Raw genomic sequence first — 72089 nt, forward strand, 5'->3', positions numbered from 1 at the left:
TTAGAACAACTACTGTTTCAAGTATGAGTTTTATAAGTCTCACCCTTACAGAGCAAGAGAAAGAAGGTTTCAGGTTGGTGGATAGTCTTTTCCATGCCTCTTCTCTCTCTTTCTTCTGCTATCAAAGAAAGAATGATTCAGTCTTCAAAAAGGATGAACTATTCACTTTCTGCTCTTATGACTGAAATGAACCTAGATACCCAGTACAAATTGTTTGTTTTTTTAGATAATACAAGCAAAAACTACATGAAGATCTGTTTCAAGTAAGTGGGTCATTCTTGCATGCCGAGTTGGTTCAGTTAAGGAATTTAATAAATGTTAGATCAGTTCTATGTACCTGTTTCCCCCTCATAATGGTTTGCTCCAAGCTGTATCACAGGAGCTCGGTCACGTCAATCTTGTAACCACACCCTTCTTCCCCTCGGAAAGTTCCGTGTCAGTCACCCCACCTCTGTAATCCCATGTGTCCCAGAACCCTGTACCTGCCTCTGTTATGTTCCCATAGATTGCCATGGTCGGTGTCACTCCCTTGTTGTCTGTCCCCTTTGGGCAGTGGAGCTTTCTACCCCTGTTGGCCCGCCCCCTATTGAATCCCCTGTTCCCTGTGCCCCAGGGCCCTGTTGCCCATGCGGGCTTGAGGACAGCTGCATTGTCCACCTCTGCAGCCATGTGGGAATAAAGAGTTCTCAGCCACGCGGGCAGAGTGCGCCATCCTCTCTGGCCCTTTATCTCGCCTCAGCGTCTGGCTATGGCGCGGCCGATCCACGTGAAGGCTCAGCCCTAGAGCTCCGCACACATGCGGTGGCCCCGGTCTCGCCGAGAAGCAGCGTGCCAGCCGGGCACCCCCAGGTGCCCGGGACCGGAGCAAAGAAAAACCGAACGCCGCAGGTCATTCCATCTAGTTGCTACTGGCAAAAAACTGAAACTTTTTATTAATCCCCATTTAGATATTAAACAGGGTGTAGGAGTGTTTTCAAACTAAAATGCTTATTCTTCTGCAAAGTTGTATTATTAAAGTTACATGTATATTTTAACATCACTTTTACATAAAGAAAAAAAAAAAGATTAAATTTGAATGTTTATTTCCTCTACTTGGTAAATACACATATCCTCAAAACACCAAAGAAAAGAATAATTTAAACGGTCATACTACACATTCCTTTGTTTTAAAATCCTACATTATTATGAGTTCATCTTTTCAACAGTGTTAAAAAAAATCCAGTGTACCTGTCAGTGTAATGGTATACTATAGCTGTACATTGGCAATTCTGTAAGAGTACACTGATGATATAAAAACATGAAAGTCCTAAAACTATATACACATACATTCTTTCTCAATCCATCACAAATTTTTCATTTTAGCTTGTGCACAAGGAATGTATGTCTCAATATCTGTGTTTCTTTTCTGGTGACTGAAATTGCAATTCAGGCATATTGACGAAGAGCAAGAATTTAAAAAATTATGAATACCTAAAATAAGGAAAGATAGTAGTAGTACAGCCTAAGACTGTAATCTGTAATGTCATAAGTTATCTGTGAGATGTGAGAAAAGTTTTTCACTCTATTTTACTTCAGGGCTCAACCACTCAGGCTGCCTATATTTATAAGCAAGGTTGTTCTGAACTACAGTCAAAAGTTCAAAAGAAATTATGACTCAGTAAAACAAACTGCAAGAGCCTTGGTCACAAGGTAAGGAAGCCTGTGTCAAAGTGCATGAACAATAAGCTGTATTATTAGTTAACCTCAGAAAAACTACCATAAGACTTTTGAAGAAGGTTTTTTCCTACTGAAAGAAGGTTTTTTGAGCTAGTTAAGCTTCATCAGTGGCTATAGAGCAACCCAAACCTGAGCCCCTGGAAAGCAGCAAACTTTTCTGTAGAACAGGTCAGATACCTCTGGCCTCTGCAGCAGGGACTCATTCACTGCTGTCAGCTGTTGCTTTTTTCTGCTGCTCCTTTGTGGTCCAGGGTTCATATGCACTGCAGGAAAGCACAGTCAGCTTCTCCTCAACCTGAGGGCAGTGAAGCTCTTCAGTAGCTGCAAATGTTCAGGTGTAGCAGGAGACTTCTTCCTGGTACCAGGCAGCACGGCACCTTCACCTTCCTGCCTTCACCTTCCTTCCTCCTTCCAGTTTCCTCTTGCCATTCTTCTAGGAACAGATTCCATATCTGAGCTCATGAAAGGAACAATGTGGCACCGACTACACAAACTTTTACCATACATAGGTCTCCTCAGATATTTTGCACACCAGTGACTATGTTGCCATCCCTTACTGACTAATAAGAATCATTGTGTAAGGCTAACTTATGCTAGGTAATAGACCATATCATTCTAATTACTTTCTGAATTCTGTAATTTAAATACCATTGAGGGTAAAAAAAATGAAGAAGCCTCTTTTTAAGCTTACAAATTTTCTAGACAGCTCGATTTGCACAAAGAAACAACTAAAATAATGCCTAAAGCTACAGATCACAAAATTTGGAAAGTAAACTAATGAAACTAAAAATTCATATAAGATTTCCAAATCAGTTGTCTCCACCATTAGACTACAAAAAAACCCTAGGTATTGAGTATCTTAAGTAATATATTTTCAGACTAACTTTTTAACAAATGTACACGAAAATATTTATTGGCAGGTACTTCTTGTACTTATGTATTTGAACTGAAACAAGTTAAAAACTAATGGCTGCAGCATATCCCTCGAGCTGAAATGATGTCTTCCCACTATATAAAATACTTTCCAAGCTGTTCCTACTTTCCATGGTTAAAAATGTGCTGTATTTATACCAAGTGGAATATGAATGAAGAAACAAAGCAAAAATTCCAGCATCAATGTGTTTATTATTTCAGCTCCCTGACATCCTCTTTGCTGATCTTCCAGGCCGCAGTGTCTTTTTCCATTCTAAATATGCAGACAAATCCTCACGGGCACACTTGCGTTCAAGTTTCAGAAAAAATAAGGATCACACATATTGATGCGCTATATATGGAAATATTTCTTGTCACACAAAATGGATCTTTTCACTGTCTGACTGTCAACCCCTTCCTGATCAAACCAGACAACACCAGCTTCTGCTGCTTTTCCAGACTCTTGGCAGCCTCTCCTGACATCTGCACATCTTGCATTTACAAGTACACTTATTTCAGAGCTGTCAGTGGATGGAAATAATTTTGAAATCCAGAGTGAATACAAATGGATTCCCTGTAAAAGGCTTTCATTTCTGTGTCAAGTCATAGAGTTGCTAGAACAGAAGCTTCCATTTTACACTTCCCCATTTCCAACAACATCACAGAAGACTGGAAATGTCCCAACAGCAAATGGATGTAAGATTTTTAAAAAAAATTCTTTGTATATCAAATAAGCAAGTGAAAAAACAAATTTTTTTTTCCTTTGGATATTTTGCTACATACAGATAAATATAAGGTAGGGGGGGATCTTTTGCTCTTTCTGTGCTTTCTTCTTTTTCAAAGAAAACTTTCAAATTAAAAAAAGGTGGTTGTTTTGTTTATACTACAGGGTTGTATAGGAGTTCTTTGAGTAGTTGTAGATTACAGTAGACAGTACTGGCAAGGTAATGTAATCCATCCATTCCCTGTTATACCTCACTTAAAAAAATAGAAAAAAAGTTATAGCATTAAAGACCAGTATTAGTTTGTTTTGGAACTCATTAGCCTGAAATAGCTGCTTATTTTGGATGCTGCAAAACTGTGATCTCACATTTGTGATGTGAGATTGAGATCTTGACAATTGAGTAGAACTTCATAACTTTTCCATCACAATCAAGCTTTTAAAATGAAAACAGATTCTCCTTAGAATAAATTTATTTGTGGTAAAATTTAACAACTTCCAAATTTTTGCACAGAAAAATAAATGACATTGCCAGACTTTTAACTGCTACATTAAAAAAGAAATTGCAACAATCAAATAAACCAAAAGAGCTAGAAAGACATAAATTATTTCTGGTTTTGCCAGCACTAGGAAACACACAATTTTATTCCTGTCCTTCAGTACTTAGAAGCTGTATAAGAAAGGTGGGTACAGATCTTTTAGCAGGGATTGTTGTGATAGGACGAGGGGTAATGGTTTCAGACTGAGGGTTGATTTAGATTACACATAAGGAAGAAAGCTTTTATAAGGGTGATGAAACACTGAAACCGTTGTGCAAAGAGGTGGTAGATGCACCATCCCTGGAAACAGGAATGTCAGTGTTAGGTTGGACAGGGCTCTGAGGGACCTGATCTACTTGAAGGTATTCTGCTCAGTGAAGGGGGATTGGAGTCCATGGCAAAGTTCCTTTCCATCCCAAACCATTCTGTGACTCTGAGATTCTGCGTTGTTTTTTTTTTTTTTTTTTTTTTTTTTTTTTTTTTTTTTTTTTTTCTGAGAAGTTGGACAAAAAGCAGAGAGGAAAAAGCCTTTTTTGCTGGATCCTTTTGAGTGTAGCCCTACTAACCGCTGAATGCAGGATTGGAGTCTTCTAAAGCTGTGCCTGGCCAAAAGCAGGCATTCAGGGAGTCAGATGCAATGGAGCCAGGCCTTTAAATTATCACCAAACACTTGATAGTACATTGACCCTGAACTCAGTGGCAAAACTTGAGCACTTTGTGCAGCTGTGAGGCAGCCTGGAATGAAATGCCAAACTGTTATATACCTCCAGTATGCAAATCCCTTGAAACATTATCATAGAGGTAGATATGTCAGCAGAGAGTTTTTCTCGATTATACATTTTGCTGCAGGAAGAACAAGTGCATTCATTAATAAGAAGGCATTACAGGAGTGTGAGGAAAACAGTGTCAACAAAACTCAATTGGCTTTTGCTTAAAGCCTTGAGAGTGGCAAGTGTCAGCCAAACTCTCACCCCAGTCTGAACTACTGAATGTTGTCTGCATGAAAAAAGGCTACTTAACCTACTTTTATCTTCTGGATGAAAAATAGAGGTTTCTGTCTGCTGACAGCTGTTACACTTCTAAAATAGCAGTAATCAAGTGATTTTTTTCTTCCTTCTAAACATAGCTGTGCTGAATCTATCCTGGATGATGAAGGCTGAATTAGAATTCGTCCTAAGGAAATTATGAGTTATTCCCTGACCACTGATTAGGAAAAGGCACAAGTTACTTAGCCACCATGTAGCATAAGGTGAGCATGAGAAATAAGAACTACAAATATGTTCTCCAAGACATCCATGTCTACTGTTACAAGAACATATTTGTAAAACTTTATAAAAACTGCATGTTGAGCATTTTATGACATTTTCTCATTTTAGTTAGAATGCAGTAATGACTGGCAGTGAGTCCTGGGAGTATCTTGTATATGTGGCAGGTAACCTCAAAAAGGAGTTCAGTTGTAAAATACTTCATTTATGTCTTGGCCACTATGGCCAATTTTAATTGTCTGAATTACCTTATATATACTTTATATGTATTTATTTTATTCATGATAATTTTTTTTCTTTAAAGCAAAACATCTTGGTAGTAGTAGTAATGGCATAACACAATAGACAGTTTATATTTTTAAGAGCGGAAGATCATTTAGATGTCTTTTCCTGCATGATCTATTCAAGCATCTATAAAAAGTATAAAAGTTTCAAGGTTCTTATTTAAGGATCTCTGACATGTCACGATGCTTGTTGATGGAGATGATACTACTCAAAGCTCAGGGTCTCTCTGGTAAGCTCAGTGGGGTGGGATAAGCTGACATACTGATTGACTGCAAATTAACTTCTACAAGCATTGAAAACAAACCTTGCAATGTCAGATTTAATTTCAACTTCTAGTCCGAAACAGAAAAAGTTCATCTGGAAATCATATATTCATTTACATTGTTTAATATGCTGTATTGTTTAATAATTACAGCAATGGTATTCCTTGGATAATCCAACAGTGAGTACAGAAAGATGGTTTATTCCTCTAGATACCTTACTGTCTTCAGAACATAATGAGTTGTAGTGTGAAACAAAATCAAAACACAGAAGAGAAGAGAAGCTGGCAAAAAAGAAGTAAGAAGAACACAATCAAAATAACAACACCATTATTTTATTCAGGACATAATAACTTATCATGTGTACAGTTTTGGACAAAAAACAATTTCCATTACACAAAAAAAAAAAAAAAATCCCCCAAAACTAGCAGCAGAAATTAAACATAGAATACCATAGATATGGCAGTGACTTTTGACCTACTTTTTCTGACTCTCTGTCCCTGTAGCTGAAGATAAAGAATTTTTTTCAAATATATGAATGTCAAAAGGCAGTGTAAAAATACCATTGGCCAGTTACAGGATGTGGATGGTCACCTCCCAAACAGGAACAGGGACAAGGCAGAGATGTTTAACACATTCTTTGCCTCTGCCTTCAACACAGATGATGGACCAAGGGAGTTTCAGTGCTGTGAGCTGGAGGATCAGGGTTGTGGGAATGATCAACTTATGGTCAACCCTGAAATTGTGCAGGATCTGCTGTTCCAGCTGAATCCCAACAAAACTATGGGTCCGGATGGGATTAATTCAAGAATCCTCAAGGAGATAGCTGATGTCATTGCAAAGCCTCTCTCAAAGATTTTTGAACAATCTTGGGAATCTGTAGAAGTCTCAGCTGAGTGGAAGCTGGCGAAGGTTTTCTCAGTTTTCAAGAAGGGCAGGAAGGAGAAACACGGAAACTAGAGTCCTGTCAGTCTTACCTTAGTGCCCTGTTAAATAATGGAAAAGTTTATTCTGGTAAATATTGAAAAACACATGAAGGACAGCGCAGTCATTAATCACAGCCAACATGGCTTCATGAGGGGAAAGTTCTGCTTATCAAACCTTATTTTCTTTTATGACAAGGTAACACACCAGTTGATCAGGGAAAGACAGCTGATGTAATCTTTTTGGACTTCAGCAGAGCTTTTGACATGATTGCACACAGTGTCCCTCTGGAACAAAATATCCAGCATACAGCTGGATAACTATACTACGTGGTGGGTGAACAACTGGCTCACAGGTCAGGCACAGGACATCAGCCCCTAATGGGGTCTCACCAGGCTTCATCCTTGGCCCAGGCGTCTTCAGTATCTTCATTAATGACTTGGACACAGGACACAAAAGAATACTAAGTTTGGTGACAACACTAAATTGGGAGGAGCTGTCAATTTTCTCAAAGGTAGAGAGGCCGTTCAGAGACACCTCCACAAATTAGAGGTCTGGACAATCACCAACCATATGAAGTTTAACAAGGGCAAGTGCCACATTCCGTACCTGGGAGGGGCAGCCCTGGTTGTGTGTGTAGACTGGGGAATGAGATGCTGGATAGCAGTGCTGTGGAAAGGGACCTGGGGTCCTGGTCAATGGCAAGTTGAACATGAGTCAGCAGTGCCCTGGCAGCCAGGAGAACCAACTCTGTCCTGGGGTGCATCAGGCACAGCATCACCAGCCTGGCAAGGGAGGGGATTGTCCCACTCTGCTCTGCACTAGGGTGGCCTCACTTCAAGTTCTAGGGGCAGTTTTGAGCACCACAATATAAGAAGGATATAAAGCTATTGCAGTGTCCAAAGGAGGGCCACAAGGATGGTGAAGGGCCTTCAGGGGAAGCTGTATGAGGAGCAGCTGAGGTCACTTGGTCTGTTCAGCCTGGAAAAGAGAAGACTGAGAGGAGAACTCATTGCAGGCTTCAACATCCTCTTGAGGGCAAGAAGGGCAGGTTCAGATGTCTTCACTCTGGTGACCAGTGACAGGACCCGAGAAAATGGTATGAAGCTGAGTTGGGGTAGGTTTATGTTGGATGTCTGGAAAGTTTTTCACCTGGGGAGGCTGGACATTGGAACAGGCTCCCCAGGCAAGTGGTCACAGCACCAAAGTCGACAGAGTTCAAAAGAAGCATTTGATCAACACTCTCTGTCATATGGTGTGATTCTCGTGACAGTGCTCTGCAGGGCCAGGAGTTAGCCTCGATGGTCCTGATGGCTCCCTTCCAACTCAGCAGATTCTATGATTCTATGATTCTATGATTCTATGATTCTATGATTGATTCCATGATTCACAGAGAGAAGCTAGTCTTACTCTAGAAATTCAAGATTTTTATCTAGATCTTAGTCATAACATCTTTGTATGATGTATGCCAACTTTAAAAGTGCAGCATGGAAAATCAGAGGAGCATATCTGACCTATTTGCAGCAATTACAAAAGAAACTGCAATTTATCTATCTATTTATCTATTTAATTATCTATTTATTCCTTCAGCCCTTTGAGTGAGAGTATTCTCTGATTCACAACAAAGACTCTCTTCCAGGTACAACTTAGAGGGCTGTTGTTTATAAAAATAAAAGTTTAATTGTAGACTTTCCCAATTCAAAAGAAAAAAAATGTTCAGACAAAAATTTAGAGCTCAGATTCCTCAGTCTTGTATTGCTGAACCAAACAGGTCACTATTTTTTGCCCTGGGGCATAGACTTTCTTTCCTCCTAGGCTTTGCTCTCAAACAAAAAAAAAAAAAAAAGCATTATAAAACTATAATGTAGTTCCTCCTTGCCAAGGGATTTGGCACATTTTATTACAATTAAAAAATGCAATAAACCCATGAGGCAATAAAAATGCTGTAGAATCTTCTATAAACTAAGCTAACAAGCAATAAAACAAATCAAGTTTAAATGTAAGAAAGGGTTTTTGCTGCCAGTAAAGGAAGAATTTTATTGAAAAGTATATATAGTCATCTGTGTATTCATACTGTTGAAATACTGAATGTTCTTTAAAGGGCAGTACTGTTGTTTAATTTGGTGCCTGAGATCAGCACATATACTTGAAGGATTTTTGAACTGCAGGTAACCAATACAGCTGCCCTTAGGCAGCAAAAATATCCCCAGATAAGTGTAATGATTTGGTTAGAAGCTGAACTAAATCTTTTCCTTAACACACCAGGAAACTGCTATAATAGAGAAAAGAGATAAGGCTACATAAACAGATACTTTAGAAGTCCCATTTTAAAAAGAAAGCAGGCACACAAAAATGACACACTTCAATGTTCCTTTAAGCCTGAAAAAAATACTCCCATTCCCATTTAGAATATTTGTACCAAAGCTAATACTTCTACCTCTTCACCTTTCTCTTTGCTATAGGAAACAGGGAGATCACATGTTGCTCCCTTTTGTGGTGATAGCATTACATGCTAGGGGTAAACTGAAGCCAATGTCAGGATTTAGGAATGCTTGTCACCAGCTTGAGGGTGGCACTGGGCCGGGCTGAGCTGGCAGAGCCTCTGAACTTGAATATGCTCCCTGACACGCTTCCAGTTCTCCAACCTCAAGCTGACTGCTGGCATCAACAATGTGGGAATAGGCTACTGTGCACAAAGAGATGGAGAGGGACATAATATTTATTTTTTGTTATTGGTTCATACTGCCCTTTCAGCCTAAAGTTTTATATAACTATTTTTGGATAGAGTAGAAATAGTATGCAATTTTCTTTTCAGCTCTTTCTCTTGACCTTACTTCTATATTAAAGTCTAATGGTTACTCAAAGATACACAAGCAGCACCTAAGATTCAAATAGGTTCACTATTAAAACTTTATCAATTTTTTTAAAGAAAATATTTAAAAAATACTGTCATAGTGACTAAGACCTGAAAACACTTAACATTTCGTGAAAAGAAGGGAAACAAACACTTAAATTGGAAAAAATCTATGTTTGATTCAGATTACTCAATTTTATCATCCTAAAGTCATAGCTATACAATTTATGCTCCTTTTATGATTTTTGAGCAGAAAGGACTTTGAGAAGGCTTTGTTTACCCCAGCTTAATTGAGTAGATACCCAGTTCTTTAATGAGGGCACTGAGTACTGTTTCTGCTGTCAGTTCTTTATGTCTAGAACACCCTTGTGCAGCTCACTTTGCATTCAGAGACACAAACCTTCATTGTAAGTCAGTAACTGTCTACACTGGAGTATGAAATGCTCTTACTTTTAGGAGCTGAAAACTTCTGCAAATAAACTACTAACCACCACCTAATAACAAAGGGAATCAGTTTTGCTTTTTCTTTCCCACTTCTGTTGACAATGAAAATATGATGAGAATACATGCTTTGCTAGAAATGCCATAAAAGCTCCTACTGGGGCAACGGTCTGAGCAAGGGCCTGCTCTCCTCACTGTCAGTGAGCCCATAATTGGATTAAAACTAAACTTTGAGTAAACAACCTCCAAATCAGCAGAAGTAGCTCTGAGATGCTTTGAATTTTATTCCAGGTCATGAAGAAGTTCTTCTATGCATCCATCACCATTCTGTCAAGTAAAACCAGCCTCACTCCCAACAGCGTGGCACTGTACTGTTATTTTTGTGACTCTGCACATGTGTTTGGCAATGTACTCACAGGCATTGTTATGTATATATTACCTTTCCATCAATCATATTTCTGAGAAGATTCATGACCATGTACAGCTATCAGTTTTAGGTGAGCTCATCTAACTACACTAGCAGATGCCAAGACATAAAGAATTACATGGTCGTGATGGTAATTTTGTATTTTCAATCACAGTGCTACTTGTTACATCCTGTGTTGTCTGTGGCAGTTAGCCTACTTTCTCAAGTAGGCTTGCAAACATGATGAGGAAAAAAATAGAGTGTTAAATCTGAGTGATCTTGATGAAAAGCACTAATTACTTTTTCCGTTTTTTAAAATTTTGTGTCTTCAGCAGTTTGGTATGTAGTCCTAAAATAAAATATTGAGAGAAGTATTGAAAGATAACCTTGGTTCTGTGTCTTCAGGGACTCAAGGACATTTTTCTGATATGAGTAAGAAATAAGTAGTCTAGCAAATTACTCTCAGGTACAGGACTGTGGATATTAACTCATGCCAGCTACTCTCATTTCTATGTATGTACTCCTGTCCATGCATAAATATAAAACTATCCCAAAACAGGTAACAGGTAACAAAACAGGTAATAACAGAGAACTGAGAGTCCTCATATTTTTCATACATGCTGAGTGAAAGAAGCTGGCATTGAAACTTGTCTCATTCATCTGCTTATGCCCCTTTGATGTTTTTTTGAGGTCTTTGAATGCCTTCAATCTGTTTGTGGAAAGCAGAATACAAATGCCTAAAGGCTATATGAGTTTGAAATTTCACTGCTAATTCAGGGCCCTGGATCTGTTTTGAGCAGAGGTTAATTGTTTCTGATTTTATTTTTTAAGTTTTAAGAAATTACATTAACTGCACTCTCAGCTGTAGAAGACCTCTGTCATGGTTTAACCACAGCTAGCAACAGATTAACACATGGCTGCACCCCCCCTAGCCCCTCCATCCCCCAGTATGTGGGATGAGAAGGACAATCAGAAAAATGTCAAATGCATGAGTTTAATAGCATTTCAGTTTAATAACTGATATAAAGTAAAATACTATTACTACTACTACTACTACTACTAGTAACAAAAAGGAAGATAACAAAAAAGAGAGCTAAATCTGAAGTTAAAAACACAGTAATGCACAGTAGAATTGCTCACCGCTGGCTGAGAAAACACTCTGAACCCATTTATATACTGGGAATTATGTTCTGTAGTGTGGAATATCCCTTTGGTCACCTGTCCTGGTCATGCTCCCTCCAGCTTCTTTTGCACTTTCTGGCTGGCAGAGCATGGGACACTGAAAAATCCCTTACTTAGGGCAAACACCATGCAGCAACAAGAAAAAAATCGTCATGTTATTAGCAATAACCTCATACTAAATCCAAAACACAGAGCTATACCAGCTACTAAGAAGGAAATCAACTCTCTCCCAGGTGAAATCAGGACAATCACAATAATAATCATACCACCAGAACCATTTGGCAGTTCAACAGGTGCATTCACCACTGTTTGGTTTGCTCTACTAAGTATACAAAGCTTATTAATAGTGGTTATGATACCAGTCTGAAAACTTTTGCCAAAAGAACACTATAAAATTAAGTCAAATATAAAATGCTTCAGCTAGAAATTTAGGAAGTCTTCATAACTTCCTGAGTGGAATGATAAGAAAGCATGTTTCTGGACTGTAAATTATTTTTATTACTTGTGTTTTTTCTGCTTGTAGTGTGGGTGTTTTAATTTAACCTCACCATTTGGAAAAAGGTTCCCAAAATTATAAGTAAATCTGACTTGAAAAACTGAGATAGAACTTTGAAAAATACCATTTTCATTGAACAGCAAAGATAATAAAGCAACTTTTCATATTCATGGACTTGCATTTCAAACCACTTGACAGGTTTAAAGGATTATACGTAAACAATTGTAGAGAAAATGCATCAGATTTTCTACCTTCCCTTTTCTTGATTCCATTCTAAGAACTTTTCACTTATTTTAAGTAGAAATATCATGTCAACTGGGTTATGAGAAGATAATACCATAGAATTAATACATGGGTTGCAGCAATTTTAATTTAACATGTAACACTTACATGTTTACAGTACTGAGCGTGAAAGCTGGCTGAAAAATATAGTATTCTCAAAGCATCTTCCCCACCCACCCACCCAACCCCCCAAAAAAGGCCAAAACCAATTGGAAAACTTTTCATTTATGCTGCAGTCTTTCTGCAAAAAGACACAGGTTCTGGTTTACAGAGAATCACCCACCAGAGAACCTGGTTCACAGAGAATCACACATCATCTCAAGCTGTGAGATATATTGAATTTGGGAGACTGTCATGGGAACAAACACCGTGCATTTAAAGTGTCCTCTGTTCAGCACTAATTTAAGTGGATTGTTATCATCATCTAATACAGCTATTCTTATATTCTTGAGAGTGACAGACAGAAAAAAGCAATAGATGTACAAAAAGAAAAGAAAAAATGTTCAGAAAAAATAAAAGCTATAGCAATTACCATGAAGAGAATAGAGAAGGGAAAGTAATAGGGGAAGTGCATTAGTGAGTCAGATACTGAGGGAAAAATCTTAAGCATGAATAGATATATTCATTGTACTCTTGAAGGAAGCATAGGTAACGATAAGGAGTTATATTTAGGAGTAAGAACATTGGGAAGATAAAGAGATTGCAGGACATTGGGGAAAGAAAGGACAAGTCAGGGAAGCTTTGTCAGTGCAAGAAAGGGAGATCAGAAGAATTTGCATTACAAAATTGCTCACATTATAGCACCTAAGATCTTAGTCTTAGGAGACCAATACAGACTTATGCTGGAATGAAGACATTCAAAACTATTACTTTAAATAATATTCTTTCTCTATTCTGATATTTTGAGTAACCTTTCATGCTGAAAAGTAAATTGTAACTTTGCTTTTGAATAGAAGCCATTGTGATTTGCTGATCCATACTCTTAGGTAATGAATGAAATTCTAACATAGGACCAATAAAATGTGTTGCTTTTGCAACTTGTTTTCTAACCCAGTGGGATTAATAAAATACAAAATCTTTTTCTCTATCGAAGTATTTTAACTAAGGGAAGTGGAATAAATTTTCTTTTTACCCGTACCTTAGTTTCTTTCAGGAACTATCAAAATTAAGAAATGACAGCCCAAAACACAGTGATTAAACAACACCTCATTTTTCTCTCTGCAGAGATGGATGCTGGCAATATGTGGAAGACTCTAGTACAAGATTTCAGATCTAGAAATAGAACTTTATTGTACATACTGCATCTTGGTCATATTATCTAAATAGCTGAGCACATTCAGCAACATTTTTTATGCTCTTATTTTCTTGAAGCTGTTGCATGAGAGCATTTGGTGTCTGATGCCACCACAGTCTTTATTAATAATTCTCTGAAGTTATTCTTAGTAATTTGGGTTTTGGGTTTTTCTCGGTGTTTTCATTTTTTTTTTTTTTTTTTTTTTTTTTTTTTTTTTTTTTTTTGTGGTTTTTGTTGTTGTTGTTGTTTTGTTTGTTTGTTTGTGGGTTTTTTTGTTATTGTTATTGGTTGGTTTAGTTTTGAGTTTTATTAGTTTTTGTTTCGTTGTTTTTTGTTTGTTTATTTCACTAAGTCCAATAGGAGTTCTGTTGAAGAATTCTGGCATTATTCAGCTGGCATTTTTTTTTTTATGAGGCTGAAACTCTCATAAGCTTCAAGTTGGTGAGAGACAAGTCTTCTTGGATTTTGTGTATAGGAGTATTTAATTGTAATAAAATTATCTTTGGCACTTATACAGCTTGTATAGTGATATCTTTAACTGATCATGAAAAATAAGTCCTAATTCAAGTTTATTTTCATTTTTTCCATGGGCTTTGATGCTTCCAAATCTCCATTACTTGGAGTGTGTGCTTCTAGAGTTCTAAAAAATTGTCTGCAAATAATAATATCAAATTCAGGTGGTTTTCCTTTCGCTATATTTCAAGCTTTTTTTATTTTCCCTAGTGGATCATACATATTTTATTGTTTATTTAGTAGACTAGTATAGAAATAAAAATTTAATTATTTTTCCACAGAAGGGTGCTCATCTCCCTTGTTTCTAATTTACTCTAAATCTGCCCAAGCTATCTTAGTGAATATGCTCCCACGGGAGTTTCAAAGCCTCACAATTTCAATATGCAGTATCAGTACTCAAAGTCCCTAGAAATATCTCATGATCTTTTGAAATAATCTCTCAGCTGTAGCTAGCTGACAGAAATGCAGGTCAATCAGTCTTAGATTCCTTACCAGATATGCAAAATATACAACCAGCCATCTGTTTATGTTTCGGTCATGAAGGAGCTTGCTATAGCAGTCCTCTCTAAAGACAGATTATATATTCCAGTTTCTCTGGAAATATATCTCTTTCTCTGTTACTACCTGCAATGCTGTGTGTATGTTATATTTTACTACCTTACTTAACTACAGAAGCTGCAAGGTCACGTACCACACTGATGGTGGCATCCTTAGTGTCTTCATTTCACCAAGGCACATTTGTCTCCTGAACCATGTTTTAGCTTTTCAGAGGATTCCCCTGACTCCTGTCTGACATGCCTCCACACTTTGTGTTAATTACAGTGAAAGGTCTACTGGGCTTTTTGGGCCACTCCTGTATAGAGCACAGATAACATGTGTGAAAAGCTTGGAAAGCCCATGTAACATGAATGGTTTGGTGAATTGTTCCAATTCCCTGTTCATCACAATATAGTCTTGCACGCTGAATTATATGCTACATTTAAACATATTTACCAGATTTGTCATTTACTAGGAAAATCCAGAAAAAACACATGAGGTCTCTGTTTATGTTCTAAAGCTTTGAGACCTGAAAAATCAATTAACATCCCACAAGAAAGAAAAGCAATTGGAACAATATCTTGACAGAAAAGAAAACTGCATGGAGATAGAAGGAAATGATAATTCCTCTTTCTTATCCCATTGGTTTGGAAAGAGCAGAAGCAAAAATCAATAGACTTGGAGTGAACTCTTGACATTTTGGTGAACACTCACACCTTTTCTTTGCTTCAGTGCAAGGCAGGCAGTATTTTCTGTTGTTTATCTCTAGAAGTTAAACTTCACCTGTTTGCTTTTCAGAGTCGGTAATGCTATTGAAGTGAATGTCCCAATGTCATGGTTTCACCCCAGCCAGCAGCCAAGCCCCATGTAGCTACTTAGTTAGTCCCCCAACAGGGTAAAAGCCAGAAAACTCATGGGTTGAGCTTCATAGGAAAGCAAAAGCCACACACACAAAGCGAAACAAGACATGAATTCCCTGCTTCCTGTGGGCAGGCAGGTGTTCAGCCATCTCCAGGAGAGCAGGGCCCCATCACACGTAACAGTGACTGGGAAGGAGAAAGCCATCACTCCAGATGTCCCCCACTTTACGTACTGAGCATGATGCCATATGGTCTGGAACATGCCTTTGGTCAGCTGGGGTCACCTGTCCTGGCTGTGTCTCCTCCCAGTCTCCCACACACCCCCAGTCTGCTCTCCAGTGTGGCACTACCAAAAGCACAACAGGGCTTGGTTGTGTGTAAGCCCTGCTCAGCAATAACAAAAACACCTCTATATTATCAACCCTGTTTTCAGTACAAATCTAAAACATTGCCCCATTCTAGTAACTGTGAAGAAAATTAACTGTACTTCAGCTAAAATCAGACAACCAGTCACATCTACTTCTGTTCTTTGACTCTATGGTGCACCCTTGAAACAGTCTTGAAAGAGACAGACAGACTGGATATTTTACAGATAACATAAAACTAAAAAGATGGAGTTCAGGAGCACAAATTACATTCTATATCTGGTCTTTTAGACCATAGAACTCAATCAAGACTAATCCAAAGTAAATTCCCCATAAAACATGGACAGTATAGACATCAGACAAAAACTCTCATAATGTAAATTTATTCTGGTAGCTTCACACTGCTTCTTGAACTAGATAAAACCTCAGTCTTGAGTTTTTGTGTGAGAATAAAAGAATTCTTTGTCCTTGCTCAGAACTAAATGATGAGGCAAACATATTCTTGTTCGTCACCTAGTTTTGTTTTTTTTTCTGCATACATTGAATAAACAAAAATATGACTTAATCAAGAGTATATAGAGGGTTAAAAATTAGAAAACTTAGCAGGAAAAAAAAAAAAAGAAATAGAAAGACTCTTTTGGAACACATCTCTGTGATGAATACTGACAATTCCTGAGAAAACTCAGATTTCATGAAGTCAAAAAGAAGAAGCCAAAGTTCAGATATGAAATCAGCCTGCTGTATGAGTAGGATCATAATCATCATTCACACAAAACTTTTTTATAACCTTTGGTAAATGTATCTGATTCTTTTTACTTTATATGGTTCTTCTTTGCTTGTTCAAACTTGTTTTAAAAGTCTAATTAAAGGTTTTAATCTTAGATGTTTTGCAGTTTTTCATCCTAATATGCCTGGATTTGACTTTAACCTACTGTATGATCACATATACGGGGATTCAGATGCTCAAATGTCTTACTATACCTTAAAATGAACATTAAAACAGGTATCCTTCACAGTTTCTGAAAATAGCAGCCAGTGTATATCCTGTCCTGATTTTTACAACAGTATCTTCAGTCCCTGAGGAATAATCAGTCCCTTAAGAATCGATAATATTCAATACAAGAAAGTCTGTAGCTAAAAAAATTAAAATTAGTAAGGTGAAAAAAGGATAAAACAAATAAGCAAGCATCTTCCAGAAGAATTACATTTTTCTCATGAGACTAAAATAGGTCTTTCAGTACGTCTGCAGTAATGGTTTCAAAAATTCAGTCTATTGTACTATAAGTTGCACAAATTAGTCCTTGAAAAAAGATAAAATTTATCTTGAAGCTAAATATCCTGAACAGGATATTATGAGACACTGCAAATACTAATGGCATGTGGAAGCCCAACTAAAATAATAAAAAAATATTATAAAAATTTAGAACATTATTAATATAGTATTTATTTTCCTATGAAAATTAGAAAAACTGCATCAGTCGCAGATAATTTACAGTACATCTTTTCTTTCTTGAAGAGACAGAAAGCTAGTCTATTTGGCCACCAAGAATGTAGCGCAAGTGATTAATTGGCATAATTAAAATTTAAAAGAAGAATATTTATTGAAACAGGTGTGTTCAAGATCTGACTGTTTCTTGAAATGTAAACTAAAAAAACCCAAACATATACCCACATTCAGATCAGGACTAAATGTCACAGGTCTATACATACACAAGGAGTCTCAGAGAAGGAAGTTGTGGAGGCCAACAGTGTTTTCTGATCCACACTTCACCATCAGCCACAGGACATATTCAGCACATAATTTTAGGACCTTTATTTTGCAGGACCAAATTAATATAGACCATAGGAACACATTTCAGACCTTTATTTTCCAGTTCAAAGTCACATTTTCTTAAAGTTTTTAAACTTTTTTAAAAGTTTGTAGAAGCTGAGATTAAGGAAGCTGGATATGTGTAGCTTAGAAACGTTTGCAGTCATTTTATCAGGTCTGTGTTCCTGTATTGCAAATATGCCTGACAGAATTATACTCAGAGCACCCAAGCAGTTCAAAATAATACTCCTGAGCAAAGTGAGCTGCCTCTTTCATATAAATGAGATGCTAAACTCCAAGTACATGCTCCCAGCAGATTTTACATGACAGAAGAGGTGGGTTAGATATTTCCAAATACAAAGGTCCATATGAATTACTCTCTATGTGTCAAGGATATATTCCAGATTCATAAAATTTGAAGTGAAAACAGCAAATATTATGTGTAGAGCAAGTATTTTTGTTTATAAAAGAATTCAACTTTTTTTATTTCCTATTTTGGAAGTTAACCTTCAGTTATCAACCAACAAGGAACCCTGCTAAAAAGTCTGGGAGTAAGAAACATACTAGGTATGATTTTTTTCTTTATTAACCCACAATTGAAGATAAATCCTGATCATACACTTCTGGTAAGGATGAAACAGCTGAAGTTGGGAGGTGTAAGGTACCCTTTCTGGACAGTATTGTATGATAATGTGGTTAAGATCCCCTCACCTTAACACATTCATAAAACAGATCCACACTGTGCCAAGCAGCTCATGTCTTACTAAATGATACCTGAAAGAAACAGCATGCACAGAAATTAACTTTTAACACTAGGATGACAGAAGTGGTGTTATCACACATACTGTTTAATTAGATACCGTACACTCACCAAAGTATTGTCACTCTCTGAGGTCTGATGTATTAATCAATTCTTAAGGCTAGATTAATTCAAATGGCTTGGATATAACACAGTCTCTCAGGCCTGTGCTGATACTCCTCCATGAAAGGGAGGACTCTGTAGGCTTTGCAGGAAGCTACTGCAATTATTTTCATAATTTATTGTTTTTACTAGTGTGTGAACATCTCTCCACTGGCTCTCCCTCTTTTATCACTTTGAGCATAAAACTGCTTAAATTCAGTCTCAGTGATTCTCATAGTTGCCTTAACCTTTTCTCATCCAGCTTGTAAAGGCTGACTTGTTTTTGACTGACTTGAGGTTTCAACCGCTCTTAAACATTTCACAGATTTTCAAAGAATTTTTTTTGCTTTGTTATGCTGATCCACAGAGAGATGCAATATACAAATACATGCATATCTTTATCTCCTTTCCTTTGCTCAAATTACTTCTTAAAATCATTACATATTTCAAAAATTTGACCTCCTGCTAACAATGTAAACAATATTCTTAAATTATTTCCCTTGTTCTTGATAGCTTGCCCTCATAAAATCTTGTGTTCAAACCATACACTGTTTTAGGTAGGAAATGTCATATTTTCTTGTTTGTACATTTTGGGCTGTCTTGAAATCACATGAGAATTAGTAAATGCTGAAGAATTAACAAATGAAATCTTTACTACTACAGAGTTAGGCTGTAAGAGGGGATGGTGAAAGGGAATGTGAGACAAGGAAAATTTCTTGGAATTATTTCTGCTTCTAAAACAATTATAAATACCCTGTCATTTTAGAGGTCAACTCTTTCAGAAGCACTAACATTAAAAAGTCCCCAAAAAAGATGTTAAAATATAAAAAGTCTTTTATAGGAGCTAAAATTCAAATTCAGTTGAAATAACCACTCACGGGAATTTAATGTCAATGTCATTTGAGTTAGGTCTTACCTTCTAAATTAGTAGAAAGATAATAAGGTCTAAAATACGTAGAATGTAATGAAGCATTTAAAGTAATCAAGCAATTGTTCTGTAATGGTGGGGGGTTGCTCACAAAACCAGATCCTGACAGACTACAAGTACTTGAAAGGAAGAGCAGGAGCAGAGATCTTAATTTAGAAAGCATTGTGAATTACAACAATTATTTAAATCATATTTTTAATTTTATTTTAGGTCCATATACATACATGTATGTTAATATAGATTACAGAATATTTTGAAGCTTGCAGGTGTAAGTACATATTGTATAATTAAAAGAATTTAAAATAATCTAATTTATATATTTTCAACCAGATGAGGACAGATACAAAACTCATCTCATCTAGACCATTTTTATTCTCCTTCTTTTTCCATCTGGTTCTACATCCTTTCAGACTGCATCCTTGCTTGTATGTATTGTATCCAGCTGCAAAGTACGGGTGTATCTTATTTTATTGTAATTGCATACTAAGGTTGGTCAGATGTTGAATAGTTGCATCTCTGTGCAAAAGTACAAAGGTAAAGTTTTTATTCTTTATTTTTGTCTGGTTTTTAAATTTTTTTTTTTTTTTTTTTTTTTTTTTTTTTTTGCATGAGACTAAAAAATAAAAACAAACAAATGTAGAAACAGTATGATAAAGTATTTTTATAGATTGATTTTTTGGTACAAGAAGAACATTTCTTGTTCTTGCAAGAGGTCACCAAAGTAAGCAATGACAGTTGTTCAGAGATTCCTTTAAACATTAAATTTCTAATTTGTTTCTTTGATAAAGTACAGACTATAGAGTCATTTGATTTGACAAAGTGTGGAGTTTTTGATTCAGCAACTGATCAAACTCAGAAGCTAGCTAGATAGTAAATGACTGAATCCTCTAAGATCCTTACAGTTTTAGCTGTAAACCCCTTACAGCTAAGTATAACAGATTTCATTTCACATATATATTAAATGTTTTCACATTTACTTCTGTGTTTAGGCATTTGTCACTTACTGATGTGCTTCAGCACTCCTTAAATGTTTTTCTAAGGCTGAGCCCAAATGAACCCTCCGCTCTGGAAAACCTCTTCAGGAGCAGAGTTCAGACCTACAAGCCCACCTGAAAATCAGTACCCTTATTGCAGCAAACTTCTTTTTTGTGCTATTTTAGTGGTGACAGAATTAAGTCCGTTTCATGAGGGATTTCTTGAAGATTTATTTCAAGGATAGCTGGAGTATACTGTTTTCCACTTATTGACATTCTAATACAAAAAATGGAAAAAATAAAACTGTTAAGTGACAGCAGCATATTTACTGGAGCTCTGCAAACCTGTGCACAAAATTTCTATTTCTGCTTTTACTTGCAACCGGTGTTTGCAGAAAGACAAAAGATAAAAATGCAGAAAGTACAACTGCATGCACATTTTTAAATTAAGTTTTTTTTTCAAGGGGATAAAATGGAAAATTTTTAAGTTTTCTAGTAGGGGAGGCAGGGATGCCAAGAAGCTGGCGAGGTGTGTTGCCACCAGAAACACAGAGCTGGTGAAAAGCAACCTGGTACATGGGGTACGTGATCAGCCTAGATATTTGCTTGCTTAAGAACCCATTTGGTGGGGGAGAGTAAGATACATTCTTTGGAGTTATCTAACTAAGAAACTTATGATGTCAGAGAACTCAGTGTTTCCTCCTGAGGTAAGATGTCCTGGAACTTAAAAGGACTCCTTTGGAAAACTACCATTACCACATTGCCCAAAGAAAGCAAGCATTTATACTGCCTAGTTCAAATCATAAAGAACAGTTTCAAACAATTTTCTTGAAAAATAATGAGTATGACTATCTTTAGATCAGTCTACTTTTTGTTGTTAAATGACTGAAGGATTATTACCAATGGGATTGGTTCATAACTTAGATATTAATTTGTAAAAGAGGTTAGGATACTATCTAAAGAAAAGATCAGTGGCCTCAATATTAAGTGTTTGCTGTAATTAATTAAAGAAAAATATATTACTAATCTTATCAAAATCAGAGGAAGGTCCATGTAGCTTTTTGTTCTGTATGAGAGTTTAATGTTTTCCAAAAGGTAAAAGGATGAAATATGAAAGGAAAGAAAAATGTCTGAAGCATTCTTTGTGTAGCAATAGTTCGTTTGCCTTTATGGAAATTTTGGTGACTTTATTTGCCTGCAAATGTAACAATTATCAAACTCAAAAAAGCAGAATAGAAGTAGTTGCATATTCCACTTAAGAAAGAACACAGAGGGCTAGACAGGAGCAATTTACAGAAAAGAACACTGTTTGCCTTTTTTATTGCTTGCAAAATGCCAGGAGAGTTTCAAAGGAATAGCACTTATTTAAAAAAAATAGACAATGAGAGAGAAAGAGAAAAACTAGGAAAAAAAAGTATTGCCTGAGAATAGGCCCAATTTTAAATGTCTTCACCTTTTCACTCGGATACATAAGCCTTCTGCCTCCTTTAACACTGCAAAAATTGTATTTTTTTTTATGAGACCTGGGGTGCTTTTTGTGCTTTTGAAAGCTGTGTGGGATTGTTTTTAGCTTCCTTTTTTTTTAAATTGCATAGAGTTTTTACATCCAGAGAAGACATATTGTGTACCTTTGGTGTTGTTTTTAATGGAAATTTCTGAAATGCTTAAATAATTTTTCCATGGTTCAGTGTTATCTTTTTTATTTCTTGGACCAAAATCTCATTTCTCTTTCAAATGCTCACTGTTATGGATGTAATGTTATGTTATTATAGTGTACACAGGGTTTCTACAATTGGACAGACTGAAAAAGTAAAAATAAAGAAAAAAAATTCCACTCAAGGCATCTTTGTTAGAAAAAACCTTTAATTCCACATTTTTAAAGTTCCAGTATTTTCATTGTTGGTCTTTGTAGGCTGTGTGTTTTGGAGAAACGAAAGTTTCAAAAGATTGCAAAATCCATTTCTTCCGTTGACAGCAAATATTGAACTTTCTTACCTGAAAAAGATAAAACTTTCTGAGATTTACCTTACTTTTTACATAAGAGTAGCTTATGTTTACCGAAACATAAGAGGCTGAATAAAGCAATGCAATATGTTCTGGCAAGGAAACAGCAGGAGTAATTTGTGCTCCACTCAGGATGACAAACTGCCATTCGAGTAGAGATCAGGTACTTGGCTCAGATTTCCAAAACTTGAGCATTTCCCATCTCTAATACCTAGATTGGCTGGATATACAAATCCAGTGAGTTTCATGCCGCCTTGTAGTGTACTTCTCATGCCACCATGCAAGGAGAGACGCAGGGCTGCAGCTCCTCAGGTCTGTCCACCTCCCAAGTCTACAGCTCTTGTCCTTATGTTGCCTCTTCTCTATTTCCAGCCCTTTACCGGTGGTGTTCACGGGATGCCAAGTGCAGGGGCACTGAAGACTCCTATTTTCCCCAAAGCAAACACAGCTCTGATCTGCACAGCCCATTTTGCCTTGTGGCAGCAGGCAGCTGCAGCAGACAAGGCTGGGAGCCAGGAGCGGCCGCCGCACCTCGCGTGCTTTGATCTCGCAGTGTTTCCACGTCTCCTGTGCCAGACACGGCTTGTCAGTAGGGCCCACAGTCAGCTGCCAGCTGCACCTGGCCCAGCACCGCGCTGCTGCACAGAGGGAAGGGGCCTCACTGCCAGGAGGAGCCTCCCCGCTGGAAGAGGCTGGATGAGCTCGTTTCATGGGCTGCTGCTTTGAACTCCCATCACCTTGCTGCCTCCCACATCTGGAGCCTGAGGTGAAGGAAGATGAAAGCGTGCTGGGGAGTGCAGAGGCTTGTGAGGCACGCTGGGAATGCTCCCAGCCTCTGAGCAGGGCTCCTAGGCCATTCCCTGTGTTGGGAAGTTACATCTCAGGGATTAGAGGAGCTATCCCTGCGTGTGTGCAAACTACCAGGGGTGCACTTGATGTACGCTGGAGTGTTTGTACATAAACTGGGGGGTGTTAATAGGTGCTTGCATTTATACTTACAAACAGTGGATCTGATATTTTCAGAGATCAAACCTGGATGAATCTTAATACTTTTCAGAAAAACTGATGATGACCAAACACTGTAAGAGTCCAAGGTATTTAACATTTACAAACCTTCCTTGATAACTTATCCACTGTATGTTTCCATTGACTTTCGCAAGTTTTAAATCAAATCTTTAAAACATTGAAAGGAAGAAAAAAGGAGAAGAATCTCCAACAAATACTGCTTTCTAATTTTTCTAGTCTTTGCAGTAAATCTTTTAAAAGAAAGGGCAAATCAATATGGAATGCACCTGGCCAGTTATACTGAAGCTGAGCTCAGGCAACCCTGTTAGCATGAGTATTAGCCTCATGGTGTTCTGCAAATCTAAGGCACATGCTAGCTTTTCTAAATAAGGATGTTTTTCTGAATGGAAAATTTCAGGTGCACATTTTACATTAGTAGCAAAGCATAAAGTGTATTTTTTCTGACCTGTAAATTTTATTGCCTTTATGGTTTGTGACATCATAACATTCCCTGAATGTTAATGTTAGAGGAGGCAGAGAAAACTGCCTTTGCAAATATACAATCGTGTAAATCTTAGTCTCCCTGGTCTTTTTAGAATAACAAACAACGATACATAATTAATTGTAATTTTGCTGGAAGAGACATTATCACCATACACATAAATACCCACAAGGCAAGGACTGTCCCAAGGGAGATAACTTTCTTTCAATGGTGTGATAAAATGTTCTCATCACAGACAGTATTTATTGCCTGTGTCTCTTGAGAGATGATTAAAACAGGAGAAGAGCAAATAAGCAGACACAAAGCATCCCCACTATGCTCATTTCACAGGCTTGCTTCTACTTGTTTAAAACTCAGAGAATTAATATGGGATCTGAGAATGATCTTTTTTCCTCCTTCTGCTTTCTTACTAGGTTTTTATTATTGTTTGGAGAAAAATGGCTAGAGAAATATCTGAAATCTTAATATCTTTTAAAAACTCCTACATAAGCTACAATCTCTGCTGCAATAAACTGCACACAATCTCATCACTTAGTTTCTTCTAGCTAGAATTCATGCCTCTTTGTGAGCACATACAGAAAGGCATTTCATTACATTCCCTTTTCTTACAAGGTAAACCAGAAAAAATGAAAATAAATTAATTGCATTAAAATTATGCATTAGATGCTCTGCTTAAATAAAGAATGAGCTATGGTAAAGTTATGTTTTGGGTTTTTTTAGCTGAACAAAATGCTCTATTTGATTGATTGCTAGTCTTTCAGAAAGGCAGGTGACATTTCCTGCAGCACTAGCTGCAGCTCACAATCCCCTTCTGGAAAAGCTAAGGAGTCTTAGTTTGAAAAAATTTCTAAGTTACACTCAGCTAAGATGAAACATTGTGGATAGGTTCACTTCTGCCAAGTTGATGAAAAAGTCTCTGCCAACTTTTCCTTAGTTTTTCAAAGTTGCTCTCTCAGTGTGTATTTGATTCATACTACCCAAAAATGAATCTGCAAAGCAGAAAATTTTTCTGTGCCATCATAGCATAAGTATTTTCCTCTTTTTGTTTCAGATCCTAAAATGAGTTTAATTTTCTTACTTCTTCTTTAAAAGGCCTTGCTTTTGCTTTTGTTTTTATGCAGACATCTTTTTTGCATTAATGATGTTGCAATTGCTCTTATAATATCTCTTTTTATGACATTGTTTAAACCTTACATGAGTAGCATTAGCTACTTGCTTCAGAAAACATGATGCAAAGTTGAATACAAGGGTGAAAATGCCACTGACTATGAATGTCTGACAGTACATTCAAGACTCATTAAGGTTCACATGCAGCATGAATTAAATGCACCTCTAAATCAAATAAATTATAACCTGTACTACTCCTTAGACTATTACAGTAGTTTAGAAAATAATATTTAGTCACATGATGCCAAAAATTTGAAATTTTGCCTTTAATTTACTGAAGTTTGAACTTCCTATTTTGCTTTACCATCCAGTCTCTTTTACATGAAATTTATGTCTAACGTTTTAGCTAATTTCTATCTACAAGGAAAACCATTTTAAATTAGTGAAGTAGATGAACTGAAAAATGAAATATTAAAAGGCAAAATTTTTTTTCATAAATATCTGTTATGGAGGGAAAATACTTTTGAGAATTAAAAACATTCAGGTTCCTTCCTATTCATTCTCCAAGATTTATGTGGATGTCTTATTAGACCTAGATAACCATTTTGTGCTGCAAATATGATCTATCAGAACTCTTTCTTTTTCACAAGTATCAGCCATTGATCATGAAATGAAAAGACATTCAGACAGACAACAAATGTGTTCTTCAGAACTGCAAGTTACATGTTTGCTTGTTTGATAATTTTGCTTACCTTGAAGGTCTTACATTTAATAATACATATTACAGCACCATATATAACATTTTTACAGACATAATGTGATGGTCAGTTTGCATCGCCTGGTTCTTCTCATGATTTGAAATGAGTGAAAAAAAAGCAATGTCTTAATATAAACCAGTTTAATGGAATTTATTTTTAACAGCAATTTCCTTTGTTTCTGAAGTCTTTAAAACACATGACAAAAAAAAAAGCTTAAGATAACTACACCTTGCTGTTTTTCCACACCATGATTATGCTGTAGTACAGATTATATGGCATGATTAGAAACATAATGACTGATGATACTATTGAATTTAAACAATACACTGAATCTTTTTAAAGTTTAAACCTTTGAGGATCTCACCAACAATTAAAGTAATGGTGGTGCAATTAATGTTGCCATATAAAAATAATTTAATTTCATGTAGTTTGTGAAATATGAATAGTTCTGTAAATACTCAATGCTAGCTTAACTCCAAAATGAGCTAACATCTGCTCAGTTTTAGGTGAATAAAGTACTAGAGATGATTTATGTTGTTTTTCTTCATTGTTAGTTTTCCTTTTTTTTTCTCCCTAAATAATGGGAATCTTTCATAGTAAAGTCTTACTTTAACTTCAGCAAAACTTTCACTACTCACTCCTCTAATTATTTGATAGGTAATTTTGTGCAACTGATTCTAATTTTTTTATTAGTATTTGATTTTAAATTATTATAGACATTAACATCACACCAGTGCAATTTTGTAATGAAATCACTCATCCAAGTGGCTTGACATGCAAATTGATCTATCAGATATTGCTAAAAAATAAGACATTTTATTTGTTTTACTTGTTTTTAGAAGAAATTCAGAATCACAGAATGGGAGAGGTTGGAAGGGACCACATTGAGTCATCTGGTCCAGCCTCCCTGCTCAAGCAGGGTCATTCTAGAGCACAAGGCACAGGATTTTGTACAGACGGTTCTTGAATATCTCCGGTGGGAAAGGCTCCACAACATCTCTGGAAAACTTGTTCCAGTGCTTTGATATCCATACTGTAAGGAAGTACTTCCTCATGTTCAGGTGGTACTTCCTGTGCATCAGTTTCTGCCCACTGCCTCTTGTCTTGTTGCTTGGCATCACTGAGAAAAGCCTGGCTCCATCCTCTTGATACCTACTTTTCAGATAGTTATTCATGAGGTTAGCTCTCAGTCATCTCTTCTCAAGGCTGAACAGGTCCTGCTCCCTCAGCCCTCCATCATAAGGACAATTATCGTTATTGCTCCCTCCCTCCCCCACCTGCCTCTCCTTCCTGCTCCAGGATCTTCATGACTCTCTTGTACTGAGGAGCCCAGAGCTGGACACAGCACTCCAGGTGAGGCTTCACCAGGGCTGAGTAGAGGGGCAGGGTCACCTCCCTTGACCTGCTGGCAGTGCCCTTCCTAATGTACCCCAGAATCCCATTGGTGTCTTGGCCACCAGGACACGCTGATGGCTCATGGACAGTTTGTTGTCCACCAGGACCCCCAGGTCCCTCTCTGCAGAGCTGATTTCCAGCAGGTCAATCCCCAGCCTGTGCAGGTGCAGGAGGCTATTCCTCCCTATCTGCAGGACCCTGCTTTTACCTTTTTTGAATTTCAGATGGTTCTTCTCTGCCCAACTCCAGTCTGTTGAGGTCCTTCTGAAGGGTTGCACCTCTAAGGTGTCAGCTGCTCCTCCCAGCTTTTGTGTCATCAGTGAATGTGCTGAGGAGGCATATACCCCTTCATTCATGTCATAGATGAACAATGGGCCCAGTATTGAGCCTTGGGGGACACCTTTAATGACAGGCCTCCAACCAGACCCTGCGCTGATGATTTTAACCCTTTGGGATCTGCCATTCAGCCAGTTCCCATTCCACCTAACTGCTCACTCATCCAATCCACACATCCTGACTTTGATGTAAGAGACAGTGTTGAAAGCTTTGCTGAAGTCAGGGTAGACAATATCCACTTTTCTCCACTCATTCATCCAGGTACGTGTTTCACCATAGAAGGCCAACATGTTGCTCGTGCATGTTTTACCTTTAGTTTATCCATGCTGACTAGTCCTGATCACCTTCTGTCATCTATGTGGATAAAGATGGCCTACAGAATGAGATACTCTATCACCTTTTCAGGTATTGAAATGAGAACAACTGGCTGGTAGTTCCCTGAATCCTCCTTCTTGCCTTCAGGGGGACATTTTCTGTCTTCCAGTCCTCAGGCACTGCCCTATCTTCACTACCTTCCAAAGAGGACTGTGAACCACCTCATTATGGTGTCCACCAGGTCTCTCAGTGCTCTTGGATGAACTGTGTCAGGGCCCTTGGACTTGTGGATGTCAAGTCTCTCAAGGTGTTCTCTAACCCAATCCTCCTTGACCAAGGGAAAGTCTTCCTTCCAATATTCTTTTACCCTGGTGTTTTGGATCCAAGATTCATAAGGACTGACTATTACAGGGAAGATGTTCTTTGAACAAATCCTGAAGGAACCTTTTCAAACAAGGCTTCTTCTTTTCTGTCTTCCCTTCTTTCACTTTTCAATCCTCTGTCTCATATTCACATTCCTAACCACCACTTTGCTCTAAACTGAATGCTAGACACTGCCGTTTTTGAGTTACAGGATATCAACACAGCACATTAAAAATTTTGCTCCTTCTTATACTATTACAGAATGGTATAAGCACAAACAGAATGATTGGAACTTTCATACCTTCCCTTCTGTAAATACTGTTTTAATTTAATTTTCAAGCATTTTTAAGGTTTTGGGGTGGGGTTTTTAACCTGGTAAACTGGTCTTGACTTAACTTTATGAAGAAGACTCAGTATTCTTTTAGTACCTTGCAATTTCTCTTTGAAGTATATTTCCTATGTAAGTATGCTAAAAATACAATACTTGATTGTGAAAATTTTTATGCCAAGTTCCAGTCTGGAGTGAATTTTACAGCTCGGTTATATATCTCGAAGAGCAGAAGTTTATAATGGAAATGCTTCTGAGTCTGAACACTGAACCACTGCTGGAATTATTTTCTACACAGTATAAAGGCCACTTGGAAGTTTTCTATTTTCCCCCGTAAAGACAAATAGATCTATTTCAGAAGGTGGAACTTTTGAATAAAACCAAAATTGTTCTTACAGTATACTATCATGAAACTAAATTCAGTTTATTCAGCTATTAATTTTCTCCTAAAAATCATGTTGCCTTTCTGTGCATTAGGTTTTGCCTTGACAACAGGCAAAGCAAAGGCTTTACATAATGAGACAGAGCAATATGAATAATCAAGAGTATCTGTGCATTTCCTTAGATTTAAACACACTGTGTGATCACAAAATGTTCCATCTACAACTGGTCTGATAAAACCATCTTGAAATGCAGATTGTTTTCCGTAGGATATCCCTTTTTGGCCCCTCTGATCACGGGGTAGGAATCCTACATGGATAAAAGACAAAAGGCGCTCTTCTCCTCGGGACTAAATCCTGTTTATCATCAGGAGCCACTTCAGATCCAGGCAACACCTCAGGGGGTAACAGAGGCCGAGGAGTTTGATGGCATCTGAGAGAGAGAGAGAGGGTCCTCCTGGAGGGTTTTGAGCCCAGGGAAAAATGGGTGCGGCAGAACTGAGGGGCCACATCCAATGGGACACAGGTGAGGAGAAGGGAAGGGGGAGGCAGGTCAGGGAGAACCCATCACACCTGAGGCTTGTGGGGGAGGGGAAAGGTGTGTGGAATAGACCAATGTGACATAGTGCAATAAAAAAGCTACTCAGTGCAAATTCCCAATCACCCAGTGCAAAACAACAGCTAAATAACTATTTTCTGCATCACTACAGTTTTCTTTTCTTTTCTTTTTAATTTGGTTGAGCACAGAGACAAGCATCTCCATATCAGAATTCATTATGTATTTTGCCCTTTTTCTTAGGGAAAGAATCATGCATAATAAGTTGGGGAATCTATGCTAGCAAAAGTAATGACACCTCATTAATGACAAATTTGATTAATTTCAAGAACATTCATCAAATTTCTGTTGGTTTAGGTTTTTAAATTTTCTTCAGTATGTAAAATATTTGTTAATGGCATAGACAAATATATTTCTGTACATTTCTGCTAATCTAAGAATCTGTTTAAGGCCTAAACTTCATAGCTGCTTCCTGACTAAAGGTTTTATCAATTTTAATCTTCTGGAGAATATATGTGCTACATAAACAAGCATTAAAGATAATAAATCAAAGCAGAATACCTTGGAATGTATTTTTTCCAACCACCTATTAAAATCAGCTTTATGGAATACATAGGAAATACAATTTCTGTAGAAGCAGACTGAAATTGTAATAAGTAATTCTAGTTTTTCCCGTTTACTCACAGATTAATCTTCACATTTATACATCTGATGGCTACAAATATTTTGGATTTTATAGAGCAGATAGACATTTAACCATTCCCTTTGATCATCATCATGAGAGACTAGGAGAGATTTTCATCATCAGTCATGCATCTACAAGTATAATAATCATACATATCTACACCTTGCTTATAAATACAAACTAGCACAATCTATTAGGGTGTTAATTTACTATTTGATAAAAAATATATTTCATTTAGATGAAAAAAGCTTTCTGTATAAATCTCTTGTCACCCAATGTATTTAGAAGTTTGCAAATCGGACTTGTAAAATTCATTTATGCTGAATGAATACACTCTAATCCACCTTGAAATGTGTAAGGTAGTGATGAAAATACATGACATTTTCAGAAAAGTTCACCATTGCTCTACTGTTACTGTTGAAATCAATATATATTAATGATACTAATAAACTTTTTAATTTGATAGAAGCAATGTACATAGAAGATGCATAGACTGCTGTTGCCACAGACTGCATTTCTTAGGTTGCTAATCGATGCAAAAGTAATTTCACTATGATACATATTACATCCTATTATATGAAGATTAAATATGAGGTGTTAATAATAGAATGAGACAGAGACATGCACCGTGCTAATCTTCCAAAAGTTTCGTGACTATATAGCCTGGTCTTTTTTGCTATTTCTGTGGTGTAAAATTTAACTTGTTTTCCAGTTGACATAGGTTCTCTTAATTTCATTGTAACTTGATTTAGAATTAGACCTGCAGTTTTTGCACATTGTATACTTCTATTTCTCATTGAGTCTGTTGAAAGCTACAGCATTCTAAAGCGTTACGGTAGTTAGTATTATTGAAGGGAATGTTTTGACTAATTCATATACATGAAATATGGGAAAAGAATGTTACCTGATTGTTCAATTGCAAAAACCTATTGATATGGGTTTCCGTCCAATTGTCTTTGTTACACAAGAACCGCCATATTTGTGATGTAAATTTTTCACATTTTCAACTTCCATGAAGTAATTCTAGCAGGAAAAACCAGCCACAATTCTAAAATATCTGATGGAGTAAGGGGAGAAATACACCCTTTAGAATTCATAACCTGCACCATCACTTTTATAAATTCATCCAATAAATAAGATATTGGATTTTTGTTTGGTTGTTTGCTTAAAATTGCTAAGCTGAAGAGCATGCTCCAAAATTCTTGAGCTTGTAGACATCAAGAGAAAATAGTAGTTCAACATGACAGATAGACAAATGATACAGAGATTTTCATTAAATCCACCTTAATTCATTACCAAAAGAGTACATTAGAAGTCATCATTCTTACTATCAAATCTTCCCCACATGAATGTCTGAGCACCAAATTCTACCAAGAGAAACAAGGAGAGAGTACGTGATTTTAAGCATGACTTGTTTTGCCACTTGACAAGCATGGCAAGAAGAGTGGAGAATGTAAGAAATTTACATTTAAATATAGAAATTAATGCTGTGCTTATATTTGATCCAGATATTAGAAAAAAATATGAACTGTCATTATCTAGCCTGTTGACATGCAGGTACTGTGTACACTATATACTTCATTTAAATTATGATTCACAAGAACACAAAAGGCAATATATCATTTTCCCAAGCTTTAAAACTGCTGGATTAAAAGTAAATTTTCTCAGATTTTGACATAAAAGACTTACATTTTCTAATCGCCTGCTGTTTGAATTTCAACATTCTGAAATTAGCTACATGTGCAAAGCAAACCAGGAAAGCTGTTAGAGCGTTGGAGTACTATGTTCAGTGCATTAGAATGCCATTAAGGTTTTCCACCATTTCTGTCCCCCATTCATCATTATCTATTTAAATGAGATCTAGCCACTCCTTTAAAAAACCAAAAAAAAAATTAAAAATACCCAAATCAAACAAAAGAATCCAACAAACCCCAACCCAAGACTACAACAACAAAATAATCAACCCAACAAATCACAAACAAACAAAAAGGAAATCCAAAGAACACTGATAGATAGTTGTAGTTCTGGGAAACCAAAGTCACAGTTCAATTCATAGTGGCAAGAAAAGTGTCAGCATGGAAAAAAAATCATATCAAATCTTCTGGCCTTTCAGTCTGGGGACTGAAATAGGAAATATCAGTTTAGTGTAAAGACTATGCTCAAGTGAAGCACATAACTTAAACAAAAGCTTAAACAAAAAAGATATTTAAATTGTTACTAACAAGTAACACTTTTAAACCTAATTTTTTTACTTAAATTGATGTACATATTTGTTGGTTTTGCTGATTAGAGACAGGAAAGTGTGACTAAATTTTGTCTATGTGTTTCTCCGTCAAGGCTGTTGAAAAAAAATTATTTTACATTGGATATTTATGAAAATGTCAACAATATCAGAATGCTCATAGCTGTATAAATAGAGCTAAAATAGAGCATTTTGTTGTCAATATTCCAGTCATCTAGAAAGAACAAACAGTACTGTTACTGAGGTGATTATCATAGATGAAGTATTGAGGTAACAGATACAAGTAAATTACTTTTTCTATTAAAATAGTTTGCTGATATCCATAAATAAGGCTTAGAATCAAACAAGATAAGCTAAGAAGCTCAACAATTTATCAATAGAAGTGAACTTACAGGACTATTTTTGTGTCTGTAAAGAGCAACAGGTATAATTTTGGGGTTCTTTTCTTAGAACATATAGTTTCGATTCCTTTATTTTTATTCAACTATTGTGAGTGAAACTTGGCCATTCTGCAATTCTGCAAGGGAAAACAGTCATTTTTTTGCATTATGTGGCAAGCTGTGGCAAGTTAGCTTGAGATGGTTCAGGCTGATATTTGGTTGAGTGATGGTTTGAACATAAGAAAATGTGGAAACTAGAAAAATAAAAAAGGATTCCAAAGGGAAGAAATAGTTTCTGCATATCTTCAAAGACCAAAATAACCCTCTGCTGCAGAGAGATGTTGCATAGTTCTTTTATTATGAGTAAATAGGAATTGTATAGAAATATACACTAATACAATGCTATTGTATTTGCTATTTCTGTATGCAAGACAAAGCATCTAAATGTTTTAAGTGCTTTAAAACTGTTTTTTTAAAAAAAATAAATCATTAAGTTAGTATTTTTAAAAAAGTGAAACCTATTATTCAGCCTCTCATAGTTTTGTTTACTTTATACTGTGCAAAAGCCAGAGAAATATGTGTAAGCTGCATATGACAAAGAATGAAATGAATATTAGATTACAATAATATTCTTTTAAGTTTTCCATTCATTTTCAAAGTAATTCTGAACACATAAGAATGACATATTCACCCCAAGAAACACAAAGAAAGTATTTTTTATTTTTTCAGGAAGAAAGAACATTGCAAGCTGACTGTCATGATGTGATCACATGAAGTAAGAGACATATGTGTCAATTTATTGAATGCAGTGTACCTATGACAAAGTGTTTAATATTCTCAAAAAAAAGTCAATACAGAATGGTTTCTGATGCTCCTTTGATTCATGTCTCTTCTAACTTTCTTTCATGATGTCCTGACCAGAGGTCTTAGGGTGGCTTTCTTAGAACTATTATTGATGATTACTTCTTTTGCCAGAGGGGTAGGAAGAAAGAAAGTGTGGAAAAAAAAATTGAAATAGGCAGAATACAGAAAGAGTGTTTGGCAACTGTTTGTTGAATGTCTCAATTATTGAGAACTATTTATTTCTCTTAGTCTATTTATTACTATTATTCTTCTGATAATATCTTTGTTACTTCAGATTTACTCATTATTTCTGATGGACAAAAATCCTTACAGGCTATGAAACTCTAAGATGTGGGAGTACTTCCAAAATTCTAGCTCCACGTTCAAACCTTGACTGCACATGGTGTCCACAACCCTTTTCTCTTGTCTTTTGCACTAACAGGTGTGTTCACGTATTCACACACATTGCTGTCTATGCTGACATTCTTTATTTTTTACTGTGTAAATCTTGAGGACAAAAGTGATTTTCTTGATCTTCCTTCTCTCGACACACAGATAGCTATGATTATACCCTAATTGATCAAAGATTCTTAATTAATCAATCAATAATTAATCAAATACCATTATAATTTCTAAGATTGTAGATTTTTGCACAATGCAATAGTCTTCTTAATTTAAAAAAAAAAACCCAACATAAGCAAAATTAATTTAATTAATTAATTAAATAAATAAAGCACAACATTCTTTATTTGTGTATTGTATTTTTTGTTGTAGAATTTGATAACTACATTGCATCTAACATGTCTATATATTCAGCTGACATGTCAGGCTGTGTTAGTATATTATGTATCCAAACAAAATGACATGCTAAGTACAAAATGAAAAAAAGACATTACCAACTACATCCCTTATTAGACACAAAGTGAGCAGCAAAGCATGAAAGTGCAGAACGAGGAATCTTAATAATTAATAATATGTTTATTAATTCAACGCTTATTATTTAAAAGCAAAGTTAGAAAATATTCATTTGAATGTTCTGGTTATTTTATACTTTTCTGCATGCTTGCATTTTTAAAGTATTAATCACTGAATAACTTTAAAAGATCATATCCTGAACTTTTCTTGAAACTTCCATCTTTCCTACAGCAGCCAAGAGTAGCATGCACTAGCTATTTTAAAATCCATTTAAAACAATAATTGATCTTTAATTTTCAGGGAAAAAAAATTAAATGGAAATCCTACTTCTCAGTTATTTCTGAGAGAGGTGTATTATGAGCAGGCAGATTTACCCAGTGAGGTACCTGCAACGCACTTGAAGGCAAGCCAATCATTTAGTCATATTAGCCTGAATGTCTGGGTGGCAAAGACCATGAAAATGAGAAAACTCTGTGAATTAGGGAAAACAAAAATAAAAATCCACTCATATCTTGAGTGGTATGTCTCAGCTGCATGACTGCAGTAATGCTACATAACTCTGTTCTGCAGTAGAAAATCAAGATAGCTTCTCAGGCTGAAGCTCCCAGTTGGGTTTTTTTTTTTTTTGTTTGTTTTGTTTTGTTATTACTCTGTGACCCCGGAAAACCATTAAGGTCTAAACTACAAAGGAGAATTAGATCATCTGTTTCCTAGCTCTGAATTAAAAACCCAAGTTAAATGCCTAGAATTGCAATGAACTAGTTTGACAGACTCCATACAGCCAGACAGACTTTTAAGCTGGACTTTATTAAGTAAGTAAGAAAATGCAAAAGATGGCAAAATGTCTTATCCTCCACCTCAGTATTACAAACGTTTCCATACATTATCAAGAATTGCAGGTTGCGATCTTATCATATGAGAAAATGTCTCCATCTACTTTAAGAAAAATTTCATCATGTGGTTCTTACTTTTTTCCCTACAAAATTTTAAGCAAAGAATACATTTTAAAGAAAAGTATCTTAATCTTTTCTTTTAGGGTAGAACTGTTATTAAAATTATGCAACAACTCATTTAGTGCAGGCCCCTGCTTGGGATGTGAAGTTTTATGTTTAGTTCCTTCTTCTGCTTCAGGACAGCTCAGTCTATTGTCTTTTATTTGTGTACTGCTATGACTGCCTGCAGGTATTTTGAGTTGTACTGGCCTCATGACTCAACTCTCCCTTTTGAAGTTCCACAGTTCATAACCCAACCAACCAAACAGGCAGGAAAGAGCTTCTTCCAAGAGGGAAAGAAAGGAGCATGGCATCAAAGTGCAGTGATTGAAGTGCTCATCTAGATGGAAGGGGTGAAAATCTATTTATGCATTTTTGTTACACAAGGGACTTCTCCATTGTTTCCAATTCCAGCAGGGTACCAGTCTGCTTTTCCTTGATGTCCAAGCTGAGATTTCTGTAACCTGTTCAGTAGCTTATTTAATATATAAAAATCAGGTATATATGAAGCTTTTATTCATGACCAAAGTGCCTGGTGCTGTTTTAAAGCCTGAATTTTAATCACATAGGCCTCAATCCTGCTTAAAAACTGCCAAAGAACAGAACTCATTTTAGACGAGCTAGATCTCCTTGTACTGAATGCCTGAGGCTGGCACCCCCCTGCACCTTCACTGTGGCCTGTGCGTGGAAACATGATAAAGATGATTACATGAAAATCTACATTCAGCAGAAGACTTTAAATACAGGTATTTTGTTCAGAACTCCTCCATGTGATCTGTGTTTTCCCCTCCTCTACCTGTGTCTAATGCTGTAGGAGACATCACATTTGAACAGCACCGGGATTTTTTGACTGAAAAAATGGAGGATTTGTACCTAAATCACTGAATTTTTACATAGTTGAGAAAGCAGCTGGGGAGGAGGCAGGGCAGAGGCTTCAAAAATCTTGTGGTCTCCATATTAATTCTTGGTTTTGTCTCAAGTAAAAAGGTTAAAGTCAATGTCCTTACCTGAAGAACTACTTTTTGGTTTAACATTTAATAACATAATTTAAAATGTGCATGTGCTGAACATTATTTGGTAGCAAAAATGACATTTCCAGACAGTGCAGTGAAGTATAAAGGATAAGGCCCAGTTAGAGTTTGTGTCTCTCCTGTGAGGAGCAGATAAAATATCATTTTCTTGGAAGTGTTCTCATCCTTTCCTCCCTCTAAGCCCTTCAGCTATAAAGCTGCAGTCTGATTTAATAGCTTTTCTTCCAGCTTAAAAGTGGTTTAAGCATTTAATATGTTGTAGAACTGCACTTTTGTTTCTGTCGTTTAGTCAAGTTCTTCACATTCTGAAATCAAGACCGAACAGGCAATGAAGAGAAGCAATACAATTATATTCTCAACACCACAAAATCCCAAAAAGCCAACCAACCAAACAAAAACCCAAACAAAACAAAACAAAACAAAACAAAACAAAAAAAAAAAAAAAAAAAAAAAACAAAAACAAAAACAAAAAAAAAACACCCCAAAAAATGGAAAAAACCGAGAAACCACAAAAAAAAAAACTGCCTTAAATCCATCACTGCATAGAAATATAATGTCCCAAATGCTGACAAAAAAAGACCAAATTTATCTATTCCACTGGTGTAAAATAACTAAACAAAAATTTTTAAAAATCTAAGAAAGAACCTTTTTCCCTAAAAACATCTTTCCATTGTCCTTTAATAACACCATTTTCATGCAGAGCATCCTACTTAAGATGCACAGTAAAATGTTCACCCTTTCTGCCAGTCAAGCAGGAAAATACTTCACATTAGAACAAATAGTTGGAATTGTTGCCATGGTCCAAGTATTCTGCAGAGCATTTCCTTGGTCCTCAGAAATATTGTCCATATAGAAAATTTGTGGATCACATCTCACTCCTTTTCTCACCTGAACTAGTAGTCACATGTGGTCAAAGCTGATTTGCAATATTTCTTTTTAATTTCATTAAATTTAAAAATAAATTTTTAAATTTAAATTCATTTAAATTCATTTAAATTTAAAAATAAATTTCACAAGTTAGAGACTGCATATAAGAAAATACTATCTCAGAGCATAAAAACTGCAGTTCTTGAAGCTAGTTCTTTTTTTTAAAGTCATTATTTATTTGAACCTTTCCATACTAGTCTTTCTGAACTTCTGTTTTGGATAAAATGTTTTGGAAACAAGCGGCGTTGTGAAAACAGACTAAAGAACAATTTTCATTTGCCTGGGATGCTTCATTCACAGTTCAGTGTCACTCTAGAACTGAATTTCCTCAGGTTAGTGGTATAAGAGCTAAATATATAGTGTATGCACATAACAATGTAATATATGTAAAAAAAATTCAAGCCAAACAAAACCAAAACCACTTAAAAGTAGAAACAAATAAAATCAAAATACAGAAGTATGTGTATGTGGATTTATAGGTAGGTAGCTTCCCTGAGAACATTCAACTTTGCGACTGAAGGTGACAAAGAATACATATTTAAATATTTGAAATATTTCAGAACTTTAAAAAAAGTTGTGACAATAAATGAAGAAACTGTAAACATTGAAAAGAGAGAAAGATTGAGAAGAACATATATTTTTCAAAGGATGAATTTTAGAATTAAATTGACATTTGCAATTTTGTACTTCACTGCATTTAAGACATCTACAGTAGTTCTTAATGGCATTAGTACACACAAAAAATCACTTATATATACTTTGAATGTGTATGTTAGAGGAGCAGGTTCAACCAGCAGTAAGGGATAATGTAGTGAGTTCACTCAGGAGTATAAATCCAGATAATTGCATTTTCTTTGTTATAGTCCTTTTTAATTTGTCCGTTTAAATTGTTGCAGGAAATATCTGGGCATGGAATTCTTATGACGTGACAGTGGATCTCAGTCTTCTGTAGCCAATATTCCTTAAACACAGAATATTTTGCCTTTTGGTCCTTGCATCAGAGGAAAAGCTAATATATTCAATCATACTTGTATATCAAAATTTTAATATTTCCCCTTTGTGAGAGCAAAATTCTAAACTTCAATTTATGAAGGAGGTTGATCCTATGAGTTTTAGGAAAAAAAAACAGAAAGTAAATTAAAAGGATTGTACTATATTTCTTAAAATTAAGATTTTAAATTAAGTCTTTAATGTTGGATTGTTTGGGATTTTTGCCTAATATTACATTTATTTAATTATTATTTTATGTAGCTGATTCATTTACATTTCTTCAGTGCAGCTGTGTGGGATTATTATAATAATTCTAGATACAGATAAATTTGTATAGTCAAGATTTATCTGCCCTTAATTAAAACAGAACTGGCCACGGGATAGAATGCATCGATGTATAACAATAATGATCATGATAAAGAGTTAGTTACATTAAAAATGTCAGGAGACTTTCCTGAAACAAATCCAGTCAGAAATAAAACAATTTTTGGAAAAAAAACCACTTTGCCTTGAAGTAAAGATTTAAAGAAGCATTGTAAGTCCTTTCTAATTTTTTTTCTTCTTTTTCTTTGAATAAGAGGAAAAGGAAAAAAAAAAAAAACAAAGAAAAGAAGAAAGCCTTATTTGAAACAAAATTTTTGATCCAGTCAAAGTTAATAAAATTTGTTACACAGGCAAAGACCTGTTTCTGTTCTCTACGCCAGTATTCCCAATCTGTGACAATATTACACAACCCCCATTTATTCCTCTGAGAAGCCTGCATTGTTCACTAAAGGCATATTTAATTAAGCATAATTTGCAATTCTTTGATCACTTTCATGGTTCTTATTTGAGTTAGAAAATTATTTCTATACCCTTCCTAGCTGCAGAAATCTGAACACCAAGATCCAGCAATAAAAAGCAGTGCCAAATGCATACCATCTGCTATATGATATTATCATTTGAATTCACCCGGCCATTAATTTATCAACATATTATGCACAAGACTTCACATCTCCCTTTAAAAGGATACATACTTCTTGTATCCCAAAATATCCTAATAATTCTTTCTTAGAGGTTATCTGCTTCCTTATTGCCTGCATTCTCTTTTTGTCATCTGTAGATACATTCAATAATGATTTTGTGGTTTTATTTCTTTTTTTTTTTTGTTTTCACACCATTTTTATAGAAATGTTGAATAGCACACAATAAAGATCTGATCTCAGAGACATACTAGAAACACCATATTTCATTTGATGAAAATTTCCCATGTATGTTGGTCCTGGTTCCAGCAGGGTTTCAGAGTTTGTTTTCTTCTTGCTAGCTGGTGCAGTGCTGAGTTATGGATGCAGTATGAGAATGATGCTGGTAACACACTGATGTTTGGTTGTTGCCAAGCAGTTCTTACCCCATGTCAAAGACTTTTCAGTGTCTTTCACAGGCTCTGCCAGTGATGAAGTGCACAAGAAGATGTGAGGGAGCATGGCCAGGACAGCTGACCTGAACTGGCCAAAGGGATACTCAATGCCACATTCCATATCACAGAAAGGCGTACTCAGTACATAAAGGGAGGGCAGCTGCCAGCAGCCACTGCTGGCTGCTCAAGGTTGAGCTGGACATTGATCAGCAACTAGTGAGCAACGGTATTGTGTATCACTTCTTTTTCTTGTGTTTTACTCCCCTTTCTCTCTAATGTTATTATTATTTTAATCTATTTGGTTTAAATTATTAAGATGTTCTTATCTCAAGATTTACTTTGTCTTTTTTTCTGATTCTCATTCCCACTAGGATGGGGCAGGGAGAGAGCAAATAGCTACATGGTACAGTGTTGCCAGCTGGGGTTAAACTATGACAAATATTCCCAGATCTAACTCATAATTTTGGATCTTTTAAATATACAATTAAAATAACATGTGATATGAAGCTGCATGAAAATCCAAGTACATTAAAATACTACTATCTTTATCAACAAAACTTCTTATTTTAGGTTGATTTTAAGACATTCCATTTTCCTCAAACTAATGCCAATTGGCTTAGATTCTGTGGCCTCAAGCCTATTCTCACCAATTTGTTACATTGCTTAGAATGGGTATCACATGAACAGATGTGTAATCTATGATAATGCTTCCTCCCCAGAATGCCTGTAGAAAACAGAGCTCTCTCATCACTACTATATGCTTAGGATCCAAAAGGTGAGAATTTTCTATTTATTACCATCTCCCACATTTGCATTTATTAAAAAATGCAAAAAGAATAAACTGAACCACGTTTTACAGTAAGCCAAAGGCAGACATTCTAAACTGCATACTTTTCTCAAAGAGGAAAAGATGCAGGGATGAAGAGTGTGTGACAGATCCATGTAATTTTGCTTAAACAGCAGTGCAATGAATACAGCTGAGAATATATAGACTGCTACTCTCAGAATCACGTATTTTTTAGTACTGTCAAAGATTACCTTTACCCCTGCTATATAGCCTTCCAAGATTAAGAGAAAATCACCACTCCTTATCTATAAAATTCCTTGCTTAGCTAAGATCGTTATCTGCTTATGTTTGCCAGTCAAAATGTCCAAAATTTCCATGGTTTCTGGATTTAGTTGCTTTATAAAATTAAAATTTAAATCACTTAAGCTACATTTATTTCCCCCTCAGCTGACGTATTTTTCAGAATCTGAAATACCATTTTAGGCAAAATGCCTTTGTAATTTTAGAAACATGCTAAAATATTTCTTAGATCTCCTTCCTGGATTTTTTTTGGATTAAATTATTTTGCCCACATAATACAACTGCAAACCTGCCCCTTAAAAAAAGTATGAATTTATGATTGAGACATTTTTGAAACTACATCCTTGATGAATTTTTGGAGTTCATTTACCCATTCTTGAAGCTAGTATGATAGAGACAATGAACACATGGATTCAATGAAGCTACATAATTTGTGCCTTGATAAAGTACTTCCTCAACAGTTCAGTGTACAGCTGAGTACAGTAAAAGTATAAACTACAAGACCAAAGTTTAACTATAATTATTACTACTGAGTTTCTGTATGAAACCAGAGATGTTCAAAAGCAGACATTTATTTTCCAAAGAACTGTGGCAAGAAAACTGCAACACAACTCAAAACAAAAATGCTACTCACAGAAGGGAGGTCATACGAAGACAAGATTCTGGTGCTGCTGCATGCCCTAAAAATACTTCACTGTCCTTGAAAAAAAATTAAGAAATTGCTTCTAACAGAAATCCGCCCTCATTTTGAGGAAAAATCAAGAAAGTGACAACTGGAGAGGTGCCTGCCCTAACTGAGAAGATTATCTTTTTATTCAGTCATTTGGTTTCAAATCTCTGCCTATTTCATCCTCCTTTTCATCCAAGTTCCAGGCTGATTAAGGTAAAGACAGAATTTTCTCTCGAACCCAGAACATCAGACAGTTATTTCAAAGTATTTCTAACCGTATCATTTATTTTTTCTGTGGAGAGAAGTGTAACAGTATGAAAGTTTTCTTCCTTCCCCTGGTTGTGTTGCCAGATTGGTATTTGCAGTAATCCATAATTTCCATCATGCAGCAATGTGGATGCCAAGTCACTGCCCACTCCAGGCCTTTTAGGTTAATGTGGAGCGTGACTTCCAGTGAGTGAAAAGTTATTGTGAAGTTTTTGCATGGCACTGGTAGACAGAGAAAGGCGGTAACATTTTCAAAGTGTGACATAAAGTTAAGCTCTCACTCTGCTGGTGGGAACAACCACCCTTGTTAAGAGTATTCTTGTTAAGAATTGTTCACTGATTTTGTATTATGCCTTTAAGAACTTTCCATATAGAGAGGTTTTATTGAGCAACTACTATTAGGACTGAAGAACTAAGGCCAGCAGCAGCGGGAGTGTTAATTTTCACTTCAATAGCTCAGAAACACAAGGGTCCGGCCTGCCCTTCTGTTTTTTGAGACTTATGATAGTTCTCTGACATGGCACTTCTATAAAAACCCTTTCATCTTTTTTTTTCCTATTTGAGAATATCATAACAAAAGATGCTCACACCTATAATTATGTAAAGCATATGCACTCCCTTTGGAGTTATTTGTTTCAGCGTACCAACCTAATGTGACCACAAATCACTGTGATGACTGATTGCTAATCCTGTACGTGCTGTGGGTAAAAAGACAAGGGGAGAAAATGGCAATACTCTGGCCCTAATATCAATATTATCCCATGACTATTAGAACTCCATTTACCCATATATCGCTGCATCATCAGGGACCTAGTTAATGCCAAACTATCTGTCTACTATACAATTTCTTAAGCAGCCAAAATGTGGACAGGACTGGCTATAAATAGAGCATTAACTAAACACAGGCATGGAATATTTCTCCTCTGACTATGCACAAAGACAAGCAAATCTGTGTATCCCCATTTTGAGCCTGATATTTCTATGTTTCTTACAGTTGCAGCAGGAAAATAATTACAGTAATTGCCTCTATGTTTACTCTCAGTGAGGGGAAGCAACTGCATCCTGTCTCACACATGATTTTTTTGCTTCATTAATTAAAGCACAGTTCCAAAAAGAGCTGGTCTAACTTTCAGCTAATGAATTGAAAGCATGCAAAAAATGCCTGGTCCATCTGTGAGCTGTCAATTATTTAAACCAGGAAATGGAAATATGAAAATGTTTTCAGCTTTCAGGGAATAGAATTCACTATCATATATTAGCCCAAGTGTGAATCTGGGACTAGTGAAGCAGGAATGTGTATATCCAAATTAACATGTTAATATGAGTAAAATTGATTAAAAGTTAACAACATTTTAAAGAAAACAGAGTTGAAATAAAGATTGATTTTAGAGTATATATATATATATAGAGAGAGAGCGCTTACATATTGCAAAATTACACAGATTTTCATTGAGCATATTAACTTAGGTTTCAAAACCATCATATGTGTGTCTTTCTGTAAGACAAAGCAGATTATGCTGAGTTCCAAATTGCTAGGATTTTTCTGGTGCTCAAGCTTGCATTTGTTGCGGTACATTGTTCCAACACTGCAAATTATAATGTAATAGTTTTACTAATCACCAAAAAGTAGCAAACTTATCCCTTTCTATTAAAAAGGTAGAGCTTCCATAAATGCAATCAAAATATTACTTGCTACTGCTTCTATTATTGCAAAGGCAATGCTTTTGCACAAAGTAAGCCAGATTTTTTTCATGGTTTATTCATCACTCTGAGAACTAAGTTTTGTTGTCAAAATTCATACAGCTGGTTCTTATTTCAGAAGACAAGTGGTTTGCCCTAATGTTTAGCTTCCAGATTTTATCTGTAGTGGCTCATAGTTATAGGAAATGTAAATTTATATATATATATATATATACACACATATATATGTTTTACTTGTTAACAAATTTCAGATAATTTTAAACATATTTCATTGCTCTGTTGTGGGTACCTCAACTTTCAATAAAACTACTTAAATAATGCTTGTATAAAATGGCTTTTATTTATTTGCATTTGTTCATGAAGTAGTGCATTTGTATTTGCATTTGTTCATGACAAGTAGTCAAATACTTGTACAGTAAATGTTTCATCACTCAGCATTATTCAGCATAACCACTGCTAAGGTTTTTTGCTGGTAGTGTGTTCTTGTTTTAACTCCCTGACCTACCCAGGCTTTGTTAGTTGTATATAATCTTTGAAAAATTTGTTCAAAGGAAACCAAATAGCAATCATTATGTTCAAGTCCAGTCCAGAGCCCAACAGAGTCAAGGCACAAAACAATTTTCATTGTTTCCACTATATTCAGTAATTTTCCCTTAAGAAATGTGCATTAAGTAGTAGTAGCCTTGACTTTATTAAGTCATGTTATTCAAATCAATTTTGCCATTATTTCCTCATGTTGCTCTTTATTTCTTTATTTTAGCTCTTAGTGAAGGAAACAAATCACTTAAACTTCAGACCGTTGACTAAGGGTTTTGAATATGTGTTGTATAGTGGATACTTCTCCTACAGTCCCTGCAGGTATCCCCTAAAAGATGTTAACCTTCTGAAACAAGGGCTGTTAGGACAATAAACATGCTGGAATAGAACAGTATTTAGGACATCACTAACTTTTGCAGCCTATACTGTGTTCAGCACTGACATGATTTTGCTGTTAGAAGAGAACTGCCCTGGGGAGTTTTAAATTGTTCAGATAAGTCTACATGAACTGAAGATACCCCAGCAGCTGTGGTTTAGTGTCTTCTCTCAAGAAGAAAGGATAGTGGTGCCTTTCAAAATTGTTTCACTGCTTTATGTGAATACATTATGAAGCAGGTTCAGTTAAGTACCTTTTATATTCAAGTGATCAAAAGGAACTTTTCACTGTTTGCACAGAGAAATCAGAGAGAAAGTAGATTTCTATGAGGAAGACTTTTTTTGAAATTATAAAGAGATCATTAACACATAAAGTTAGACTGTGGGTCTGGTGTAGAGCCGGAATGAAATTATGAGTAGGATTTATAAACCACTGAAATAGGGGTTCATCATAGAAGAGCTGGCACAGCTGTTGCAAGGGCTAAATGAGTGCAATTTTTGTGAGGCAAAGCTCCTGGAGGTGCTGTATGAAGTTAAAGAAAAATATTTGCAACATACTCCTTGATGTGTCTAAATCCCTCCACTTCTAAGACCATCCCCTATACATGTCTTCTGTATATAATGAAAAACATTTATTTTTTGTGATGCTTTAGCATGTATCAGGAGAGTATCTTCAGCTGCTGACTTAATCCCACACTCATTAGCAAAGTCCATCAAAAGAGTTTTTGCAGTCTTTGTCTGATACTACTTTTTGAGAAGTCATGCTATGCTTCTGTCTGTCATGATATTTTAGCATCATGTTCAGAAAGCAAATAAACTGAAAATATGAAGATCGATACAGCACTTCAGAAAATTTCATGTCTGAAACAAAATCCTGTACATTGCAAAAATGACAGATTTGTTTCAAAGTGTTTATCACCTTTTAAACTTTCATCAAAATGAAATAATTTTTACTCTTTGGTATTTTTAGAATTTTAGCCACTCTGTTTCTTCATTCACAATTATAAGGAAAGCAATCCTTTGTTATACATTTGTACTGACCAACAGGTGTTTGAGAGCTCAGTCTCAGTGTGATATGGCAGAACATGGGAGTTTAAACATCATTATCAAAGGTCTTTTTTAATTATGGCAAGGATCATGAAGTGAGCAGTATCTGACAGACCCCCTTGGAACCCATTACTGTGCTGTACAGCAGCTTATGCTGACACCACTGAGGGGCAAAACTTCAGACACTGACAAAGACCTTTAAAAGGCTCTGATGACCATGTTCTAGTTGCCTATTGGGATACTTAATGCCATCTTACTTCCATGTAACAGTTAGAAAATAATGAGTTTCTCTATAATCATGACATTTCAAACAGTAAAGACAGTGCAGCACCTAAAATAAGTTGTTCAAAAGGTGATTTACATTGTCTCAGGTAAAAAGCAGCTCAAGACAGTCTGGTTAAATGAACAGACTTTTATATGTGTGACCACTAAAAAAGGGTCCAGTTTTCTTGGTGCAGTTAAATTCTCTCTCTGAAATGAGTGAAAATCCAAGCTTCACTTTATGGGTCAAGATACATGTGTAAGCATTCATTAATGGAATAAAAGGATCTTTATAAACTATACCTAAAATCTCACAAATACTGAGGGAAAAATAGATTTTTTCCATATAAATAATTTCACAAAACTTGGTTTGGGGAATATAAATGACTTGAATATGGTCATTGAAAAGGCCAAAATAGGATGAGATATTCCAATGCAAAGCCTAAATTCTGCTTCATTTTCCTCAGTCACTGATAATGTGAGAATACTGCTTGGAGACATTGTGACATGGTAAAAGCAAGAATGTCCTACATGGAGACTTATAATGAACAATCCAGTTTTTTAATCCACAATAAAAAAACATAATATTTTCTTTATAATGTTTTATATTTCAGTATCTATCAATAAAAATGGAAATTAACGTGGGCAATATCACTTTCTTACTTATCTGACTGATATATGTCACAGTACTACATAACTACTTGAATTACAGTTTAAATTTCCTAGTTTAAACTTCCCTTTGAAATTTCTGGCCTAAAATGATTTTGTGAAAATCTGGGGTTTCTCAAAGTCAAGTCATTAATTTCATCAAGACATCTACAAAAATTGTAATTTCAGAAATGAATGTTACATTATACAGTGTTTAAATTTTGTTTTCTAACCTTCTACCACCACCTCCGCTCTAATCTGCTTGACATCTGTCATTTTGCTTTAAAAAGAGGTACAAAATCTACTATCTGTCCACATTAGCACTTGAAATAGGCATGGTTCTATTTTATGCTTCCCTCATGAATGACAGAAATTGCATTAAATAACTTAATTCCCACAGAACTTAATTTAAAAACTATTTTATGAAGTCTCTTAGGTCAGAGTTTTAGAGTATCTCTTTAATTTATAAATATTATCTACTTTTATGCATAAAAGCCAGCCATTGTTTATTGTTATGAATATAAAAATAAGAAAATATGTCCACAACTCCTCAACTGCCTCTTGCAGATTTGGATGTTAGCCAAAAGGGATGAATACACTCACAAAGATTTCCAGACTCAGGGAAAAATATTAAGGGAAAATATTGTTGGAACACAGTATTTTCTGAGTGCTTCACATCCACAGTATAAGAAACAAAAACAATAAAAAATTAAAAGATTTAAAATATTTGCATTCCTAACTTGATAGCATTACACAGTGAAAGAGAAAAGTAGAGAAATTAAATAATCATAGAAACAAGAATCATATCAGATGGACAATACATTTAAGATGACAGAGTCCAACATATATATGTTGGCAGAAATAATTTGAGTCAGCAGTGCCCTGGCAGCCAGGAGGGCCAACCCTGTCCTGGGGTGCATCAGGCCCAGCATCCCCAGCCGGGTAAGAGAGGGGATTGTCCCGCTCTGCTCTGCACTGGGGTGGCCTCACCTCGAGTGCTGGGGGCATTCTGGGCAATGCAATACAACCAAGACATTAAACAGGTAGAGAGTGTCCAAAGGAGGGCAACGAGGATGCGGAAGGGCCTTAAGGGGAAGCCGTGTGAGATGTGGATGAGGTCACTTTTCTGTTCAGCCTGGAGGAGACTGAGAGGAGATCTCAGTGCAGTCTACAATTTCCTCCTGAGGGGAAGAGGAGGGGCAGGCACTGGTCTCGATGGTGACCAGTGACAGGACAAAGGGAATGGCCTGAGGTTGTGTCAGGGGAGGTTTACGTTGAATTCGGGAAAATGTTCTTCACCCAGAGGGTGGTTGGGCACTGGAAAAGTCTCCCCTGGGAAGCAGTCACAGCACCAAGCCTGACAGAGTTCAAGTGTTTGGACAATGCTCTCATTGGTGTGGTTCTTGGGCATGGTGCTGTGCAGGGCCAGGACTTGGATTCAGTTATCCTTGTAGGTCCCTTCCAACTCAGCATATCCTGTGATTCTGTGAACCATTAACCCAGCATTGTAAAGCCCACCATGAAACCATGTAGCCAGGTGCCACACCTACATGTATTTGAAATCCTTCTAGAACTGGTGACTCAACCACTTCCCTGGGCAGCTTATTCCAATGCTTGTTCCAACTCTCCATGGAGAAATTTTTCCATATCCAACCTAAACCCCACCTGGTGCAACCAGAGGCCAAATTCATTTGTCCTGTCACTAGTTACCTGGGAGAAAAGGTCAACCCCCACCTACCACAACCTCCTTTCAGGCAGTTGTAGAATGATAAAAACCTCCAAGCTGCCTCTTCTCCAGGCTTAACCACCCCAGTTTCATCAGCTGTTCCTCACAGGACAATTCACTAGGATTTTTGTCTTTCTCTGGACATGTGCCAGTGCCTCAGTATCTTCCTTGTAGTGAGGGGCCAAGAACTGGATTTCCACATGCACACACAATGTGCAAAGGTCTTAAAAACATTCAGTGTAATAGCATCATTAAAAAAAGAAGAATCATCCAGTTATTAATAATCCAAATGCCTCCCAGCAGATTAAATATATTTGCCACCTAAAATGTCTCTTGATTAAATATTATATGATTTCATATGCATTAATTCTTTCTAACAATAATGATTCTCTGACCCTTGTACTGTATTGCCATTAAAATCTAAGTGTCTGATAAAATGCAGTTTATGCTTTTCAGTATACCTTCTTTGTTTTTGCTGTTCTTTACTCAGACTCTGTACCAGATGATTGTAAGATTAATGTGTGTTTTTTATAACCTCAGACAACTACAGAACTGTTAAAGAGAACTGGTTGATCAAAACTTCTGAAAATCATTGCCTCAAATAGTAAAATTCTTTAAAGAAATGGGAAGGACTCATTTTCAAAATTATGTAATCTCTTACCAATGCTGGGAATGATTTTTAGAGTACAGAAGGAGGTTAACTACCAAACTTAATTTTAAATGTATTGATTTTAAAAGATGTGTTGATTAAAATAAATATATTTGTTTTGAGTATATCATGTAGGTGATATATTCTCTTCTATCTACTCCAAGCTTTGTGTAAAAGGGGCTGATAGTATTGGTTTAGTCTTTGGTAAGAAATGGCTATATAACAACCACTGAAATCACAGTTGATAATAATTATAGCAGTCTCAGAAGGGAAGCCAAACATGGATTTATCATGACAAGATGAACCATTTTTAGCAGAGTTTGATTCCTTTAGAAGAAGACCACACAGAAAAGCTTGAAGGCTTTTGAAAAGATGTATTTGTATGAGCTAAATTTTAAATTTGTGATCTGCCTGTCATGAGGAGTGACACATAGCTGTGCCACCTGAGGAGCAGAGAATGACTCAGGACATTGCTGTTTTCTCCTCCCCCATGGGGGATGTAAGTTACTTTGGACTTTCTCTTGTGCAGCAGTAACTTGTCTTGCATGTCTGTCCAGATGCTCTAGGAAGCCTCAGAGGAGAAAGCAGCCTCTGACTGCTTCCAGCTCAATTCCTAACTGCTTACTTTGAGGCTTCAGTACAGGCCTTTGTAAATTAAGTCAGGCAGCCCATGAAGACAGGGTTATTAATGTCACTCCTTCCAAAAACACTAACAGGCTAAGTCTGAAATGCTTCCTCTTGTTGAGTAGCACTTCATTTCAGGAATCATTCTAAACAGGAAAATTCATGTCTGCTGATGTTGTCATTTCTCCCTCTATTCTGTGAGTTTTGTGTATTTTGTCCACTTATAATTGGTCTTGCAAGCTGCTGAAGTTTTCTTGTATTGAATTAATTTCCTTATGTAAAACTAGTTTAAGTTCATGATCAATTTAACTTTGAAGATCAATAAATACATAAGTATTTTTTTCAAATTCTGTCCTTGTTTGGACTTTATAGAGGTAGTAAATGGAATTTGTGTTGGTTCTGTAAATATCTACATCTAGTGAATAGCAAGATCTTCCTTGAATTTGACAGTATTCTGTGTTGAATTGGTTAGCTGTGTTAAATTGTTAAATTGCTGTACCTAAACAAAAAAAAAAAACAAACAAAAAACAAACAACAACAAAAAAACCCCACAAACAAACAAACAAACAAACAAAAATAAACAAAAAAACCTAGAAAAACCCACAGACCCACAAAAATAAAACAAAAAAACCCAATTTGTTCAGGCCAAAAATATATCTGAGCTAATGAGAATATTAATGAATAGGTGTGAAGAATTGTAGTACAAACCTCAAGGAAAAACGATTACATGTGCCTGTAACCAAGGATTTATTATCATAATTTTTTACAATAAGAACAAAAAAAAGACATTCCATTTGCTAAAATGATAGCATCAGGTTTTCTGAACAAAACAGAAAGGAAGGAGATTAACTGAAAGATGAAGCAATCCCCTGCAAACTTTATATTGAAGCCCAGTTGTTTAAGCAAATTCTGAAAAGACAGTGACAACAGCAGGTTTAGCATCAAATGTGTCAGCTGTTCTCACACTGAAATCCCAGAATTAGCCTCAGGCCTTACCTGTCCCTTTTATGCTACATGGTGTGCAGGAAAGGAATCCTAAACTTTGTTCTTGCTCCTGTTTGCTGATGACATCATAAAGGTCATTGCATAAGGATACTGATAATGAGTTTAGGATGATGGAGAAAAGTATTAAACACATAAGTTATGTTACATATTCAAGTCATACTTTTTAGGAATAATTTTACATGTCTTTTTTTTATCATAATATCTGACTTCTTGAAGCTGGAGATCCTTAAAGCAGAAGAGAAAAATAAGGTGACTTTACCAAACTGGAAATTATGAATATACAGATGATGATCTGGCATTGACAAAATTTGTTTAAGTAACAAAACTCTATGTATTGCCAACTATACACTCATGTTGTCAGAAACAGAAACAGTAGAGAATGGGACTTTGTAGGGCTGAGGTGCCAATGAGGAGAAAAAAGCTATCCACATCATAAAACATCAATGATCCATTTAGAGAGATGGGAGAGAAAAAGAAATTATCTCCAATAGCAAAACTAAAAAGGAGAGTCCTATGTCTTGATCTGCCAACAAACTCACAATCACCTCTAGAGGAATATTATTAATATAAATGGCTCAGAAGGCATCCTAAACAGTGCTCACAAATGTGTGACTGTAAATGTAAGAAATATTAATAAATCTTAATATTTTAAAATAAATGTAATTTAAGGTAGATTCAAATATATGAGCGTATTTAACATTATTTAAAATCAAATTAGGTGAAATGAAATGGAAAAAAATCTCCTTTCATAACTTTTCATTTTAAGACAAAAGGAGTTTCTCCTTTTCTGAAGTTCATGTGTTCTGAGCTATTTTTCTTTGTCTTTTCTTTCTTTCAGAAAAGACTTGCTTTTTGTTTTTTTAATCAGCTGATGTGATTAAACAGCTGTGTAATCATTAACCACAGTCTTGAGCCCACCCAGTTCCTTTGTATGATCATGACTGTGATTAAACTGCATTCACCACTATGCATTTTCCAAATATGAGAAAGTTTAAGAAAATGTCAGTGTAATAAAATATTGATCTTAAAGACTAGTAAAATAGTTTGCAAGCTGGAAAATATACCTAGAGTAGATAAACAGTAGATAAACAGTAGATGGTATGGCTCCATCAAGGAGTGAGGTTGGCCCAAGGAATGAATCACAGTGTACAAAAATGCATAATTGAACAGAGGTGTTGGTAACATATATCACCTACACTGTAAAGCCCAGGAAGAACCACTGGTGTAGTACTTACTGACATGTGAACCAGACACATGCTTTGCAAGATCAGTCCTTATTTCTGCCCTCATTTTCTTTCCTCATTTATTAGGTTTTTCTAAATATATTCCTGATTATTGTCACCAGCTTCCTTTTGCCGTTTCCTGTTTGAACACGTAGCCTAGAGTTTTATGGTTTTTATGGTTTTGCAAAGCAAAAAGACTGTTTTAACCTTCACTCCTTTCTACTGGTACTACAGGCCAGTGAACAAATGGTAACAGTGGAGTTTGCCTAGGACATACCCAACTGCACATTCACTGGCAGAGATAAGGATATATAATATTTAGCAGTTAGTGAATTTTCCAATATAGTCTTAGGTATGTGCCAGGGCCCTGAGCTCTCCCTTCTTATCCAAATCCCAGTGTTGGAGGCTTTTCTTTTAAAATAGCAGTCAGTTCCTATTCTGTAATTGGTTACAAGATTTTAATCATTCAAAACACAATTGTTTTTCACAAGTTGCCATAATACATTAAAGCCAGGAGTTTGAAAGCCCACAGTCTTAGGGAAAAAGTAGAGTGTTCCATTTTTGCAGCACGATAAAGAACAAATGCCCTTTCCAAGTCCATAAAGTATTTTTAACTCCCTACTCTTATTCATGTACTGCTTCCTTTTATATTTCTAGTCTTCAACCAATTTTTAAGAGAGCTGCATATGTGTATATATTCAAGCAGCACATATAAGCCTCAGGATAGACAGCAAATTATCTACATAAATATTTAGATATGTTTCAGAGAAATGTGACTTTTCATTTTGCTGTCTACAGTCACAGAATGTATGTGACTCACGGCATCTAGATTTTGTGAAAGAATACCAACAAAAACGCCTAGTGCATGAGAAAAAAAACATGAGAAAGTTGTGTTTTGCTTCCAAATAACAGCCTGACTCAACCAATATTGAGGGTAAATTGCTGGTATTTTTATTAACATGTATTTTAGTCCTATCTCAGCTGCCATTACTCAGCCCTTATGAAGTTACTAGGTTTTTATATACTGAAACTTTTTCAGTGATTATATCAGGAGCCATGAGTCTCCTGCAGCACTCTCATTCAGGAGTGGAATCTTGCAGGAAAAGAAGCTAGATTATCTGTTGTGGAGTTGAAAAAAAGATTTTTGTAAGAGCTGGTTTTTTTATTAAAGGTGTAATTACAAACTTCTTAAGTACGCCACGTAAATAATTTGACTCCTTAGATTCCATTTTTGCTACTATAAAATAGTAATTAAATATTGTTCTGACAGGCAATGAAATCATGCAGAGCTTTGGTACTTTCTTGTGAAGAGGGCTACGTAAAGGCTGACTAATTTTCTGTGATTATTATCTTGGAAGGAAACCTGTTACTGAGATGTCGAAAGAAAGCAATCATAAAAGAGACACAGACATGGAGATGAATATTTTATTTTAGATCTTAGCAAATACTTGCAGAGAGACAGTTTGTTATTCATTATATCAAAGTTCAGTTTTTACAATATATTCTATACAAATGTGTTTATATCAGTGGAATGTGTTTCTGCCACACTGGCCCTTGTATAAAAATCCATTTTTCCTGGATTACAAATTTTTTCCACAGTAGTCAGCATCTGATTAATTGGAAATACTTTTTTTTTTTTGCTTATGTGAAAAGGTTATTTTCCTATTCTTCATAATGTTTAGTTTAATTCTAGTTTCTCATAGTAAGTTTATTATTGCACAGGAAGTGCTCTGTTTTCATATGGGTATTTTGTATCCATTAAAGCTGTCTACAGTCATTATAAACTGCCCTTATAAATGGGCAGTTGCCCACTGACCATGTCTTCACAGCATGTGATTATATTCTCTTCCTAACCTTCCATAACACAATCTGTTGTATTGTGTTTTTATATCTCGGTAACAGTTCTGTAATGGTTTTCCCCTTCACCCCCATTTCTTCCCAGTGGTTCCACCCCGAGTTTTCCTGCCTTCCCCTCAATGCCAATCTCCCTGAAAATGCTCAGTCATTCTCTTGTCCCCTCCCTGGTACCCTGTCCATCACTCGGCTCTCCATCGCACTCTCCCAGAATCTTCCACCTTGGGCATTGAGTGAGTGGATGAGGGCCAGGGGTCCCTCCCTTGAACTTCCCCCACTGGTTTGTGTGTCTGTCTGTCCCTCTGCCTTCCACTCCCCCAAATCCTCCCATTGGGTGGTGGGTGTCCCCTCCCCCTGGTTACCTCTCCGGTACTTAAGATGTTGCAAAAGCCTCGAAGGCACTTTCGGATGTCGGATACAATGGCATTTGGAGCTCCTCTGAGCATGGATTAAACCTGAGACTGTTTTTCCAGCTTTGAGTTGGCTCCCTCATTACCTCCTCAGACACCGCCTCTCCTCCGTACAAGGCAGACAGTGAAGCGTTCTGTCTTAGCCGCTCCCCAACTCTCATCGAGACACAAGGGAGTGTCCCCTGCAGCTGACCGTGCCTCAGCCGGGCAGGCGAAGCCAGGGGTCTTCAGGGTGGCATGGCAGAAAAAATCCTGCCTGGTTCTTTCTTTAGCAAGACTAATTGAGTTGCATCAATCAATTCAGTACATAACTAAGAATGAATTAAGTATTGACTAAGTCTGTGGTTCTGTTAGAGATTTGAATAGAAAAAAGGTATTCCATAAAGGATAAATATTTATAATATATGTATATTTAATGAAGAAAAATATGTAGTGTGTAAAGGGCTTTTCCCATCTTTGTTTAAAGCATTTAAGCATATTTTTATTTTCATAAAATAAGGCAAGGTCCCTTTAAATCATGTACTAGTCACCTGACCCCATTCTGTTTTGGAAGCTTTTCCACTAAGGAAAACATGTTCTAAATAAGTAATTAGTATTTTGCCCTGAAAAAAACTCTTCATTTCCTATTACTAAATGTGCCAGTTTTGATAAAGAAAAATATTTTCATTTATTTATTCAAAACAAAAGTGAATTTAAGACTTATTTTTGTACTCTAATATCTGAGATTATTACTACAATTCAATAGGCTTGGAAAATTTCACCTTTTCAGACGCTAAAAACCTGAAATATATTTATGCCTTGGATGAGAAAGCTTACTTCCAAATGGAATACAGTCTGTTTCCACAAAACATAATGTAACTTCTTATGTGATGAATAGACTTTCAGTATTCAAACTGATTACTCAATTTTGCAGAAAACTATAAGTTTAATGAGACATTGAATTAAAATGCTCAGGGGAAAAAAATCTTATTTTCTTCTATTTTATGACAAATGTTCTCCAAACACAACTAAAGCAACAATATCCTTGTATCTGCAGTGCTGATGCACTGATGAATTTTGCTGTACTATGAACAAATTTTAGGAATTTTGCATTTGCTGCACATATGGAACATGTCACTGGTGGTAATTTAGTTCTTGGTCTGGGAAAAGGGGAAATAATAAGAAAGAGAAGTGTGTCTTTTTTTCCCATCAAGCGCAGATTTAAAAAACTCTCAGACTCTCAGAACTGTCTCCTAACTGGGTATAAAGTAGCTGACAATAAACACAATTCTGTTTCTGAAGATGATGTTGTTTAATTCCCTGGTCCTTATGATTCTTCATTTATTATAAGTTTAACCTTGTTTCTGCTGGAGAAAAAAAATCCTATTCATGTTGTACATAAATTTTCTTGTGAGGAATTCTGTCCTTTTTATATGCAGTACCCAGTAAAGATTCAAAGTAACAAACACACATAAGCCAAGAAGAGAACAGAGAGAAAGAGTCTAATTCATAGCAAATTTTTTTTGAAATTAATAATTTGCCCTATGCCCCCTTTTCTTCACCTGTTATTTTCCTGCAATCATGTGGAGCTCTGGAGGTACCAGTGTGATTAAACCCAGACAGAAATCCTTCTCAAGGGGAGTTGTGACCTTCTCTCTTTTTGTGCTTTGTAGGCTGCCAGCAATGGTAGCACTTAACAGAAATCTAAGATTAATTGCCTACCTCACATACTGGGAATGTCTGTCACCTTTTCCTACCCAAGAATAAATACATCTCTCTCTCTTTTGCTTTGTAGTTTGATTGGTATTTAGTTTTTTTTCCTGGCCTCCTCCAAAGCCGTTGATTGGTTAAGCTGGTCCTCATTTTTATCTCAGTACATTTTCTGCTATAATGCTACTTTAACATCTCACTTGCAGCACCATTTATTCTCCTGTTTTTTTATAACTCCTTCTAAGACACTGTTCTTCCCAACTTTCATCTCCTTCACACAGGCCATGTGTCAGCTTTGCCAGCCTCATCAGAAGTACCTGATTATCCTCTCAGTGAGCTCAAGGTTAAGTATCTTGACCCCAGGGTTTGAAATTCTGAATTACACCATATCTCATTCACCTCTAAGTCAAAGATAAGAGTTTGAACCCCCTTGTGGAAGATGAAGATGGAAGATTGTTGTTTATACTCAGAAAAATACGCATTTTTATGTTATTCAGGTCTGTTTGATTTCTAGCTGCTGCAATTTCTGTTGCTTTTGCAGCAGATTTTCTCTCTGTTTAGGTCTTACCCAGCAACATTTATGACTCAAGTGCTATGAAAAACAAATAGATTTCATCACACAGACCAGAAAAAATAGTGATAACAAATAGGAGATGCCTAATAGGCAATGGATCTGACTTCCACTTTAAAAGAATTTTTATGAAAGCCACTTTATAAGATTCAGCCAGCTCTAAATTATTTCCTTTATAAGAACAGTAAGAAACCCCAACCAAAAATATGAAAACATCTTCATTATAACAAATAATAGAAAGGGGAATTTTAAAACCATATTTCTGGGAAATATTTCTTTGTTGAGCAATATTTGTTTAATATTGCTCTTTGTTATGAACACTTTGCAATTATCTGCACAAAAATTCTGCCATATTGGAAAGGTATTTTGTGAACACCTGTGATTTAGTGTGATTTTACAGCTTAAAAAACAAAACAAAAAAAAAATCATAAAAACATTTACCTTGATGTATAAACAATCAATGTTCATCTTGAAAATTAGTCATTAGTGTCTGCTTGGGAAAGTAACAGTTGCCAGGCAAAGTATCAGGATGAAAGTTTGTCCATGTCATTGCCCTGAGTGCCATCATCTATGTAAATACATAATCAAAACTGTTTTGCTTAAAAATTCAATTATTTATTTAAGGCCTAACATTTTATAAATATTGAATTTGGTTTTATTATTTTCCCCAACATACTTCCAAAAAATTCTATATAATATTTAAGATTCCGTGATTTCCCGGAGTAGTTGATAGTTCAGAGGATTAAAAGCAATTTGCAAAAAATAAAGATAATAATATTCTTTTTATATTCTCTTTTACCACGTAGGATTTATGTGCTGTGTTTCTCTTCACTAGAGATCAGTGAATGGTCTAGCAGGAGGTGTTCCTGCCCATGGCAGGTGGGGTTGGAAATAGGTGACCTTTAAGGTCCCTTACAAAGCAAACCAAAGCAAACCAAAACATTTAATGAGACTATGAATATTACAAGATATTTTCCATTACTATGTCCTGTGCAGGATTTTCTATTTGCTCTACCTTCCACATTAATGTAATGATGAAGAATATTCGGATGATTTCAAGATATCTAAAATTTCCATCACTAAGGATTAATTTTAGTTTGATCTGCTTGGATGCCATAGGAGATATATTCAAAATAGTCTTCTAGATTCTTTGCAACATCAAATTTTAAAAGTGCTTCTAGCCAAAAACAGGAGTGAAACCCCAAAAGAATCCAGTCTTTCTCAGTTTCATTACTTTTCTTTTAAATCTTAATTTTCTGAAAATATTTCCATTAACAAAACTTTTATCTTAGTTGTTCTTAAAAGTATTGAAACCAGACATTTGAAAATACAGAGATTTGAACTTCATCCTTCAATCTTTAAACTAGCTAATTTTCCATCATTTTGTTTTAATTTGGCACAATTAAAACCAAAAAAGAGTGTTTTTTATTTTAATAGTTAATAGTTTAATAGCATGTTGCTACACTGTAGTGCAGGGTACCTTGATGGTATGAAGTCATCAAGTCAAGAATTTTAGCCATACTTTCAGTGCTGCACAAAAGGAGGTAGTGACACTTTCAACAAAGAGCAGGCAGTCTTAGGACGTTTTTAGGCTAAACCAAACTTCAGTTCATACTGGATGTCTTTTAAGTTTCTCTCTCTAAATTCTCTTTAATGGTCCTTAATATTAACTGTTTTTATGTTATGTACTGTATATAACAATCTTTCAAAACCTGATTTTACAAATAAAAATATACACCAATAAACTGCTATATTAAGCTATGTAGAAGAACATGGTTTCCTTTAAGAAATCAGGATTGGTTTCCAAAGTGTCAGCCTGATTTCTTAGGATTTTCTAAAGCCTTCTGAATTTACATTCTTGTAGAGAACTTTCTCACACAACTTTCTGTAAACAACCTATTGTTTTGCATTCTTTCATAGAGGCAGAGAAATTTGATAGACTGGTAGTTTGTCCAGTGTCATTGGAGAGGTGGCACGTTCACCTTCCAATCCACTGGCACCTTTTGAGAACTATAAATGATTGGAGTCAGAAAAAATAAATTAATCTCTTCATGGTGACCAAAGCTGTGGTGCGTCATTTTTCCTTGTGTCCTCTGGTGACACCAAAGGAAGGTGGACATTTGCTTTGCATCATCCTTCAGCTCATACTGGAAGGATCACAATGTAGCCAAGTATTTGGCTTCTTCTCAGACATTTCCAAGGAGAAATAACAACTGATGTCAAAATGCTCATTTGGCCACCACATGATGTTTTTCTTCTTGAGAACCTTCCAAACAGCTTCTCTGGGCTATTACAGAGTAGCAGTTACCTGTCCTGGTGATTTTATGAAGGTACAAATGTCAAAGTCTCACCTGAGAGAAAACATCCATACAATAAATGTAGCATAACATGCTGTACCCTTTAAGAACAGAAAACTGCAGCTGTTTCACACAGATGTTCTTTGCACTAAGGCACAAATATCTATGCCTAAATGTGATAGTTATTGCATCCATAGACTAGTCAAGTAGGTTCTTGTGATGACATTATAGAATAGAATGTAGATTGTATATGTGTACCTATATTACTATATTCATCATAACATCTGCTAATTAATCTGTGTTTATATTATTAAAAGTATGTAGTAAGCACAACAAAAGTATACTTATGAATATTTCTAAGTGCTGTGTATCTATATGTATTAATATCTCAAGGTAAACACATAATTTATGAAAAAAATGAACCAGATTTACTGACAATGCCTTCTCTCTTCTTATCAGATATCATAAGTCTCCTTGAAAATTCAGGTCTCAAGTTCACTTTCCTTGACCAATTTTTAGCAGTCTAAGAATTGTTTTTTCAGACAGTAATAGTAAAATTTGGAATTTAGATAAAACTAGTTTCAAGTGGCTATCAGTCCTGATGCAATGATCAGTACAGAAAGAGACAACATTTACATGTTTGAGATATAACACAATCCTCTCAGTGTAGCATCATATTTCTTGTGCATTTCTCTTCCAGTTTTTAGACACATTTGTTATGTCTACCTTCTGTGGAAAATACTCCTATGTCCATGGTAATCCAAAAATTGACAAGGAATAAGAATTACTCCATACAACCAAACAAGGGAAATAAATGTAAGTTACTTCAACTTTTCTGAAATATTACAAAAATAAATATGAACTTTTCTTAGACATCAAAATTTTTGACAAGGGTAAATTTCTACTTTACATTGAATTTGTTGATGGTAATTTATGGTATTTTTAAAATATATATTTAATTTTCCCTTCTTTTGTTCAGAATAATAAAATCAGCTGAATAACTCCGGTACTCTGGAGTTTTGGAAACCCCCTATGTTTTCAGTAATGAAACTTGCAAGTTCATTGCTCTGGGCCCTAGGCAAAGGACTCTGTTCCAATGGTCTTTCTTTTTCTTCATGTAGACTTTAACAGGTCTGAAGAACTATTTCTCCAACTAATGTAACCTTTGTTTAACTTTCTTAAGCATATGTGAAACTATCAACATGGAATGTTTATAAGCCCCAGGCCTGTAAGGATTAGGCAAATAAGATTTTTTTTTTTACTTTCTGCTCTACTTCAAAAGCAGCTAAGGGTTATACATTCCAGTTTCACAAAGCACCTCATTCAGACCTAGTTTTAGGTGCTTAAGTCCAAGAGAGAGGGAAAATTTCCTGAGTAGCTCTCTTCAGAGATTTCTGTTGCCTACTTAGCCTGAGGTGTTGTAAACCTCATACTCAGATCTGTTGATGGAGTGTGCCTGTCTCCTAGAGATATCTTGTTTATCAATTACAGTTCTGAAAATAGGTACTAGGCTGTAATTGTCAAATTTCTATCTTGAGCACTTCAATCATGATCCCCACCAAAACTAAATGCAATATTGATAATACAGTAGAACCAGGCATAAGACGCAGGACAAAGATACAGTTTTGTTAAACTTAGATCTATCTGTATCATTCTTTATGCACCTTCTCCTAAACTCATATTACTTGGAATCCAGTTTTGAAACAGAACCTCATCTGGAAGCAATTGGCACTGCTGTTGATGCTAACTTCAAATGAATTTAGGGACAGTGATTCAATTGTGATGCCACCTGACCCAAATCTCAATAGAATCCATAAAACATGAAAAAAATATTTAAAATGTCTTAAATACCCAGGAAAAATGTTGCCTTTTATTTAGATTCTTATATTTCACCAGCTGCTTAGCTTTTTAAATGATCTTAATAAAAAATTTTCATTACTGAATGGAAAAATAACATGCAAAACACACGCATAAATATTTTCTAGATGGAAGCAAAATTAAACTGTAATTCAAACACTGTCGGAACCCAGAATGTCCCTTGGACACTCTTGGATGTTCCGGGCCCAGGTCAAAAGCATTTGAGACCCTGGAATGCAGCCACAGACCCCTGTGGCTTTGAACCTGATCCATGGAACAATTTACCAACCTTGCAGGAAGAACAAGAAATCACGAAGGTTTAGTTATTGTAGTAGAAGTAGTCACAAAGTGAAAGGAAGAGTTTTTGAGTGCTGTACAGGGGGGTTTTAGGCCTTGTACAGAGGGGTCTGAGTTTTGTACATGGGGGTCAGAAGTTCTAAGAAGGAGGGATTTGGGCATGCCCTGTCCTTCTTCCTTCTTCTTCCTAACCTCCGTGTTCTTGGTGATGTTGGCACTCACAGATTGATTTAGAGTAGAAAGTCACTGTTCAGTATAGGTGATGGGCATTGGGGGGAAACTGTAAACATCTAATACATAATGTATGATATAAAAGAGGGCACCAGCCCCCTGGGCGTTGGAGTGGGCCCTTGCCTGACTGCTGAACGGACCGCAGCAGCTCAGGGAGAAATCTTTTAGATAACACACAATAAACTACCTTGAGACCGGACGACCGAAGACTACTGAGTATTTCTTTGGAGACACGGGTTGCAGGAGAGACTTTTCCACCTTTCCGGGCCACCCCAGCCAGGGGTGAGTTCCTACAACTGGCCTTCCTGGGAGGGCGGTGGCGAGAAGCCAATTAGCCAGATGACCTCCACCTTTCCGGCTCACCCCAACCAGGGGTGAATTCCTACAAAACACTGTGTATATATCTGCTTCTAGTCAGCTGATGCGAGATGACCATTTTGATATGCCTTTTTGAAAATGTTTGCTAACTCTGATAGAAATATAGTTTTAATTGTGTAGATTCAAAATCATCACCATGAAATTAAGCATAAGTCAAAAGCATAGATTTCTGAAAAACACACTCTCAGGGAAAATATTTCTATAGTTCCATTGACCCCACTAGAATGTAAATGTAGTGCTCAAAACAGTCAAATTCCATTTTTTTTCCTTTTAACTCAGGACTGCACAAAATCCATTTTTAGACAATTTAATAATTTTAATTGTTTTCCATTTTCCAAAGTGTCATCTGACATTTTATCAACAAATCATTTTTTTCCTGCTAAAAATCCCAAATTTTTATTATGAAACTATTTCCATCCAATAGCAACCAAATTGGTTGCAAAAGGCTTGATGTGTTCTACTACAACTAGGAATTACATAGAAATTCATGGGTTTTTTAGTAATGTTGTTTGTTACAACTGACAATTCCTTTTCACATCTAAATTTCACAGTTTTCTAGCTCAGATGAAAAGCTTCTGTCAAATTTGTGTTGCAGTCATTTCAGCTTCAACTTAGTTTTTGTTTGTTTGCAATGTTCACATTCTTACTGGGAAGGAAAACATGGTATAGGAAAACAGGGCTGCCATCAAACTTTTATGCAGCATAGTGTTTTTAGCCTGATTGCTCCTAGCCTCCTGTATGCAAATCACATAATTAAAAATTTATAAAGTAAATGTAAATATGAACAATAGGAGAACCTCTTTGACAATGATCAAAGGAGTTTTCTTCAATGTTAGAAATCAGAAGGTAATAAACCAACAAAACTATTTTTCAGTCTTTCACCTTCACAGATTAACTGAGGGGATTTCTTCAGCAAAAGGATGAACACATAAAACAATAATCTGTGGAAATGCTTGAAAACCCTTCCCTGAGGATTTTGAATGAATGAAGCAGACTCACAGATGGATTTTCTAAACACTGCAGTCTCTCATTAAGGAGGTCTCTGTGAGCAATGTATTTCTTGGCCAAGTCAGTGTTCTTCTCTTCCCTGACACATTCTCTTATGAGAATATTACATGAAAAAAATCTCTGAATGCCAAGGCAGAGAGGAAATCATGTTATTTAAAAAACTGGTGTAGCTAGAGAAGGTTGGAGAAGCTAGTGAGATGCAAGCCTGATGGAAGAGCGCAAGAGAAAAAGAGCCTGAGAATTTAGTTTTGTGTTATTGTAGATCTCCATCAGAACTCTTGTAAGAAAAGGTCCCTTGCATTATAAGTGGGACTGATATTCCACAAATTTACCAAACGGCTAGACAGACTTCACAAGAACTTCATCTACCTCTCTCATGTGTCATGTTACCTTCTCCAGTAAGCAAACAATGGACTCACAGATCTTGCATTTGCATCCGCTGGTGCGGTCACAGGTTTGTGACTGTACGTTTAGTAGTTGGATTACAACGCCTGATCACAGACCTTCCACCTATGTATTTGCTGTTTCTTATGAAACCCACCTCAGCAGCCACTACAGGATTTGAAGTTAATACAGTGACACTTCTGCTTTGAAATATATATGGTCAATTACTGGCTTTATCATTTGCAGCTGCTTCCACCTGCTATATCCTGTGCCACCAGGAGTATCCAAAAATGGTGTAACTTACAGCTTCTGAATTTTCATGCAACATTCAAAGAGACTCCAAAATCAATAAACTAATAGAGCAAGAATATGATATTTATGCAATCCTGAAATTTTTCTCAATGCAGATCTCTTGATCATTGATGAATCTTTGTTTCACCAGGCAAAAAAAACCAAAAAAAAAAAAAAAAACACACCAAAAAAAAAAAAAAAACCAAAACAAAAACAAAAAAACCCAGAGATTTAATTTTGGAAGCAAGAAGAAAAGGACAAGATTTATTATAGTTTTGGTCTGAAGGTTCTGTATTGCCTAAGCACATTTAATACTGCCATTTCCAATGTATTGCTCTGACAGAAAAGGTCACAAAGTTTTATGCTACAAAATAAAGAATAAAATAGAAAAGAAGGAATATAATTGTTTTGGTTGAAAAGTTCAGTAAGGTCTAGAAACGCTGGACAGATGGACACTGATTGTATTTTACTACAGGGTTGCACATTTCAATGACAGTAGTCGATTCAGTACTGCAGCTGATACAATTTCCTGTGCCTTGCATGGGAAGAAAAGTAACTTTCTAAAAGGACAGTATATTTTCAATAATCTTTCAAATCATTTGTCTGTAGCAACTGCTTAGAAGTCTGACATTGAAATCCATTTGCTTATCAAAATGTTTTCTTCTCCACAGTGTGTAAAGCTTCATGCTGGTTATTGTAAACTTACCATTGATTTTTCAAACAGTTGCGGAGAGCTGGGGTAAAACGAAGGTCACATTTTGAAGAAATGTGTATAGCTGAAAGGTCTAAAAAGTAAAATAGATGACAGATAGTATTTTTTGTAAATTGCAAGCTTTTCATTTTCAAGGCATGCTGAACAGTGTTCATTTCACTTCATCACAGTTGGCAGTGATACAAAAAATATCTTTAATTCAAAGTAAATCAGTATTACAAGAGTTTTCAGTCTTGGAAAACTGATCATTCATTCCAACAATTGCAGAACAAGACTTTTTTGCCTCTTGAACAAAATTGATTTCAATATTATTTTTGAAAAAAAAAAGATAATATGATGTTTATTTCAGAGTACTAAGGAGAATACCTGTTTTCCTTATATAATTTTATTTTCATTGCAAATAGATGAAAGTAATATTCAAATATTGAATTTCAGCATGAGTTGGCCTTGGATAAGAGAGCTAGGTAACTATGTTCTCCAAATGTCCTCAGCAGAATAAAAATTTGGTACCTTGAAATCATACCATAAAAGGTTTCAGAGTTGAATCAAAGAAGTAAAGCCTCAATTCTAGAATAAATGACTTGATACAGAGGAGTTACCTGCCACTTCAAGTAAAATTATCAGTTGTGTTAATACATTTTATCTGTGACCAGAGCAACATCCTCACTGAAGCTTTGTGTCTTTGATGTCTGAATTGCCTTTTGGTATTCTTTCCTTTTTTGATTAATTTATATAGAGGAATGCTTGTTGTTCCTGCAGAAAAATATGCATTTTTGAACTGCTAATACCTGCAGTTGAAATGACAGTTAATTCATTAAGGGCTTTCACACCTATTTCCATGGGATTCAGTTATGCACGACATTATTGCAAAAAACATTTTCATAATGTAAGAGGACAAAACTACCTATTGTTAAACCAATTAAGTCTTTTTCTTTTTTTTCTTTTATTGATAAGAGGAAAAAATGAAAAATTGTCATACAGGCTTAGGGCAACATTCTGTTTTTCATTACGACTCTGTCCTGGAAGAAAGGAAAGAATTACAGAATAGAAAGAAATTAATCTTCTTAAATAAAAGGAAAGAAAGAAAAGGAATGAAAAGATTCTGTCAAAATACATCAGCAAGAGTTTTTTTTTTTTTCCCATAAATCAGAAACTGTAGTTCTAAATAAATTGAGGTATACCTAATATTTGCTATACATAATACAAAATTTTCTTGACTTTACAGTATTTCAACTGAGTTTAAGTTATTGCATAAAAATGAAAAAACTTAATTGTATTTTAGGACATAGTTTCAAAACACAGCAAATAAAAGGGAGTGGATATATAAGTGATAAATTCATGTAACTAATAATCCTAATTCACCAAGGAAACTAGGAAAATGTATTTACTTAATAAAGTTTATACTATTTCATAATAATTTTAAAGAGTAAAGTCTAACAAAGAAAAAAAAAGATAATTTATCTGTACTTGTGTGAAAAGGAACATATATTAGAACATTTTCAACTAAGACTACTTAATGAACACATATTTGTTTTGATGAGGAAATGTCACTAGAAATAATTACATCAGTTTATAGTTTTATCTCCACAATTAAAAAATGCAATATTAACAAAGCAAATTATTTGCTGAGTAGGCTACATGTCAGATAAGACAACACTGAACCACTGAAAAGACTAAAAACTTTTATATGAAGTGTTCTAGATTTCATGTTTAGACATACCAAAATTGAAGAGACAAAAATTCAGTAGTACACTGGAAAAAGAATGGTAAAATCAAGCCTTTCATACCTCAGATAAAATTCTTGAATGATTACTTCAGGTTGTGTCAACAAGATATGGATATGACTGAACATCTCATGAGGGAATAAATTTTGTGCCAGACCCAGAAAAACAGAGAGCAAATCCTGGTGTTCTTGGTTTGACATGGCAGCAGAGCCTTCCTGATGGCACACCTGACCAGGCGCCGCCATCTCTTGACTTGATATCCCTCTCAAGTATTGGAAAAAACATATCCCTCCCTACCAAATGTTTCTACTGACCATCAGAAAAAACAGTGAAGACTAGCCAGCTTCCAAGCACTTTCCTCCTCCCTATAACCCCTTTCCCTGTACTTGTGCAGTTCACTGCTTGTGCTAGGTCTATTTGCAGTCCAAGAGAAGAAGCAGATACCAAAGGGAAGTAGCTGTCAGTAGCAGAGCCATGGTTTTCCTCCTGACAGAAAACAGTTTGTCTGTCCTCATCACTCTAAGACTTAATGTCTAGAAAACCTGCTTTGCCACTTAAATAAACCACCAAAAGCTCAGCAGAATGCAGAAGCTGCTGACATGAAACCTGATGGATTCTTCTTTTCCCTCCAGATTCAGACATGACTTCAATTCTCTCATCAATGTGACACACCAGAGAACTACTTTTCTTGTGTCTGAAGTCAGCTCTTTTATTTGACCACAAATATGTAAGAAATATCTAACATTGATCATGCAGGAATAACCACACTCTTCTTTACCTTTAAATTACAGAGATTGTAACAGCTGTTCGATGTGGTGCACTTCTATTAAAAATACAATAAATATACAGGACTATGGAGAAATATTGATAACATAGTGGCTTAGTGAGCTGGATTAACCTGGAGGGCTCAAATCCAGGTGCCAATCACTTTGATTAACAGGGAAGGCTGCTCATGAAGTTACTGAATGGCAGCTTATTTTCTGATGCATTTTGCCATAAAGAAGGTAACTTCCAGTCTGGAGATTGTAAAGTGGCTGGTTATAACACTGGGAGTTGGTTGGGCTATAAAACTGAAGTCATGCTTACTAAGTAATTTGAATCACAAAGAAAATCCCTTCCAATCAACTGGTACAAGGGTTTGCCCACATTATTTATTTTCAAAGATTCTTGTTTTTCACATTGCTTGAGAGAATTTATGTCCTTTGCTGTTTCTACTTCTATATCTATTACTCAGGATATTATAATTCTACCAGTTGTGCAATACTCCAAAATGATAGAACTGTCTTGATGATACCACACAGCCGTAAAGAGCTGTGAATGTTTGTCAGCATGACATTTTCTCACTGAGCAAATTAATTGCAGATGAAAAATATCTACAAGAGTGGATTGAAGTTTTATGACTAAAAATACTGATTTGGTCATGAAACAAGATACCAGATAAATCTGCAAATTCAATTACACTGAGAATATAGCTTCTCTATACTCAGTAACAGCTAAAATGTATTCAAGTAGATTATGTAAATCATGAAACACTGAAAAAATTCCTATATGAGGTGGCAGACCTATATGAGATTGTAAGGTAACTGGACTGAAGACATTTGAAAAGTTTTTTACCCCTCTTCCTTTACCCATATGGTGTCTTTAATCTTCTCCACCAAATAACATAAATTTCTCTTTGGTTTTTTTTTAATAATTTTAAAGTGAATCCAAATACTAAAAACATGCATTAAAATACTAATATTTTTAAAGGACCAACACATATTTTTTTACCCATGGCATGTTTTAATATTATTATTATTATTACTACTTTTTTTTTTTTTTTTTTAGAATCATAGAATCATTTAGGTTGGAAAAAAAAATATTAGAAACATCAAGTCCCACTGTTAACCAAATGTTAACATAGCACTGCCAATCCATGACTAAACCATACCTCAAGTGTCACTCCTATAGGTTTTTTAAACACCACCAGGGTTGTTGACTTGACCTCTTCCTTGGGCAGCCTGTTCCAGTGCTTGACAACCCTTTCTGTGAAGAACTTTTTTCCTAATATACCATCCAAATCTCCTCAGGCACAAAATGAGGATTTCTCCTTTTGTCTTGTTGCCTGGGAGAAGAGACTCACCCCCACCTCACTACAACCTCTTTCTAGATAGATGCAGAGTTATAAAGTCTCCCTTGAGCCTCCTTCTTTCCAGGTTAAACACTCCCCATTCCCTCAGCCACTTCTCAGAAGAATTGTGCTCCAGCCCCCTCACCACCTCCATTGCCCTTCCCTGGACCAACTCTAGCATCTCAATGTCCTTCTTGCAGTGAAGGGCTCAAAAGTGTTTCAAGTACAGGGGGAAAATAATTTCCTAATCCTGCTGTCCACACCATTTTTTTGCACAGCTCAGGTTGCCATTAGGCTTCTTGGACATGTGGACCTACAGCTGGTTCACCCCCAGCCAGCTGTCAACTAACACTCCCAGGTCTTTTCCCACTGGGCTGCTTTCCAGCCACTCTGTCCCCAGCCTGTAGTGCTGCAGGGGGTTGTGGTAAAAGTGTAGGACCCAGAATTTGATACTGTTGAAACTCATGCCAGAGTTTCAGACTAAGAGGGATGTCTCAGCCAATCTATCTGTCCAGATCCCTCTGCAGAGTCTTATCCTCCAGCAGATCAATACTCCCACCTAACTTGGTCTCTTTAAGTATACTGAGGGCACTCTCAATCTACTCATCCAGATCATCAATACAGATATTGAACAGGACTGGGCCAAATACTTAGCCCTGGGGGACACCAACAGTAACCAGACACCAACTGGATACAGCACCGTTCACCATCACTCTCTGAACATGTCCATCCAGCCTGTTCTGTCTGAGACATGGGCTGCCAGCTTCTCCAGGAGAATGCCATGGGAGAGGTATCACAGGCTTTGCTGGAGTCCAGATAGACAACATCCACAACCATTTGATCATCCATCCACTAGGCAGCTCATAAAGGGAGATCAACATGGTCCAAAAGGACCTGCCTTTCTTAACAGCCATGCTGGCTCGGCCTGACCCCCTAGTTGTCCTGGGTGTGTGTGTATATACATGTGTATACTCACATGTGTATACTCATGTGTATGTATACATATGCATTTGTATATATATGTGTATATGTATAAAGACTATATATATCCTCACACACATATATGCACCTAGCTTTGTAATTGTAGTTTAGTAAAACCATGCATCCTGTGCAGATGAATAGAAGTACCAAAAATATTCACAGGGAACTTATATAACAATATTGAGCTAATTTTTTTAAAGCCATTTTTTATTTGAAAAACTTCACATTTGAAAGTCTCTGATCTCCAGACATATGGTAGAAAGCAGATGAGAAAGAGAAAATAGTGTATCAATCCAACAAGCCATCTAGTCCTCTAGATAAGTGTGCTTAAAATCACAAATAAAGAAATTTCTTTCCTATTGTCAATATAAATCAGATTTTTAAAGTTGATTGAATGGATTTATTTTTATCTGCTCCATCTTTCCTTTTCTACATACAGTGCTCTTATTTTGAAAAAACAAGGTTGCATGGAAGGATGGGAATAACTCTCCTAAATCAACACAAATTTATGGCCACTATGGCAAGGATGTTTTTGGTATGTCTTGAAATGAAAGAGTTTGGTCATCAGTGGTAGTGTAACAATACATAAAATCTCTCAAATTGCACTGCACTCTGAAATTTTTTGATCAGAACATTAGAAAAAACAGATCAAAGTGATAAAAGGATGTTCTAGAAACTTCACTACTAAATTTGCCAATTTCGTTTTTCGAGGATACATTACACAAGTATACACTTAATGACTTGGGGGTGGGAGGGGTTTTCCCAATAGAAGAAACCTCGGAGAGAGCTGGGAGAGCCGCCACAATCCCACAGAGACAGGACCAATAGTAGCCAATCCTGTAATGCATAAAGGAAGCCCTTGGGGAACACTGGTGGTCAGGAGCACGACACATGGGGTGTGGCGGTCACCTAGGGCCCTGTGCAGCACTTTGTGTGGTAATTCACACAGGAAGGGAGCTGAAGCCCTGCCAGGCCAACCAGGTTGTGGTGTGGCACCCAGCTAGCAGAAAACCATGGCCTCTCTAAGCTCTGCCCCCACCACAGCTAAAACAGTGCCCAGACAGAGCTCCACTGGGGACAGGCTGCCACCCTGGTGTCAGCTTCAGACTGTGCCCCGCTCTTAGGTCAGCACAGGACTGCAGCAGTGAGCACCCCTGGGGAAGGTGTGCCCAAGTACAGGAACTCCTCTGCTCAGTGGCTGAGCTCTGGGAGGCAGTGGGTAGGTTGGCAGTATCAGCTAGTACGAGAGAGATACGGACAACTGTAATCACAGCCTGCCTTCTTGGGATGGGCCCAATACCTGGCTCAGATACATGATATTGAGGGCTCTATATCCTCTCTCCAGCTGCCAAAACACTGTGACTTAAGGGACAGGTGTCAACAGCGATGAGTTCCTGCTGGTCAGCCAGCACATGTCCTCTGTGACTATCCCATATTTCCAAGTGCCTTTGCATATAAGTACAAGGTCTTGCAAGTGCAATCAAACAATCATGAAGATGATGGCTTCCAGCATCCCCACGTAATGCTGTAGTCATGGGGCAGAGTGCCTGAACACGAGCCAGCAGTGTGCCCAGGTGGTCAAGACAGCCGATGGCATCCTGGCTTGTGTGAGGAATATTGTGGCCAGCAGGACCAGAGAAACAATTCTCCCCCTGTAGTTGGCTCTGGTGAAGCCACACTTTGAGTTCTGGGTCCAGATCTGGGCCACAATTCAGGAAGGACATTGAGGTGCTGGAGCAAGTCCAGAGGAAGACAACAAAGCTATTGAAAGGGTCTATTGAAAGATTAAGTCATATGAGGAGCAGCTGAAAGATATATGATTGCTTAACCTGAAAAGAGAAGGCTCTGCAGAGACCTTATCACTCTCTACAACTCCCTGAGAGGAAGGTGTAGCCAGGTGGGATCAGCCTCTTCTCACATGCAACCAGTGAGAGGACAAGAGGGCAGAGCTTCAAGATGCATCAGGGAAGGTTCCGGCTGGACATAAGGAGGAATGTCTCCACAGAAAGGGCTGGTAAGTGTTGGAATAGGCTTCCCAGGGAGGTGTTATGGTCACCATCCCTGAATGAGTTTAAAACTCTGTGTGTGTGTGTGTATATGAATATGCATATATGCATATATATATATATATATATGTATATGTATATATATGTATATGAATATGTAGATATATGTTCACCTAGCAATTTTAATTATACATGAGGGTTAAAATTACACTATTATAAATTATTTTTCACTTCAGTGGCAAACACTGGCAAAAGAAATACCAGAGCCATTCTACATCTGGATCTAACATATGCAGTATCTGCTTCATTAATATCTAGTCTCTCCCAGCTTTCATCAATAGCATTCATATCTTTTTATAATCTTTATATGTTTCCTAGTCGAACACTTCATGGCCAGTACCATGAATTATTTTGTTTCTAAATTCCTAATTCAGTCTACAATGAAAACATATTATTCATACAAGTTTATTATGAAATTTCAGAAAATGGGCATAAAATTTTAGTGTAAGTTCAACTAAGCAAATATAAGATAAGTTCCCAGAATACTTTTAGTTTTCAAACTGGCATACATATGGAACACAGACCTGAAAAGCCAGCTAAAGTTAATGAGAATCCATATGTTTGACTCAAAGGCCTTGGCTCAGACTGAACATGACAGAGCCTATTTTTTTTCCAGCTGCTTGACTATAGTGGCCAACAGCTAACTTTAGCTAGTTACTTTGTATGCACTTCTGGTATTATTTTTCCATGTAAGCAATATTACCTTTTGTTACAGGGATACCAGGCGGTCATAAATAAGGGACAGATGGTCACTACAATGAAAAAATAAAATTAATAGTGTGTGCAAAGGAGGATGTTATTTGTTGTGTGATCTGAATGAAAAAATAATTATAAAATAATTACGATAAAATCTATTTGGTACACTGAAATATGGCATAAAGTAAGCAAAAAATCTGTTTACAATGAAATTATACAGAATAATTTTTGTGCTTTGCTGCTTTGAAATCTCAGACTAATTTTCCTTGATGAAACTCAATAGTCATTTTGAAGAGTGTTCATAAGGTTTCTATTTTTTTGGGGGGCTCTGAAGCACAAATACATAGCAACTCATTAGACAATCTAGTGCATCTGCCCCTGTATATACTCTGAGCCAGAGCAGAATGGACTCTATATTGTTAGAGCCTTTTCCATGCTGATGTTATCTCATTTTTACTCTCTGGCTCTTAACTCATGCTTCCTACACAGCACACATGGAGTAGCTCTCCTAAGTGCATGTACCTTTCCTTTGAGAAAAACAATTGCTAAACCTTTCTTGCCACATTTGTTTTTCTAAAGAGCCTTGATGAATTTGATGTTTGCAGTGGCTGGGGACCTCATCTCCATTTCTTCAAGTAAGAGCACATCTATATGGTGTCAAATAATAACTACTGCAGGATAATGAGGGTGAGGATTTTAAAACCAGAAAAACAATATTACAGTATTGTTGACGCTGTCATTGCTGAAAAAAATTTGGAGAGGTCAGATTGCCAAGAGAGGACCAGCTTTCATTAAAAA

The sequence above is a fragment of the Anomalospiza imberbis genome, chromosome 4 (assembly GCF_031753505.1).
Source record: "Anomalospiza imberbis isolate Cuckoo-Finch-1a 21T00152 chromosome 4, ASM3175350v1, whole genome shotgun sequence".
Classification (NCBI taxonomy): domain Eukaryota; kingdom Metazoa; phylum Chordata; class Aves; order Passeriformes; family Viduidae; genus Anomalospiza; species Anomalospiza imberbis.